The sequence below is a fragment of the Stegodyphus dumicola genome, chromosome 10 (assembly GCF_044657685.1).
Source record: "Stegodyphus dumicola isolate Sdum_Otavi_A_Nest chromosome 10, ASM4465768v1".
NCBI lineage: Eukaryota > Metazoa > Arthropoda > Arachnida > Araneae > Eresidae > Stegodyphus > Stegodyphus dumicola.
The window spans coordinates 5,042,651-5,114,739 of NC_140777.1; the positions used below are offsets into that span (position 1 = coordinate 5,042,651).

At 33.3% G+C, this 72,089-nt stretch overlaps 1 protein-coding gene across 1 annotated transcript; it reads left to right on the forward strand.

The window, feature by feature from the left end:
* The first annotated feature begins 15,698 nt into the window (after nucleotides 1-15,698).
* Nucleotides 15,699-41,267, forward strand: LOC146994859 (uncharacterized). Its single transcript, XM_085826083.1, has 15 exons — nucleotides 15,699-15,731; nucleotides 17,466-17,520; nucleotides 20,828-20,859; nucleotides 24,050-24,128; nucleotides 24,524-24,570; nucleotides 27,220-27,267; nucleotides 29,517-29,579; nucleotides 30,472-30,522; nucleotides 31,584-31,814; nucleotides 36,625-36,678; nucleotides 36,828-36,878; nucleotides 37,949-37,999; nucleotides 38,930-38,986; nucleotides 39,970-40,053; nucleotides 41,178-41,267. The coding sequence occupies exons 1-15, from the start codon at nucleotides 15,699-15,701 to the stop codon at nucleotides 41,265-41,267; spliced, it is 1,026 nt and encodes a 341-aa protein (XP_085682209.1).
* Nucleotides 41,268-72,089: the final 30,822 nt, after the last annotated feature.

A 72,089-nucleotide genomic window follows, 5' to 3' on the forward strand; every position in this document is an offset into this window, starting at 1 on the left:
CCTATGTTGCCATCTTATGAAAATTAAAGTGTACAGACATTTAAGATAAGAAGAGGAAACATATAGGACACTACACATTCCTTTCCCAGTGAAAATGATTAGGAGACATAATTCTTTAAATGGGGGGAAAACCTGAACGTCCTTCCACTGCTTGTGGTATGGTTGTGATTGACACGGAGGTTTGCAATGTGTGAGCGGATCTGGATAATCCATCTGCCTGTGGGTTTCAAGAGGCTGCTCATCATTGTCTTTTATGGTAAAACATGGTTTTCAACATATCAACTGAAATTCTTTTAACGGTTCCATTAATTTCAATGCCAAAATACTTTGGTGCTCGGTGTCAGTGGCATAGCGAAGGGAGGCAAAGGGGTGTATGACACCCTGGGCGCTGCTCGCAGCGGGGCGCCAAATAGTCTCCAAACAAGATTTTCAGTTTTTATTTAGTTTTATTTCAGTTTTTATTTTACAGAAAATTTCAGTTTTTATTTCGATCGATTTCTGGAAAATATATTTAAAATTAATAATTATTGCAATATAATTAATTACTTATTTTCTTGATTTGTCTGATAAAATGTGTAATAAAATGTTTGCAGTGCTTCAACCAAATATTTCCACATACAAAAAATTCTTTCTGACCACTTTATTTCTCTCTAAGAGATATATTTTTCTTTTTTTTAAATGAAATGCACATATAACTCATGTTTTTTTATTTTAAAACAATAACACGACCTTGTCCCGAATTTCTCAAACATATCCCGTTTCCAAAAACCGATTCCATAATCTGGAAATGACATTTTGGGAAACTCGTAAAGCTTCCGCTACAGTGGATTGCATTTGACTATTCTGGAAACAGCTCATGGTCTTCCTGGTTACCGATTCAACTAAGTCATCTTGCTGAGAGATCGTATATTCACTGGGACAAAGCATTCAATACGTGCCGGTTGTTTTTAGTCTCCTACTAAAAAGGAATGCTACAGGTCGCTCCTTATCTAAAATGCATAGTTTCCGACGTTACAGACTAAATTTGCATATTCCCAACTTTGCAAACGTTATAATTTTCCTTTATAATATCTTCTATTTCCTTTTGTTAAAAAGGTTGTCGATTACATGGTTGTTTAATACCGAACTCGCAATGTTCCATAATTCTTTAGAACAGCGAATGTCTGCAAGATGTTATTCCGTAATAGAAAAGAAACTGAACCTAAAACTCCACTACAGATCTATGAAGAAAATGTTTTTCCAAACCAAAGTGTATCACTTCAAATACTCCTTACTATTTCATTCTGAAATGTTTTGTTATTATCTATGTTTTAACTGTATTTTTTGGGGGGTAGACAAAAAGGTATTTACCCCGGGTGCCAGTTATGCTCGCTACACCACTGCTCGGTGTTTGACAACATAAGGCCAAAGATAAACTGGATTTAGTGACCGCGTTATTGTAGACGAACATGTAGCAATTCAAAATGCATTTTGAAATGAATACACTTGAATATCCATGGGTAGTCTTTGGAGAAGATTTCATGTTACAGATTATACTTTGTACAGTTTCATGTTATGAATAATACTTTGCACTAACTCTGAGTGTGTGACATTAGGCATCATGGTGACGAATTCTCCAAGTAAACAGAGGGCACTTGAATAAAGAAGCTCTGCTGAAGAGTATCCTGTATCTTCTTTCAGTGCAGAGCATAATCCCAGAAGAACCAAGGGTAAAGTGTCTACTCAAGATTGTTCTTTGTTGTAAATGAGATTTTCAAGCCCAATTAGTCCATATGATCTTGAGTTGATCCATCTTGAGTTGTCACCCAATTAATCCATACAATTGTGGATGGTATGCAGCTGTTTTGGATTTTTGAAAACTGAAGTATTTGCTCAAAGATGAGAAGAGTTGACTTCCAAACTGACATCCTTGATGAGAAGTAATATGCTGTGGTATTCCAAAACAAGAAATCCAGGTTGAGATCATCCCCTTTGCAATTGTTTCCGCTAATTGATCTGCCATAGGAAGAGCTTCAACCCGTCTTGAAAAACTATCAATCATCGTTAGTAAATGTCTGAAACCTTGACATGAAGGTAAGGATCCAACAAAACCAATGTGAACGTGTTGAAAACATTCAGGTGGAATGTTGAAGTCCACAACAGCCAACTTTGTATGTCTTTGAACCTTAGATCATTGGCATTCCATGCATTCCTTACACTATAACTGACTGTTATTACTAAAACATAGTCTTATCATTAAATATCATTAAAATAAAAATACTTCCTTCACTCATCAAAGATACCGAGCAATCCAGAAAAACTAAAGACAAAACTTGCTCCCTTACCTGGGTAGTGTGATGTTGAATCTGAATAAAAACTCTAAGAAGTTGATTTATCTAATTATATTCTCTCTACACTACAAAATATATACATTTTTTAACAACTGTCGGGAAATTTTTCTCGCCCCGAAAGTTATTACGCATCTTAATCAGTTCACGTCACGAGGTCGAAAGGGAAAAACCCTTTTTTTCTTTCTACTTCAATGACAGCCAGTGCCATCTGTGTCTTGTACATCAAAATGAAGATATTTGTGTTTAATGTTTGAATGATGTATTTCACAACAACTGACAATCTTTATTGAAATTTGCCCACATGAATCTTTTCATGATTAATATTCTTGTGCTTCTAATCCCTGTATGAGATAGGGTAGGAATAGAGGAAAATATTTGTCTGCGAAAGTTTGAGGGGATGTATGGGTGGTTACTGTTTGCAGAGACATCGCAGAAAATCAATTTGTCAGTGCCTGAATGAGAATCTGAACCATTCTTAGCCTCCGGTTGTTTCTTAAAATTTTTAACTCTTCATCATCTTAAAATTCTGCACTAGTTGCATAATCAGTTGGAGACGGTATTAATTCTGGAAAGAGCATCTGCAACAACACTTCCTTCTGCATTGACAAAGCAAATATTTGTTGAAAATTGAGCAATATAACTCGATTGTCTTGCTTGTCTGGGAGAGGCTTTGTCTAAATGCTGTTGAAAAGCGAAGGTGATAGGTTTGTGGGTTATAGAAATGTTGAAATTGGCAAAGTATAAAGTTGGTCATGGGCACGAGTGCTTTTGCCCTTGGGCTTGTAGCAAGTAATGCCAACCCATTTCTTGCCTGAACCCTTTCTAGAAGAAAGATCTTCATTGAACTCCTTACATTTTACATAATATACAGCATACAACATAATCATAATACAAACAACTGCATGTAAATATAGCTAAGATAATCAGAAGCAAAAGTTTTTTTAAAAAAGATTGTTATTAGATTTATGCTTTTATTATTTTTTGTGCTGCTGTTATTTTTAATTTTATAAACATGTTTCAAGAAGCACAGATTCTTACCGCACATAAAGTTCGATATCACTTAAAATGTGATGGCTGTGGTCTAATCAGCTGATGCAATTTTTAAAAATATTTAATCTAAAATTCTTCATTCTTTCAAATTTCATTCTAAAGTATTCAGCTTGTTTCTTGTTTACTAATGTAAATTATTAGCTTGACTTAAGTCTTCCATTGTATATTGCAATTATTGTATAAAGATTTATATATTTAAAAATAATATAATTGGTTTGTAAAATATATTAAATAATTTTCGTATATTTTTCCTCTTATTTTATGATTTCTTTCTTACTACACGATATAGCTTTATATCAAGAAAGAATTATGAATTTTATCAATAATTTTTCGTAATTAATAGGATCTTAATGATGCTGGTGTGTGGCCAATGCATATTTGCCTATCTGCTTCCTTTCACCTTAACTTTCCTTTCATGGACTAGCTTTAAAATTTTATTGAGCCTTGGCTTTTAGTTTGAAAATCGTGGAAAATTATGCTGGGCTAATTTTTCTATTAGATTTTTGTAGTCTGAGAAATATTTTGAGGAAATAAAACATTATTACTAGTGTACACAGTTAAAAAAAATTGCTTTTATATCAAGAAATTTGTAATTACAGCACGGGAGGAACACATGCAGGAAGAAGACGCACAGGAGGAAGACATGTGGGAAGAGGACACATCTGAAGAAGAGGTGTTGGAGGAAGAATGCGTGTCTTCCGTAGAAGACATGCAACTAGCAGGTTAGCATATTTCTGTTTTGAGAATCTGATAAAAGAGTACTCAGTCTTGTTTGGTGTGGAACACTCATGCTATGCACTGTCATCATGAAAGTTTGAGTTATCTGAAACTATTAATTATCTTTAAACATCAAGTGGATTTTATATTTTGTAAATAGTATTCATAACTATTATTGATCCTGCAGCTACAGCTGCATTTTAAATGTATGTGAAAATATGTATCTAAAAATTTATTTTCATAAAAATACTTGCTAAACTCTCATTTTATTGCAGGTGCATATGATCGTACTTGTCCGTGGTTTTTTCAATAGCATTAGCCAAATGATTACATTAAATTGTTAAAAAATTAACTTAGTAATTTTTTATCTTTTTTAAAGGTTTTTATTTCATTAGGAATATCAAAATTCTGCAAATTTTTTTTTCCACTGGGGTGACTGTATCTCCTTCGATGTTGATGAATCAGCATTCAAATAAAAAACAGCATAACTAAATTAAGAGTCCACACGTAGACGGACGCTAGAATATATTTAAAACAACATTAAAAATTACAATTCAAATTTTATCTCTCAAGAATACATCGTTAGCATGTCATGGGATACGTCATTCTCACCACTCGTTTGAAGTGCATTTTAGTTAGAGAAGAGTTGAGTTGCAGTGTGCTTCTCACAAATGATAACTATGAACAACATTTTAAAGGCCCTGCTTTTAACACTCCACCTTTTGAGTTTTGGGAACATTGATCTGGGACTTAACACCTTTTTGTCCATAACGTGAGGGAAGTTGAACAACACGTCTAGTTCTTGTTGCAAGCAAGACCACACGGGGCTTGCATCGTATATGATTATATTCAACAGGAAACAATTTTGCGCATGGAGTGGCCAGCTCGATCCCTGGACTTGAATCATATTGAGCACGTTTAGGATGCTTTAGGGAGACGTCTAGCTGCTCTCAATCTGCCCCCTCAGACCCTTGTTGCGCTTGCAACTGCTTTGCAAGAGCAGTGGCTCTCGCTTCCTATGGAACTGATAGACTGCGTAATTGAAAGCATCACACATCGCTGTATTGCATCTAGAGGCGATCATATTCCATATTGAAGGTATAGCAAACTGATATCTTCGATTTGTTCATTTTATATATCCCCGGGCTTGAATCATATTGAGCACGTTTGGATTGCTTTAGGGAGACATGTAGCTGCTCTCAATCCGCCCCCTTAGACCCTTGCCGCACTTGCAACTGCTTTGCAAGAGCAATGGCTCTCGCTTCCTATGGAACTGATAGACCGCATAATTGAAAGCATCACACATCGCTGAATGTGCTGTATTGCTTCTAGAGGCAACAATATTCCTTATTGAAGGTACTATTACTATAGCAAACTGACATCTTCGATTTGTTCATTTTATACATGTGCTAATTTCTATACTACCATAATTGTCTGGTAATTTCTTTTTATGTTATTTGATACCTTACTATGTGTTGCATATTGTGGGTAAGTTTCATAAAATTCTACATTTAACTTTTTCAGTAATCGTGATTTTTTCGATTTTTCCTTAATTTATGATAACCAGTGTAGTTAATTAAAAATGTCGTTTTTAAAATTTTTTCATTTCTTCTGAATGTTCATATTACTAAAGTAATAAAATTAGCTGCTTTTTCTAAAGGTTCTAAATGCACGTTTTTAAAATTTGTTTTTGGAATAGCAGAAATTTTTAATTAAATCCAAAAATTCTAAAATGAAAATGAAACCTGTTGAAGAAAAAAACTAAATACATGAAGAAAATTTTTCTTCAAAGATATGTACAGTTATTATGTAAATTACCCAGTTGTTCATGATTTCAGCCTTCACTAGAAATTCCTGTTTTTATTTCCTCATATGATAGAGTTACTGAGCCAGCTTAAATTAAAATTAAATTGTATAATCTTTGACCACTAAAAGTTTAAATTTGACTGTTCTTGTTTAATAACGTCACTGTGAGCTGTAATTGATTTTGTTAGCATCAGAACATGTCTTTATGTTCTAATTTCTTTTTAAATAAGAGGCTTATTTAAACCTTTGTCTGATATTATCATTACTTTCAGACATAGTAATAATTTGCTTCATGTCTGTCGGGGGGTTTGGAACTTTTTAACTTTTAGCAGATCAAGTAAACCCTCATAAGTATATTATGGGGAGGTTGACAAGTTAGCAGATAAAGCATGCAGAAACTAGTCAGAGCATTGGTTTGCGTATTCAGACAAATTTTTGATTGTTAGAAAAGATGCTTAAGGAGGAGGAAATCGATAAAAATTTGAAAAAATGTCTGGGAAGGCTTCAAATCAAAATGACGCATAAATATTTTGTTGAGTTTTGTTGTTATAAGACATAAATGTTTTGTAACAACAACACTTTCAAAACTCGCTAACTGTGCCTACAACAGGCCTTTCAGGTTTGTTCTAATCAGCAGGTCTCTCTCTAGACAAGCAACAGCGGTGACAACATTCAGTCTTTTGTTATGAATCATGCTGATTATAATCTTACTTCTCATTTGAACCTATGATGCTTTACATAAAACCTACCTGCTATTTACTAAACCTCTAGATTGAACAAGTATGTGACAAAATGAGACATAAAAATATCTGTTAGTAAAATATAAATGTCACTTATCTTCTTTCAAAATGTCAAACTATTATAAGTGTAACTTGCTACTTGTAAATGCTACTTGTAAATTGCATAAAGTTTATTTTATTCTCAAACTTTAATTAATTTCAAACTTTCCATGGTTATTAATTCATGTTTAATAATAATGTGTCATACTTAGGGATCTATTTTATTTGTAGAATGGTATTACAAAAGTGAAATTCAGGCATAGATAATATTTCTAATTGAATTTATTCAGTTCTCATTTGCTCATAGGTCCTTAATTTTTTCATTAATGGTCCTTAAAAGTCCTTAATTTCCATATGTAGAAATGTGTACGAACCCTGATACGAATACGCGAGGTCGTCAGCATATCATGGAATACATCATTTTCACCGCTTGTTTGAAGTGCGTTTGAATTAGTTTAGTTGTTTAGATGAGTTGCAGTGTGCATTTCACAAACTATGCACGGCATTTTAAAGACCCTGTTTTGAACAAAATGATGAAAAAATGTATTTCAAAGTAGCAGTGGAATTTAATTTAATATCAAACTATCAAGAAACATTTAAATAAGTAATTTCGTAACTTTGCCCCTCTCAAGGATTGCATGTCCTGGGCAGTACAACCCTTTGTCAGAAGCCAAATTCGATACAAACAAGACATAATGAAACAAACAAATAGCATAACTAAAGGAACAATTATTTACTCTATGTACAAGTTACATACACAAATTACACAAATTAAACACATAACAATTTTAAATTATACAAATTAAAGTTCGGGATGAATTTCAATCTGTATTTTCATTAAGTTATACCTGGGTCAAATACGTTTTCACTGCAGTTCTCAGATGTATTCCTGTTTTGTATATCACAGTATGAACATTCAGTCCTTTCAGACTTTTTATCCACGGGAAGATCTGAAACGGTTTGTTCATCACTCTGTACTTTATCGTCATCATGTGTACAGTTTATCAGGTTCAATGTTCCTTCTAACCTTCTTCGGGAACATACAAGGACCTGACTAGGAACAGAGAGCTTACAAAAGCTATGTTCACTAATTGTAGTAAGTAGACAGGATACAGACGAAGGGTATACAAAACCCTTTATTTTTCTCTATATACAATAACTTCCGTACTTCGGAATACAATGACCCTCCACTCGGGGTCTAACGTAAAAGATATCAAAATAAAACTAAACTCTAATTTAACTTTAGAATAATACACGTGGAAGATTGGCCTTATAATAACAGGAAGCGTATGTAGCACAGAGACTGTGAACACTACAATACGTTTAATTTATCAAGAGGATTAAAACCTCTGGCCTGGAAGGCAAATAGCAACTGCGTAACTTCTAAGGTAAGCGGCCTGCTTCAACTCACTGCTTCCTCTCTCTCGCTTGGCAAAAAACCACAACTTAAATACTTGGCGTTCGCCAGACAAACTTTGCATAAAAACCTTAACGCTTATAATTCTGGCCGGAAGTAGAAAATAAGAAGTGATAGTAAAGATTTAAAATAAAATAAACGTTATTAAAACTTAAGATCCTTACATACTTCCCGCCAGAGTTAATTAGTTTGAAACTGAGGTCTAAAACGACCTTGTTGAAAACTTTTAGCTCTAGAATCTAACGCGAGGCCAACCTTTTACAACCATAACTTCTCTAGAAACTAGAAAATTTAAAAGAAAGAAATTTGTTACAATAGCAGCTCCCAGGATATACAACAATTTTTTTTTTCATCTGTACTGCATCTAACCAGGAGCTTTTATTCAATTCTGGTTCCTTCCAGAGATCTGGAAGGAAAACTAGTTTAATGAAATGTTACACAATGACATTGCAAATAACATATAGAATATACTGCTCTTAACATTCTTATTTCATTCATGACTATTTTAATTATCTCTCCCCGTGCTCTCTGACATGTGTTGTAAAAGAACACCAAACACGAATGTGTTTTCTGTCTACGTGTGCCACACTTCCTCCTACAATCAAAACACTAACGTGTTAAAATTCAACATAACGAGACCTCTTAACACACCCTAATTTCAACTCTAAACCCTGAAGGGTACTATTCTAAAAGTGGCTAACTCTAAAGTGTAGCGTCAGAGAGCCTAACTACATCATTCAACCTTTACCACATATTCGCCATGATTTAATCTTTACAGTCACACGAATAACAAAGTTTTAACATTACTTTCACTTTTACCATATCACGGTATTTCTTAACATTTAAAATAACAGTTCACATGTATATAAGGACATATCAACATGCCGTTAATTTTACACATTTGAAAACATACATTAGTAGTACATTGTTAACTTCTATTCTTTTCAAAGCAAGTGCCAATTCTTTCTACATTGAAATAATACTACATTTCAAAAAGTCTTTCAGACTAAAACTTCTTTCTTGCTAGAATGTTTTAAATAAAATTTATACAATAACTTTTTACAATATTTAAGTCTTTACACAACGCTATTCTACATCAACTTTAGTTTTACGCACGAGTAATTTAAAAACATAATAAGAAAATCGGTCACAACTCATTTCTCGCCCTTTTGGCGATAAAGGTAGACCTCGCATGATGTAAAACTTCTTGAAATCTGCCACTTGCAGTAAGAATGAAAGATTAACTTAAGTTTGCAAAGTAACATAAAATTTTACTTATCTTTGTAATATTCGGACATCCTTTTCTGGGCCCAGTCTTTAAAGGTGCTGCAGACAGTAGCCTGGTTTATCCTCCTTCTTGTACGGGCTCGCCCTTCAGTGCTTTCCTCTGGAAGCTTCCGTTTTTCACCAGTACGGCCACCCTTGAACACCTTCCTTTTCTCCTCTGCTTGTGGTCTTGGCCGTTTGAAGGCAGCTGGTCTTGGCGGAACCGGGAAACTTCTGTCGTGATCCTGCTTGGACCTCGTTGTTGGCCGTTCAAATTTTTCTTGTACTTTTTCCTCCGCCACTGATGGCCCTTCCGCAGTTCGGTGACTTTTGCTGCGGAGAGTTCTGTCGGATGAGTCGATCTTCCGTTTTAAAGCCGGGTTATAGTTGCCGTCATTTCTCCTGGTCCTCTTCACATACGTCGTCCTTCTCCCTTCTTCATTCTGGGGGTGTTCGTGAACTCTGTTTTCTGGACGGTGGAACGGCTTCTTTTTCTTTTTACCTTCAATTTTTCCGCGGGGCAATTTTCTTTTCACTTGCTTCTGTCTCTCATTGGCTTGCCCTTGTACTTGTCGTTTTCCCACCTCTGGAACTTGTACCTGCGGTGTCTGCCGTGCCGGATCCTGCAAAAGATCTGAAAAGATTTGCATTTTATTACGATCGAAGTAGGGCTTGATTTGATCAATATTTACGGAACAGGTTTCACCATTTCTGGCCTTTAACACTACAACAGCGTGAGTTATTTTTTCTATAACATATGGTCCTTCAAATCGTGGAAAATATTTGGCAGTTTTATCTTCTGGTGCTGAAGAAAGTGAATGCTTAATTTTTAACACTTCATCCCCTACTTTATAAGTTACTCCCCGTCGTTTCAAGTCGTAATACAGCTTTTGTTTTCTCTGTGCTACTTCCGTATTCTTTTTTGCTTCTTTAATTAGTTTTTCTATATCACCCATTTTAATTTCTGTGGCTCTTTGTTGCACATAAAATAATTTATCTAACGGCGTTATAATCTTTCTACCTAAAAATAACTCAGCAGGAGTTTTGCCCGTTGTATCATGTTTTGCGGTCCTAAGGGCGAAAGCAAATTCATTGACATAGTTATCCCAGCTTTTATGAAAATTTTTAACATAACTACGGATAATTTTCACTATATTTCTGTTGACCCGTTCCGCTATATTTGATTGCGGCCGATACGGGACCATTTTTAAATGACGTATGCCCAGTTTTTGGCACACGTCTTCAAATATATTACTTACAAATTGAGGACCATTATCCAATATAACTTTTAGGGGCGCCCCGTATTTTAAAATATATTTATTTAAAATAGAATCGGTAGCCAATTTCGCGGAGGCTCGTTTTAAGGGAACAATTTCGGTCCATTTACTAAAATGATCAACCATAACAAGGAGATAGCAACTTTTATTTAACTGACTTTTTGGGAAAGGGCCCAATAAATCGATACCAATTATTTCATTTGGAAATTCGGATTTAATACTATTTAGAAACCCGGCCGGGCGGAAATTAATATAATTAACGGCTTGACATGTTGGGCAGGACTGGACATACGCCCTTGTTAACTTTTGCAGTTCAGGAAAGTAGACTGCCTCGCGTACGCGTTGGATAGTTTTTCGAATACCAGCATGAGAAACTAAAGGGCTGTCATGGAGCTCATGCAGGATATTTAATCTAAGACTAGCTGGGATAACAGGTCGAAATTCGTAGTTTTTGTATAAAATAATAGACCATCTATTAGTTCGTAATGGGCCGCCCTATTTCTTATCTCCATAATATCTTGGTGGCTAAAATTTTCAGGATCCTTCAAATACTCATAAATACTTCCAAACTCAGGATCCTTACCCAGTTCGGTTATTACAGTTTCTCGGGAATTTATTGTACACGCTGTAAGCATTGCAACTTTTACTGTATTACCCTGTTCGTCTAATTTAATTCGTGATAGGGCATCTGCTACGATATTTTCCGTTCCGGGGGTATGCTTGATTACCAGATTATATTCTTGCAGCTTGAGTGCCCATCTTATTAACCTTGGGGATAACTTTTTCCCTGAGTACAATCTAGTTACCGCCGCATGATCAGAATATACTGTTATCGGCGCCTTTCCAAAATAGACTCGGAACTTTTGCACTGCTAACAGAACTGCAAGTGCCTCTCTCTCAGTCGCGGAATAGTTTCTTTGTGTTTGATTTAAAGTTCGGCTAAAAAATGCCACGGGCTGCTGATTTTGCGAAAGTACCGCTCCTACCGCATAATCCGAAGCATCCGCTGAAATTTCTAAATTTTCATCCTTTTCAGGAAATTTCAACACAGGGGCTTGCGTTAATGATTGTTTTAATTTTTCGAAAGCACTATTGGCTTCGGCCGTCCACGAGAATCTTGCCTTTTTCCTTTTTAATTTTAACAATGGCTCAGCGATAGCCGCAAAATCTTTTATAAAGGACCTATAATATGAACAAAGTCCTAGAAAAGAAGAGAGCTTCATTGCCCTGTTTGGAGTCGGATACTTTTGTACAGCGATTATTTTTGATTCATCTGTCTCGATCCCTTTTTGCGATATTTTGTAACCTAAATATTTTAATTCAGGGGCTGCAAATTTGCACTTTTCGACATTAACTTTTAGACCGGCCTCATTTAATAAAGAAAACACCTGTCTTAAATCCTGTACATGTTGGTCGAGATTATCACTAGTAATAATGATATCGTCTAAATAGATAAATGTGGACTTTCCAAGAACAGGTCTTAACACAATGTCCATGCATCGCTGAAATGTTGCTGGGGCGCCTGAAAGGCCAAACGGCATACGCAAAAATGCATAAGTGCCAGACTTGGTTATAAAAGCAGTCTTAGGCACGTCCTCAGGCCTCACCCCTATTTGAAAATAACCAGTCGTTAAGTCTAAAGTCGTCATAAATTTGGTTGATTTTATGTTCCTTAAAATTTCTTCTATGATCGGTAATGGATATACCGGATATTTCGTTATGGAATTTAATTTACGGTAATCAATAGCGAATCTCCACCTTTTTGGATGCTCCAAAGGATAATCATTATTTTTCTTACATAAAACCACCGGGCTAGCATAACTACTTGAGATGGGCGTTATGATCTTTTTACGTAGCATATCGGTAATATGCCATTCTATAATTTTTTCCTTATTCTTATCATACCGGTATGGTTTTTGACGAACTGGCAATGCATCTCCGGTGTCAATACTATGGTTAGTAACCTGAGTAAATCCTGGAATATCACTAAATAACGAAGCAAATTCACTTACCACTTGTCGGATTCTATCTTGCTCGTCATTAGGCAGGTGGTCAAGATTTAACCTTGGCGGTTCAACCTTTTCTACACGCACTGGTTTCATTGTCAGCTTAAGGGACGCTTCATTAAAATCCAGTGTAGCTTGTGCGTCTGAAAGAAAATCTATTCCTAAAATCAAATGTGCTTGCAGATTCTTTACTATAAAAAACATCACCTTTACTTCTTCGTCCTTGATACGGATATATAAAGGTACTTTACCTACGCACTTACATTCTTTTCCTTGCGCGGCTAATACTGTCGTATTATCCGCATTATATATGCGGTATTTGCGAAAATACTTTCTAAAAAAGACTTCTGCCACACAGGAACACTGCGCGCCGGTATCCAGGAGTGCGGTGGCCGGGATATTATTCACCAAGACTTCAATCTTCGGAAGAGTCAAATTTTTCACCATTACTGTATTTAACTTGTAGGAAGAGGGGTTTTCGTGGCCTTCGGATTTCCGCACCCTCTCGTCAGCAGAAATCCGTTTTAGTTTAAATTATTTTTCCTTTCCGTGCTTTCCTTCTTTTTCCCCTGGCCTTGAGACTTTTTTCCTGGGTTGCTATTGAACTGTCGACGTTCGCCGGCTGTTTTTGAATGCTCGGGTTTCCTTGCCCACTGATTCGCTTTTTCTCCGTAGCCATGTGCTTGAGTTTGCTGTAGTCTTGGTGTACCAAATTGGTTTCGCTGTTGATATTGGCGTCTTCTTTCGACGTCCGCCGTTCTTCTACTTTCAAACTGGATTGCTAGCTCAAATAATTTTTCCAGTGTAGTCGGATTTCTCAATTCAATAAAGTCTTGCACTTGGGGTAGTAACCTCGGCAAAATCACTTGAATTATTTCAGGATCCGGACGGTTTCCATACAAGAGCTTTGAAAACGTGAATTTTTCTTAAAATAAAGCTCGAGAGGTTTTCGATTCTTTGTTGATATATGCTAAAAAGTTCCGTTTCTAATTTTGCACGATCCCATACAACAGGGAAGGCTTTTAGTAGGGCAGTCTTGAAATTTTCATAAGTATAGGTGGGACTTCCTGCTTGACCCAAGAGACTTCTGCCGATACATTTGAACCAGTTAAGCGCTTGGCCCCTCAAAGCGCTGGTAGCTAAGGTAACTTTTTGAAACTCGTGCACGGGGTAGAGCATGAAGTGGTCATCCAATTTTTCCAAAAAACTGGTTACCGGTGAGTTTCCATTAAACGTTGCTTCTGGTTTCATCGAAGCGCGCATGGTCTGGACGATGTACCCAAATCCTTCCAGGGCGGCAGCTGGCATTTCTGGATTCTGAGCCGTTTCTGCAGGCAGCACAGGTTCTTCTTGAAACTCGGCCATGGTTATTCTTCTACGTTGGGCGCCACTATCAGGTTCAATGTTCCTTCTAACCTTCTTCGGGAACATACAAGGACCTGACTAGGAACAGAGAGCTTACTAAAGCTATGTTCACTAATTGTAGTAAGTGACAGGATACAGACGAAGGGTATACAAAACCCTTTATTTTTCTCTATATACAATAACTTCCGCACTTTGGAATACAATGACCCTCCACTCGGGGTCTAACGTAAAAGATATCAAAATAAAACTAAACTCTAATTTAGCTTTAGAATAATACACGTGGAAGATTGGCCTTATAATAACAGGAAGCGTATGTAGCACAGAGACTGTGAACACTACAATACGTTTAATTTATCAAGAGGATTAAAACCTCTGGCCTGGAAGGCAAATAGCAACTGCGTAACTTCTAAGGTAAGCGGCCTGCTTCAACTCACTGCTTCCTCTCTCTCTTGCTTGGCAAAAAGGCCACACTTAAATACTTGGCGTTCGCCAGACAAACTTTGCATAAAAACCTTCACGCTTATAATTCTGGCTGGAAGTAGAAAATAAGAAGTGATAGTAAAGATTTAAAATAAAATAAACGTTAGTAAAACTTAAGATCCTTACAAGTTCACCTCAATACTTTTAGCAGATGCTACATGCTACCTCTATTTCCTGAATGCCAGTTGCGATGTTTGCTCCAGGGTCATGAATAGAATTCGATCCTTTACAAGCAAGAGTATCCTGGTTTGGAATCAAGTCCTTGTCTGCACAACCTGCATTATGAGGCACACACATAGATTGCGAAGTGGGTGAATTTTCTTGCAATACTAGAGCCCTCTGCATAAGTTGTACATCAGCTTCTTCCATATCAGCATCGCATGAACTTTCAGATGGTTCAATACTTGCTAACTGCGACTTTGTAACTTCACTATCAGTTTCTACAATCTTGACAGTCATATTTTCATTTTCTTCTATCACTACTTCAGGCACTTTGGAATCCAAACTTTATTTTTATGAATTATTTTTTCACCTCTTTCAGAAGCTTTACAAGCTACTTCTTTTATTTCATCATCTTTACAAACAGTATTATCACTTTCTTCCAGTTCAACTTCAGACTCTTGAGGTTGAGAATCGTCTTTCCTTTTCTTCATCTTTTAGTTCTGTTTCTTCAGTCTTGTAAGATGTTTCATCCCTTATTTCTTTTAACATTCTTGGACTTTCTCGGACACTTCACCAGCTGCTTCCTTCATTTCTTCATCCTTTGATTTTTTGGATGCCACTTCTGTCATTTCAAAATCTTGTGACTACAATTTTCTTTCTAAACTCCATGATGTCGCTTCTAATCTCCTTTTGCTTCACTACTATCCATTGCAGTTGCTCTTGCAGATTGTCTTGTCTGGCTTTGATCTTGGCTTTCAGCTCTTATCTCGGCTAAGAAGTCCATCAAAGTCTTCATTTCCTCCGCCATGGCTTTCCTCTGCAGGCGGGTCACTAGCATTCACTTGCAAATCACACTTCTGACATGTTTTTCTCTTCACATATGGGTTTGAAGATTTGGAGTGAATAACGATGACACTTAATGAAGTATCTAAACACAATTTATTAGCCAGTATTATTATTCAAGACAGCTCCAATAGCACATTTACAGTCGAAGAATACAATAAACACTCTGGCACAATCAGTGACACAGCCTTCAGGCTATAATGGTGGAGACAGCTTCAGGGCAAAGCTCCAGAGTAAAGCTCTTTACTTGGTTCAGTCGTTCTTGGAACTTCACATGCTCTTGAGACTTTCAATGCAACAACTTGCAGTGCACTCGATGATACACTAGAGTACAGCTTCCGACTCAGTCCAGTTGTTCCCGGAGCTTAACATATTCTAAGATGAAACTTGACAATGCACTAGACTCTCATGAAGCTATCGATGACCAGCTCGGCACTAGACTTTAAGACATTCGCGAGCTCACTGACTGTCAGTTTGCCAGATGAGACGCAAACTCTGCATGGAAGAACTGAGTCTCCGTGTACCAGCAGGGCTGATACAGCTTTTGGCTTGTGTTGGAGAACATTCTGGGCTAAACCAGTAAGAATTCATTCCAGAAGGTTCTCCATCCGTCTGTGGCATATCACCAATTTGTTTGACAAATGTGGCAACCCTAAACCTGCCTTGTGGGGAAGCTATCTAACCATGCCTGGACATTTCATAACAATACATTATCTTTTACTAAACTTTAAGTAAAGTATGAGATAAACTGTTGTCTGCAATCAGGACAATTTTTGCATCATCAGTAAACCAAGTGAATTCAAATATTGCCGAGCATTGGGTGTGAAATGATTTTCAAACCAGGCATTTATTACTGCTTCTGTTATCCATGCTCTTTTATTTGCACAATATATAGTGGGGAAAATCTTTATTCATCTAAATTCTCGATGCCGTAAATTTTTACCCAATTACGAAAAGCTTACACTTGTGCGTTCCTGCAGCATTCGTGCATGCTAGAATTGTTAGTCTTGAAGAGTCACTTGGAAGTAAATGTGTAAGTAAAGAATTAATAATATTTACTTCAGTTAGTCTCCAAGAATATAACTGTCATTTTCTCATTTATCTGCCCACTGTGAAATTAACAAATCATATTGATAACTAATCTTTAAAGCAGCAGTTGTCATTCCTTTAAACAAAAACCCTTAGCATAATCAAAGTGTTTACTGATATATAAACTTTGAATTTTGTATGTCATGAATTGCTCTTTCCATTGATATTTAAAACTATGGCCTTCAAGCCTTGGAAAACCTTTCTTTCTGTTAATATACTTTGTTTTAAAAGAGATTATCAAAATGAGACGTTTTATTGTGTTTAAGATTCAACACTTACTGTCCCACTAAAAATTCAGGACAGGCCACATTATTTATTCTATTGTTATGATTTAATGACTAAAGTATAAAGCAGTTGATGCAATTATTAAGAATATTGTTTCTTTAATTTTTTAATGTAAATGATTTAAATAAAAATATATTTAATTAATGAATTTTCATTTAAATGAATTGGATTAAAATGTTAAATACTTAATTAAAATGTTAAATAAATTCTATAATAGAATTATATAACTTTTTTTTTTTTTTTTTTTTGCATCATGTGATACTGTGCAGAAGCCCTGGTGTAAGCAAAACTCTCTCTCTCTCTCTTTTTTTTTAATATATATATATATATATATATATATATATATATATTTCTTCTAGTAAGCAAACACAAATACAAGTGAAGTTTTTGTACAAGCAAACTGGTGTCAACTATTTGAAAGCAAAGAATATGTGTATAAGAGATTATATGAAGTGCAATGTATTGCACATATATAGTATAATAATATATATGAAATATATGTGATGCTTTCAAAGTTACTGAAGTTTTTATTTAAATCTTAAAAAAAAAAAAAAAAATATACAGCACTTCAATTCTAATTTTCTCTTTTTCAGATCCTCAAACTCTGCAAGACATGCCAGTTACTTCTCGAAAGAGTAGTAAATGGAGGTAATTAAGAGATTTTTTTTTTTTTTGGCTTATGCTGGAACTGAATCTTTTATATATATTTATTGTCATTTTATTCTTTTTTAACTCGATGGTTAGTATATTATTTCCCAATTGGGTTTTGTTAATCGTGTAATGGTAAATCGTGTCATGGGACTTCGGCTATTCCAGATTAGGGGTTTTTCCGAATTCTACACTGGTGTGCAAAAATTAAGGACAAAGTCGAAAAATTAGCATATCAGCTGAACGAAGAGGCAGAGCGGACAGAAAGACCAATCAGGAGATTAAGTAAGGTGATGTACGGTAGCACATGCACAGATATGTAGGTAGACGTAATGGGGGAGTGTCTGAGTAGTATAAAGCATGTTGTCGGTGTAAGATCAGTATTTCTGGCAAAGAGATTGCATGCCCTATAGCAGTTAAAATCACACCGAGTTGCTGCCTCAGCGAGAAATGCCGAATAATCAATCTGTTAGACGACATCTGGATGCTTTTACCCGACGTCGAATCATTGAGAAGTTGAAGGAAGGCCGCAGTGTGACAAGTGTGGCTGCAGATTCAGAATTGCTCACAGCATCGTTTAACGACTTTGGAGACAATTTCAAACTACAGGAACAGCTATCCGGGGGTTTAGTAGTGGTCGTCCACGAGGAACCACACCCGCAGATGACCAGTATATTGTCTTACAGGCCAGAAGAAACAGGCGGGAGAAATCGCTAGACACACGACACAGGCAACTGGACGACCGATATCGCGTTTTACCGTGGCCAGAAGACTGCACGGTGGTGATCTGTTTGCACGACGCCCTGTACGGTGTGTACCTCTAACACCTGCCCATCGGAGAAGGCGTTCTCTGTGGTGCTGGGAACACCGTAATTGGAGAGACAATGAATGGGGACGAGTACTCTTTACAGATGAGAGCAGATTCAGTCTGAGTAGCGATTCTCATCGGATACTCATCTGGAGAGAGCGGGGAAGCGGCAATCATCCCTCGAACATCATTGAAAGGGACAGGTATGGAGGTGGCGGTGTTCTCGTTTGGGGAGGCATCATGCTTGGTAGTCATACAGACCTTCACATCTTCAACGCAGGTTCAGTCAACGGGACCCGTTATTGTAATGAGATTCTTCTTCCATATGTGCATCTTTTTAGAGGAGCTATGGGTCCGCAGTTCCTTTTCATGGACGACAATGCACCATGTCATCGCACAGTAGCTGCCGAACAGCACTTAGAGAGTGAGGATATTGAAAGTATGGATTGGCCGGTACGATCTCCGGATCTCAATCCCATCGAGCATGTATGGGATTTTCTAGGCAGACGCTTGGCAGCTCGTACCTTACCACCAGTAATGATTCCAGAGCTTCGATTGGCGCCTGCAAGACAAATGGGCAGCAATGTCTCAACAACTCATTGACACCCTCATTCTCAGCATGGGCAGACTCTGTGAAACCTGCCTAGCAGTCAGGGGAGATCATATCCCCTATTAAAGACCGGATGTTTCTTGCTGGACACCCATCACAGGGATGTTTTGGCCTTCAGTTGCATTGCGCTCCATGCTACGTTTTCAATAAAGCTTCTTTTTATCCCTCTGATTTCTCTTTTAGTAAGTGTTGCTTACATTACTCATGTCCTTACGTATTGGGGATCTTACGGTATTAAATGTGTTGATTTCGAAAGCTTTTGTACAAAATTATATTGAAAAAAACCATCTCGTCCTTAATTTTTGCACACCAGTGTAGGTCATCAGTTTAAATCTATGATCTATTATCAGTTTAAATCTAAATCTATTATCTTAAGGTGGCATGCAGAAATTATAAAATTAAAAATATGAAACCGTAATTTATGAAATAAAGAGCAATTATGATCTAAAGGGTATCAAAATTTGCAAAAAAAAGCTTATTATTTATTTATTTACTTTATCAAGCATTTCTTTCAACGCGCGCATGCGTAAAGCATACATTACGCATAGTCGAAATCAGAAAATTGCAACCAGGAAACTGTTTGATGTGTATTCGTGATATTTATAATGACAAGGAATTTGATTTAAATCATATGAAAGGCAGAATACATCGAGATGAAATATTACATTTAGTAAGGAATTATAACCCGAATAAAATAAAAGCATCTGCCCTGAAGATAAGAAAAGTGCTGACAGATAAATTTCCAGTTCATTGCCCCCCCCACAGAGCAGTGTGAAATTGATAAACAGATTTCGGAATGGTTATAGAAACAAAGGATATGCCTTTATCCATTTTTTGCAGCAATTCCACTTTTTGTTTGATGGACATCGAAACGTGCTTTCGCTTTGTAGATCCTTTTATGGCTCCAGAATCGGAAACTCTTTTTGACATAATCAAAAGTTCAATCTTACTTTTTATAAAATTGCTCTAACAGTCTGCAAAAAATAATGCGCCGGATCCAATTAGAAGATTAAGGAACAACGCTATCTGCAACATTAACTGAAATAGATAATTAGATAATTTTAGCTTAGCTTATACCGTCCATTATACATTAAACGCGCATGCGTAAATGTATTATGTGCAAGCGTAAAGGCATTATGCGCATGCTTTAACGCATTATGCAGATACGCATGCACAGAAACTTTATAGCTTTGAGGTCCGAATTATAGATCATTCCGGATTAAGGGCATCCGGATTAAAGACTTTTGACTGTACTTCCTTTTCAAAGATAATCAAAATGAGATGACTTATTGCATTTAAGATTCAACATTTTGACTGCTATTATTTGGCTGCAAAAAATAATAAGCCGGATCCAATTAGAAGATTAAGGAACAACAGAATCTGCAACATTAACTGAAATAGATAATTAGATAATTTTAGCATAGCTTATACCGTCCGTTATGCATTAAACTTGCACACATAAGCGTATCATGTGCATGCGTAAAGGTATTACGCATGCGCAGAAAGTTTGTAGCTTTGAGGTCCGGATTATAGATCATTCTGGATTATTGACGTTCGGATTACTGTATAAATTTCATTTATATAAATCATATTGATAACTAATTCTCTAAAGCAGCAGATGTCATTCCTTTAAACAAAAACCCTTAGCATTTTAAAACAGTGTTTAACTTGTGTGTAAACAAGTAACTTGTAACTTTTTTAAGAATTGTTTCTGCAATTTCGAATTTTATATGTAACCAATTATGTCACTTTTGCCATTGATATTTAAAACCATGGCCACTATATTTGTATACAGATATTTTTCAGTAAGAAAACAAGCCTATTTTTTACTTGAAATCAGTACATGTCTGTCTTTAACTTTCAGATAATAGCTTAATTTTTTTTTTCAGAGCTTCAGGCAGAAATGGAGTACCTGATGAAGGTGTGTATAATTATGATAAACTTTTCTATGATATTATCCATTTTATTTTCTGTGAGCATTATCATCTGAGAGGAGTTGTCTCAAATATAAGTTGAATGTGGGCCTGATGCATAAAACCGGCTTATTCAAAATAATTCTTGTTATAAAATTAACAAACAGAGTAATGGCTAATTTTTGGACTTTATTAACAAAAAAGGTAAAGAGAACTTACGTACGTCGTATTGTTTACATGACAGCTTTTAGAATGAAGAAAATAATAGTGATGCCAGATGCATAAAACATAATAATACAACAAAACAATGATGCCACTTAAACTGCACATAATACCAATTAAATGCTTGATTTTCAACAATTCTAATGATGTTGAATTAATGGTTAACTTACTTATGGTAAAAATAAACAGCTTAGAAAATATTTCCAAGTGGCCAAAACTTGAGTAGAAATAATGACAACTTATTCCTCTTTCTTTTATTTATTAAGCTTTGCTTCAGCCTATACTGAAAAACATATATCTATACATCAATAAGTGAATTTCTTTATTTTTGGCTACTGATTTGAGCTGCAACACCTGATATATGACCATCAGTCAGTCTCATTCTTTTCTTATTAAATTTCAACAGCTCAGAAAAAATGTTCACACGTAAATGTACGCTCAAATAAAATTATTATTCTTATTTTCAATAATTCACAACTGAGGGTATTTTATATTTTTGATAAGAATGAATAAAATTTAGTCAGATCTGTAGCTTGAAATCTTTGAAAAAGTCTACTTCCATTTATGAGTATTTTTGAGTGATTCCCATATTTGTTTTGAAGGGTAAGCAAAATAATGTAAAAGTGGACTATGAATCATTGAAATCTTGAACTTCATCTTTAAAGTCTTGTCATAATAATGTTTATTACGTTGCTGAGAATATATTCCCAAGCCATGTGAAACTGCTAGCCAGCAGGCCACCAGTTTGAGACAGCTGCCTTGGAAAACTTTTCTTTTTGTTAATATGCTTTGTTTTAAAAGATTATCAAAATGAGACATTGTATTGTATTTAAGATTCAACACTTGACTGCCACTCTAAAAGCTCAGGACAGGCCACATTATTATATTGTTATGAATTAATGAACTAAACTATAAAGCAGCTGATGCGATTATTAAGAATATTGTTTCTTTAATTTTTGATGTAAATGATTTAAATAAAAATACATTTAAATAATGAATTTTCATATAAATGAATCGGATTAAAATGTTAAATATTTTTATAGAATTATATAACTTATTTTTTTTTCCACTTTTGAAAACTGCATAAAATTTCTCATGTTAGTCTAAATGAATATTCATCTAATTTCCCATGAAATGTTTTGTTATTTCACCTGGGCACTGTCTGGTGAAAATCTCAACTGATAAACTGTAATAAATTTAAAATGATCCCTTTTGAGCAGTTGTTAAAATCTGAACCTTTTCAATTCTTATCTTTCTTGTTCAATGTTTCTTTATTTAATAAAACTGGCGTCAATATAAAGAAAACACTTTGTAAATTGAGTATGTACTCTGCTCAGTTGATAAGGGGATAGGTAATTTAAATAAACAGACAGCTGCTGATAAATATGTGGTACACTATTAAATATATTTATGAATGTGGGAACTTAATAAAAATGTGAGAAAGTATAAATTTACAGGAAACCCAACTATTATAAAAAATTCATTATTATACGTGTCTTTCAGAGAAAAAAGAGATACACACTAAGGAATTTTGTCAGAATTTTAATAAAGATTGTAGATATCTTGAGTCTGTGGGAAACTAAATTTGTTACATGATAGATGAGGTTATGGGAGATTTTCCCCAGGTTTCCCTACTGAGTGTACAATAGATAAAGTTAAAAGTCTATCAACAGTGAATTCAGTTCTGAGCACCATTCCATAAGCTCTGCTGTTATTTCCTCATGCGTTCAAGTTAATGAACTTAGCCATTTTGATGTATAAAAAAGATGGAATCGCCAGTGGCAGCAGTACAAGGCATTACCAAGATTTTAAGAATTTCTTCTCTGTGCATTTGAGCCATCAGGAGACAGATTCTGAATGATGTAGAAGTCAGTACATCCATATATGCTGAAACAAACCTGTTATTTTCAGCTAAACGAGCTGTACTAAATTGTATTGAGTGTCGCATTTTGTCCAGATCAGAAGTCATGATTTAGCTGTCTCTGACCAAATCTGGATTACTTGGAGTAAAAAGCTTGGTTGGGCATTTCATCCAGTTCCAGAGTTTAGTTTTTTCGTATATATATGTGCTATATGAATTTCAAAATTTTGAAATGTTAGAAATTTCACCTCTCAGTTTGTGCTCCAGCTCTACCCAGAGCACTCAGCTCAATTCATCGCTCATAGTACCACCTTATGTGATTAAGTTCAGTTTCTTCAAACTTTACTTCAAGGCACCTGAAAATACATTTGTAAATTATTTGTGTAAGCTTCTTTTAACAGCCACTTTAATAGCAAGCTTTTTTTGCAGTTGCGTGACATTTTGTCACCTCTTCAGTGGGACCATTATTAGCAAATAAGGTCATTCTTTGAAGTAGTAACTTGTGAAAAACATTGACCAAAATCTCTTGGTACCAAATTAGGTGGCTGTTTCTTAGCTCACTGGAATGTTGGATGCTAATATCTGTTGATGTCTGGCTTTCCATCTTGCTGTGGCTCATCATAGGATGTTTTAATGTGAAATCCTTTTGACTGGGGACTGTGATATGAATTGGATGGAAAAATCTGCTGTCTATACAATAAATGGTACATGTATATAGGTTTAAAAGAAACATTCCTTTTAAGAGACTTTCATATCACATTAAAAAAGTGTCTTAATTGTAAACATTGTGTTTGCATTTTAAACAGCTTTCAGTGCCTGCTTTTTCATTATCCAGAGTAATGAATTTCATTTCAAAGCAGTTCAGTAAACAACACTTTACTGAATTGGTTTGAAATAAAATATATTTTGAAACCTTTTTTTCTGTTGGCCAGCATATGTACTGTATGAGTTTCCAATTTTTCTTACCTATAAGCTCTATTTGCATTGAGTAATGCTGTGCATCTGTGTTAGAGATTATATGAAGTGCAATAAAATGCTTTCAAAGTTACTGAAGTTTTTAGTTGAATGTAAGAGTAATTTATACAGCATTCTAATTGGAATTTTATCCTTTTCAGGTGTTGAAAAAGGTGCTTGGATTTAAAAAAGATTTCGATGATTTCCTGATGAGGGAAGCAGATGCCCTGCTGGATGCAGGTAATTAATAGTAATTTTTTTTGGCATATGTGGTAATTTAATGTTTAATATAGTGTCATTTTCTTCTTTTTTAACTCAATATTTAGTGTATTGTTTTCTATCTGGCATCTTGAATGCATTTTAATATGCGTTTTTGTTGATCATATTTTGTTAATCATACAGAAAAGCTGATGATACAGATAAAGTATTGACAATTTAAAATAAATTTCTGTTTTGAATTGTTTATAATTTTGGTTTTAATTAATTAATTAATTTTTTAAATGAAGTGCCTTTCCCAAGAATCTATTTCTTTGTTAGATTCCATGTTAATGTTAATTTTTTGTTGAATATGCATTTTTGTTAAACACGCGTCATACATACAGGAAAGATTGATTTTTTTTTTTTTTTATTTAAAGGAAAGGGACCTTATCATCAGGAAAGAGAACCAGAAGAGGAGGATGAGGTAATTTTTCAATTAATATTTTTCTAAAGCATATATATCTAAAAAATTCATGAGTTTTGACTTATTTTAAACATTCAAAGTATATTTTAATTGCTGCAGCTGTATTTTTAGCAAGGAAAAACTTGGTACTTTTTACAAGTATTGTATTTAGGAAATCCTTAGTAGATTTATTATTCATTTTACTATGAAGACTTAAACTAAAAAAAATTTCTATTTTTATAAAACAGGAATATTAGTAGTTCTTAAATACCATAATCTTACCTAAGCAGTTTCTCTTTTCAAATTTTAAAGAAAATTTAGCTTACATTTCTCATGATTTTAAGGCTTTAGCAGCATATACGAGGGCTATCCAGAAAGTAGATTACGTTTTGGAATAAAAAAATAAACAAAGTATAGGAAACAAATTTTATTATATACAGATGAAAGCCACACTCAAATACTACTTTTCTACATAGTCACCATACAAATTAAGGCATTTATCGTAGCGATGTACGAGCTTGGAAATTCCTTCGTCGAAAAATTCGGCCGCCTGCGCCTTCAACCACTTCGTTACCTCTTCTTGCCTTCCATCTTGCACAAAACTTGTGGTAACCAAGCTTTTCGCTGATGATTTCGTGCAACAAACTTCGCGAAATTTGTGGAAAACTCAAAGAAAGTTCCGTTATTGTGAAATTTCGATTTTCACGGACTTTAGCATCGACTTTTTCGAGAAGTTCGGCGGTCACTATGCTGGGTCTCCCACTTCGATCTTCGTCGTGAACATTGGTTCGGCCATTTTGAAATCTTATGACCCACTGACGCACTCCACCTTCAGTGATAATGTTGTCCCCATACACTTCACGAAGCTGCCGATAGATTTCTATCGGTTTACAGTTTTTTGCAGTCAGAAACCTTATTACTGAGCGCACCTCGCAGCTCGCGTTGATTTTCAATTAACGCAGACATTTCAAACCATCACAGTATCTGAACGGAGCACAGCACGAACCTCTCACTAGCACGGCTAGATGCAGACTGAGCTGCTCAACGCTCTGACCCCAAGATGGCCGCGCTAGCCCCGCCCCTAGCGGACACAGACGGAAACGTAATCTACTTCCTGGATGGCCCTCGTATTTTGCTTTAATGTCAATTCTCATGCACTTGTGGTCAGATGCTGGTTGTACGCACAGTTGTATATGCTGGTTGTATGCACAGTTGAAATTTTTAGTACTGGCAAGTACATTAATCTTCAACACTATTTCATTTTTGTAAAAATCTCTCTCTCGGTGAACAGAAAACTAGTGTCGTCACTGTAAATGTTGTTTAGAAACCTGAAGCATCCTTAATGGGGATTTCTACCTAGCTGCAGGTAGTTTGAGGCTAAAATACTACATGGTACCTTTGTTTTATAGACTCCATAGAACGTCTTGTTTTATCGAAAATAGTGCTTTTCAGTGGTATGGTAATAATGCTGTACAATATACAGTACACTCCCGATTATCCGCGGAATTGGGTGGCGCGGCCGCCACGGATAATCCGAAAAAAGCTGAAAACGGGAATAGCAAAAGAGAAAACAGTCATTCCAACTTTGAAAAATCGTTTTATGTGCAGTAAAATGTAAAATAAACAGCAGTAAATGTTTAACTAACGCTTAATATTTTAGTATATCACTCAAAACTAACCTAAAATGCATTTTGTTAATGAAAACAGAAAAGTGCTTTGTATACTTACGAGAGGCGTCAAGGATACACAGAAAAATTAATACATATGTACTGTTCTAATACTGTAATGTATTATGTATTTACATAAGCATAACTGTAAAACTACATCTTTTTGAAGAAATCAGTTATTTGTGTATCTGAACTTTTAGGGAATATATTTCAGAATCAAATGTATCATTGTCAGTTCCATTTAATTAAAATTCTGAGGTCTTTCGTGTGGATAAGTTCTTCATAATGTAGCATAGTATAACACAATGCAGTGGTTTATGTAGTCTAAGAACTTAGCCCTAAAGATGTGTAAATAAGTCAATCCTAATGAAGTCTATGCCACACCTGAATACTTTAATTATTAATTTGTAATGACTGACACAATGAGTCGTATGTGGAACTGCCTTTCTCAAAAGACTTCATGAAAGATATGAAGGGTATTTTTTTTATTATTTAGTGTTAATAAAAAGATGTTTGTAGGTATTCTGTTGTAATATCTTATTTGACATTTGTTATTGCTGCACTGATCTCATAGATACATATCTGATGCCTTTTAATTTGATTCTGCACAATGTTTTTCGATTTTAAGCACGCAGAATTCCAAATGTGTAATGCTGTTTGAATGCTTAATGAAGCTATTGTGAGGTCAGGAAATATAGAACAAAAAAACTGTATCAAAAGTACATCCCATTCATCAGACTCCTGTTTTCATTCTCCTTTCAAAGTCCGATGGACATAGCTCAGGACAAATGCACACAAAGCTGTTTAAAAAAACTCAAAAATTCACATCCAGCAATGCAGAACTTTTCATAATTTATATTAGTTTTTACTTAATGTCAGTATCTCATAAAAATTGGCATACTGCTTTCTCAAGATTTTTGACATCCAATTGTAAATGTAAAAAACATTTTTAATATGTGCAATAACTGTTGAAAATTTCTAAATATATTTGTTACTTTTGCAGGTTATAGCATGGCCTCTGAATCTTCTACCTCCTGCTCTATGGTCCGAAGTAAGTTTTCTGCATCGTCAGATATATATATTATAAGAAGAACAATTAAATATTCATAAATTCAGAATCTGATTGATGTTTTTAATTCATAATTTAACTAATGTTTTCCTCAAGATTTGACTTAGCTTTTTTATCAGTAGTCAGCTTAGTGTAAGAGCTTTTAGTAGACATCAGTGCTTAGTCATAATTTCCAAGCTGAAGATAAGTCTCGTTTATTGGAAGCATTATATTGTTATGTTAATGTTTAAATAATGTAACGTTCTTTATGGTTATTGCAAGGAATCATTTCTTTTTAATAGAAGGTAATTTTGAGGTGTGTTCTTTATAGTGTTGCATGAGTTCTTTATAGTGTTGCATAGTTTAGCAAAATGTAGCAGTAAAAAATATAAAATAATAGCCTAGAAATTTCCTCTTATTTCTTTTTTATAAGGAATGCATAATTTTCCTAAATAGAAATATGTGAAAAAAAATTTACATTTTTAAATATATAGTCTTTTACATTTAAAAATGACAAAAGAGGAATATTTGGGTTATTTACAACATTTTTTTAAGTGGAAGTATCTATATCTGTGATAAACAGACAAGCAGTTGTGCAAGCAAAGACCAGGGAAGAAGTTTTGCTAGATTTTTTGATAGAAATTTTACAACAGAATCTTATGTGCAGGTTGGCTTATATTTGGAAATTTTGGTACTCTGTTAAATGATTGCTGCTGTTCCTCTAAGTATTGTTTTCTTGCACTTTTTCCAGTGTTGCAATAATAACAATTCTATTTTGTGTTGTCATGTATTTTCATCTAGTAAATATTTCATACATCGAATACTCTATATTTCATAATTTCATTTCTTGTGTTATTGTGGACTTTAATATTTTACCGATATTTATTAAAAATTATGAGTTTAAATAAATATAGGTAAAATATTGAATTTTACTCTTGTTTTATTTTCTTTTGTCATTTAGAAACATTTTTTCCATGCCATTCTTTTAGAAAAAGTAGCTCAGTTTTGGGAAATGACAATACAGATGTGTGGTTTTATGATCGATGGCTAGTTATCCTTATGACATGAAAATGCTTTTTTAAAATTTTTGAAAAAATAATAAAAATTTTGAAATAAATTTTGTTTACTTTTGAATAGAAGCACAATATAACAATATGCACATAAATGACACATAGGGTACCATTTTTGTTTGGAATCTGAAATCTTAGGGAATAAACTTAGGGAAGTCTACTGTGAGAGGATGATAGAGGAAAACATTTGCTTGGGTATCATTGTATCATACACCAAGAACAGCTATGTGCGAAAGAACTAGGATTTGACCGCCTAATGAAAGTAGTGAGCGATGTAATCAATTTTATTCCCTCATATGCTTTTTAAACCACAGTCAATTTAAGGAAATCCTAGAACACACAGATGCATCACATAGTGATCTCATTTATTACTCTGAAGTACGATGGTTGAGCCGTAGAGAAGCTTTGAAAATGCTTGCTGATTTGATTGATGAAATAATACAGTCAAAAGTTGTTAATCCGGACTCGTCGGGACTTCGGCCATTCCGGATTATAAATCATCAGTTTAAATCTGGTAAGATGGCATGCAGATATTATAAAATTAAAAATATGAAACTGTAATTTATGAAATAAAGAACAATTATGATCTAAAGGGTATCTTTCTCAAAAGACAGAAAGGAAGTCTTCACGAAAGACATGAAGGGTATCTTTCCAGATTACTTAGTGTTAATAAAAAGATCTTTGTAGGTCTTTTATTGTAATACCTTATTGACACTTATTATTGCTGCACTGATCTCATAGATGCATGTCTGATAGCTCTTAATTTGATTCCGCATGTTATTTAGCACGTTTTTCGAATGCAGAATGCATGCAGAATTCCAGATGTGTAATGCTATTTGAATGCTTAAACACAGAACAACAAAATAGTATCAAAAGCAATGTGTCATTCATCAGACTTCATTTCTCATTCTCCTTTCAAAATCCAATAGACATTGCTCAGGACAAATGCACACAAAGCTGTTTAAAAAACTCAAAAATTCACATCCAGCAACATAGAATGTTTTTGTAATTTATATTCGTTTTTACTTGTATTTGTATACTTTTACTTTGTATGTGAATATCGCATAAAAATTGGCGTACTGATTTCTCAATATTTTTGCCATCTGAGTGTAATTGTATGAAATGTTTGTAATATGTGCACTAACTATTGAAAGTTTCTCAATATGTTTGTTACTTTTACAGCGAGGGGCATCCGTTTTCCAACCACCTTGTCCACCTCCACGTACACCACCTTATCCACCTAAGGTAAGTTTTGTTCATCTTCATATATATTATAGGAAGTACGATTAAGTATCTGTCAATTAAGGTTTTGAATGTTTTTAATTGATAATATAACTAAAGTTCTTAAGATTTGATATAACTTATCAGTAGAGATTTTTTATTAGTAGTCAGCTTAGCGTACGAGCTTTTAGTAGACATCTGTGCTTAGTTTTAATTTCCCATCTGAAATTAAGTCTTGTTTATTGGAAGTATTATTTTGTTAGGTTAATGTTTAAATATTGTAAAGTACAGTAACTCTTTTTATGGTTTTGCAAGGAATCATTCCTTTTATGGACATAATGAGTCATCCGTGGAACTGACTTTCTCATCCTCTACAGCTTTAATAACTGAAGACGAGAAAGATTAAGCACAAAATTGAATTAAAAAAGTATCAAAATACTTTGTTTAGAATTTGAGAGAAAATATATTTGCTAAAAATTTTGAAATTAATTTAATTTACTTTTGAATAGAATCCCAATATAACAACATTGATGTAAATGACACATAGAGTATCATTTTTGTGTGGAATCTGAAATTTTAGCAGATAAATTTCAAAAGTAATAAATCTTTAGTCAATTCTATTTAATTCATTATTTTGGGGTCTTAAGTTCTACATAATATAGTATAGTATAACAAAATTTGACATGCATGGCTCAACGTAAATGCACACAAAACTTTTGAACTCGAAAAATTCACTTCCAGCAACTACTAATTTTTTCATACTTTATGTTAGTTTTACGTCAGGTCAATATACTCATAAAACTTGCATGCAGCAATCTCTAGATTTTGATATGTGATTGTAAATGTAATAAAAGTTTTTAATATGTGCACTATTTATTCTGTTAGTTGTTTCTAAGTATATTTGTTACTTTTATAGGGCAATAGGAAGAAGCGGAAGAGGGCAGAGTCTCCTGTCCCAATGCCTCAAGTAAGTTATTTTTTGAAGCAGAATTGGAAGTAAATGATGGTTCTAATCTGGTAGCATTTTAGACACCTTGTATTTAATGAGAACGATATTTTTTTACATATTTCATAACGCACTCTTAATGCCAAAAATTGTTTGATAAAATATATTAAACACACCAATGTGAATTTGAATTTTTGACACTAAAACTGCATTAATCTTCAATACTATTCCATTTTTTATATAAATATCTCTCTGGGTGACCACAAAAGTAGAGTTTAACTGTAAATGTTGTTTATAAACCTGAAGCATCATTAATAGGGATTTCTACAAATCTGTGCATTTGAGTCTAAACTGCTAGATGCTAAATTTTTTTCTTTAGAATCCATACAGCATCTCATTTTATCCAAAATAAGTGTATTTCTACAGTATGTTAATATGTAGTAAGGCAGATCCTTAAGAAGTAATTATTTTTCCACAATATTTATTCTGCTTATATTTTTTACATTGTAAATGTTTCTATATATTGGACACAGCATATTTTGAAAAATATTGTTGACTATACAAAACTAAATCTTAAGAATTTCCATCATACCTTGAACATGCTTATCTCGAAGTTTATGCAATCATGTTTTTAACTGCAATTAAAAACTGCAGAATTCTATGTGGTGGGAGATTTCAAAATGTTGCTTTTATAGATTGTAATAGTTTACCGATATTTATTTAAAATTTTGAATTCATTTCTGTTATTTAGTTTTGTGATCCAGACATGTGTTTTGCATACCATTCTTTTAGTAAAAGAAACTCAGTTTTTGAAATGGCCATACAAATGTGTGATTTTATGATTTATGGGCAGTTACCATTATGACATCAAAATGCTTTTCTAAACTTTGAGAGAAATTAAATTTAATAAATTTTTTAAATTTCATTTACTTTCAAATAGAATCTCAACATAGCAGCATAAATATAAATGACATGCTGTAATCTCAAGGTTTTGATATGTGATTGTAAATGTGAGAAATATTTGTAATATGTGCACTAGCTATTCTAATAGTTGTTTCTAAATACATTTGTTACTTTTATAGGGCAACAAAAAGAAAAGCAGGATTTTCTCCACACCATCCACCTCCTCATATCCGGGTCCATCATTCGGTGGAGAAGCAAGCAAAATGCCTTTTTGGCATCCCCCCGAACAAAGTGATGTTATGAGGTTTTTGTTTGGGGATCATTTGGCATCCCTGTGTGAGGAGCGCCCGAGGCAGCATACACCCCCTTGCTCCCCGCTCGCTACACCACTGCCATCATTCCCGTCCCAAGTAAGTTTTGTACATCTTCATATATATTGTTTACAACAGAACTAGAATTAAATAATTGTTTTAGTCATGATAGTTCCATTCCAGATAACTTATATAAAAGATTTTATTTCTTATTTAAAAGCTTTGTTACAGCGAGTCATCAGGGCAGTGATGAGGTCCCAGTGACCAGGCCACAAAGTTAGGTCCCTGGGACGAGGGCATCATTAATTTTAAGACAAATTTAATTAAATTTAATTTTATGTAATTTAATTTGCTTCATATTTTTCAATTTTTAATGGAAATATTTCGAGTTTTTATGTACTTTTGCGTTGCCGCGAAGTGAGAATTGAATTGAATGAGAAATATATCTCAAATTGAAGGAATTCAGTTTAAATGATATGTAGCAAAAAATGTGTATACTGTAATATGCTATATGAGAAAGTCATTTGGTGTCCACATCAGAATTTCTTATGAGGATTTTCCTTAAATAGAAAAGGCAGAAAAATGTATAGAATGTTATATTTTGTAAGTTATAATGTTTTATATTTAAAAAGGCCAAAACATGAATATTTGGGTCAAAATATTTTTGTAACTGGAAGTATGTATATCTGTGGTAAACGTTGTGCAGGTAAAGGCCAGGGAAGGAATTTTGCTGTTTTTGTCATGTAACTTGATTTATGATGCAATTTGCACATATGTGTCTTCAGTTTTGATTGTGTTTTTACAAAAAATCTTGGCCTATCTACAGGTTGGCTTATACACTGGTTATCATAAATTAAGGAAAAATCACAAAAATAGCGATAACTCCCTCAAAAATAAGCCAAACCGTGTAAAATTTGCAAAAATAAGCCAAACCATGTAAAATTTGAATGTGTTGCCGACTAAAACTGCGATATGCAAATTAGTGGTGCTGCTTTCGGAATACCTCATCTGTGAGGAGCATAAAAGTCCATGTTTGAGAGCAAGCCCACATATTTCACTGTGACAGTGACATCAGAAATCTGAGATAGCCAATTCGTAACAATGACCTCCAGGCATCGTCTGCTTGCAGAACTGCGATGGAGAGCCATTGGGAGACTAGAGGCAGGACAAAGTCAAACAAAAGTGGCCAGATGGTTAAATGTGAGTCCTTCTGTGGTTCATAGACTTTGGAGGCAATTTCAAACCACAGATTCGGCATCTAGGAGGTTAAGCCAAGGACGGCCAACTGCTACGACGAGCGTCGATGACCGATATTCGACATTATGTGCAAGCAGGAATAGAACCGCTACTCCGACTCTTCTTAGATCCTCCCTTGCTGCAGACACCGGAAGGTTGGCGTCAACGTCAACTGTGCATAGAAGGCTTCACGAAGGTGGTCTGTATGCGAGGCGAACAACTATTTGCGTGCCGCTCACGTCTTGCCATAGGAGGAACCGTTTTCAGTGGTCACTACAACATGTCCACTGGAAGCTTGATCAATGGAGGGCGGTTTTCTTTACGGATGAGTCCAGGTTTAGTCTAGAAAGGGATAGTAGGCGTTATTTGATATGGAGAGAACCTAGAACCCATTATCTGTCAAACGTCAGTGAAAGAGATGCATACGGAAGGGGCAGTGTCTATGTTTGGGATGGCATCTTTTTGGGTGGACACACAGACTTCCATGTCTTTACAAGGGGAACCGTGAATGCTCAGATTTATAGAGATGAAACCTTGATGATTATGTGCGCCCATATTCTGAGGCAATAGGTGATGCTTTCCTGTTGCAGGACGACAACGCAAGACCACACAGGGCTCACATCATAGATGATTATCTTCAACAGGAAACAATTATGTGCATGGATTGGCCAGCTCAATCCCTGGGCTTGAATCCTATCGAGCACATATGTGATGCTTTAGGGAGACATCTAGCTGCTCTCAATCTGCCCCCTCAGACTCTTGTCGCGCTTGCAACTGCTTTGTAAGAGCAATGGCTCTCGCTTCCTATGGAAATGATAGACCGCGTAATTGAAAGCATCACACATCGCTGTATTGCTTCTAGAGGCGATCATATTCCATACTGAAGGCATAGCAAACTGACATCTTCGATTTGTTCATTTTATACGTGTACTAATTTCTATACTACCATATTTGTCTGATAATTTCTTTTTATGTTATTTGATACCTTACTATGTGTTGTATATTGTGAGTAAGTTTCATTAAATTCTACATGTAACATTTTCAGTAATCATGATTTTTTTAATTTTTCCTTATTTATGATAAACCAGTGTATTTGGAAATGTTTGGTAGTCTGTTAAATGGTTGCTGCTGTTGCTTTATGTATTGTTTTCTTGCTCTCATTTCACTGTTGCAATAGCAATTCTACTTTCTGTTGTCATTTATTTTTGCCTAGTAACTATTTCATATATCATATAATCTGTATTTCGTACAATATTTCATAATTTCATTTCTTCTAGTATTGTCATGGAATTGCTGAATTGTGTCTGGTTGTAAGGAGTTTTCCATTAAAAAAACGTTCTTAATAAAGTTAGGAGGGAAATATATTATTTTGCATATGTGCACATGAATGTTTCTCCAGGGTTTGTACGGTCCTTAAGAGTCCTTAAAAGTTCTTAATTTCAACCAAATTTGGCAAGAGGTCTTTAATTTTAATCATCTGAAATTTGTTGGTTTTCAGGACTGCCATTTTGAATGTGAAATAGTACTTTGAATAAATATTTTGGCCTTTCACTGAGATATATAGTTATCTTTTGAATGGGTGAATAGGTTCATGGATTATAATTTGTTCCTATTTCTAATATAAACGGTGGGATACTCAAGTTTCTAAGCAAGAAGTGAAACGCATGCTTTTTGAAATTATTTCATTTTTTCTAATGAAGAGCTCTAAACAACTTTTTATGTTTGGGAATGTGAATTCTTAATTGAACGGTTCCAAGTTTGGCGACTTATGAACATTTTGTCGATTTTAAGATTATTTTCTGTAGAAAACTTTTAATTCGGAAATTTGGTAATTTTTCGACGATATTTTTTTAAAATATATCATTGATGAATTTCATTGAAATAATGCTAATATATTGAAATTGTATTTAAAAAATAACATTAAAATGAAACATTTGTATTTTTTGCTATCATATAAAGTGACAATACTTTTGATTATAGCAACTTATTATGCAATATTTTGAATCTGAAAAATTAACAAGACAATAAATGCTTTCCGCTTTAGAACCCATGTAGTCCAGTTTTCTCTATAAAATTGATTTTATACTTTTTCCCTCTGATTTTTTTTTTCAAAATATTTCTGCCTTTTTAATGTTACAGAATTGGCGAGGGTAATATTTCTTTAGGATTTTAGACATTGCAACTTGAAAAGTTTAGAAGGATTTGGATATATGCACATAGAAAAAGAGATCGGTCACATTTCGCTTTGTGCTGGTATCTGTGCAATTCCTATTTCATTAAAATTAAGAACACTTTCATGTAGAATTTTATTGAAAACTAAAACATTTTTATTGTGATCGCAAAGAGGTGGCACATGTTAAATGATTCGCAGGCACCCAGTTGCCCGTGGCTGTCATACAGTTATCTCAAGGTTTTTACTTCCCTGTACGAAGTAAAAAGGAAGTAATCACGAAAATTTTCAGGCAACATATTTCAACGAAAATATCCCATTTTGACCTCTTTCAAATGCAATTTAACAATGTATTTCCGTGATATCTGTATGTAAGGACAGAATAAAACACTCTTTTCCTTCAAAAAAATTATAAAACTGCTTTAAAATGAATTCTGAAGAGAATTTTTCGTTGCTTCTGTACGTACATATGTATCTCGCATAACTCAAAAACGAGTAGCCTCAGAACGTTGAAATTTTGTATATAGGACTGCTATAACATGTAGATGTGCATCTCGTATTTTGGTTGCAATCGGCCGCAACAAATGTATATAAATATATTTATATATATATCCACTCTGTTACCCGGCTCAGTGATCTCAGTTTCTTTACTCTTATATGTTTGTAAATTATACATTATTTGCTTTAAAAATGATTGAATTATGTTGTTCTTATCTTCCGGTTAAAGTTTTTATGCCTTGAGTAAATCTGCATGCAATATTTTTAGAATTATCAACAATTTTAAAATTGTTTAAGTGCCATTGCTTGTTTACATTTGAAACAGCAGGTTAGTGGATTTGTTGCCAATCTAGAGAAACTTAGCTTCGCAACAACAAAGATAACGCCTTCATTTATTATTGCGAATTAAATCATGCTTAATCCTTTCTATAATTTTTTCGAGGAAATAAGTTTTTAAGATTTACTTCGTAATTTTTAATATAGATATTTTGAGTTTTTATGTATTTTTGCCTTCTCGTGAAGTGAGAACTGAATTAATTGAATGAGAAATACTCAATCGTCTGTGAAAAACTGTTTCTTTTTTGTTTTGTTTGCTTAATTTATTTTATACGTCATTCTAGCTTTACTATAGTATTTGAATAGAACATGTGGCAACGATTAGATAATTCTTTAAATGATATAAATTTTGTGCATTCTGAGTTATACTATGAACGAAATATAATACTGTTAAGTAAATCTAGCGCCAGAGTGTTGCTATGGTAAACAAAGTGAATTTTAAAGAATGCATTTATTCTATTGTGGTTCATGCGCTGTCGGCGAAGTAAGTTTAATTCAATCTAGTAAGTTTAAATGAAATGTAAGAAAAAATGCGTATAATTTAAGATTCCGTACAAGGAAGTCATGTGGTGTACACATCAGATTTTTTATAGTTTGTAAATGTGAGAAATAGTTGTAATATGTGCACTAACTATTGAAAGTTTCTAAATATATTTGTTACTTTTACAGTGTGTGGCATCCCCAACTTCTGCATCCCCTCCTTCACCTCCTTGCCTGCCTGAAGTAAGTTTTGTGTATCTTTATATATATTTAAAAAAGAATGATTAAATATCTCCAGGTTTTGATATGTGATTGCAAATGTTAGAAATGTTTGTAATATGTGCAGTAACTATTCTGTTAGTTGTTTCTAAATATATTTCCTACTTTTATAGGGCAATAGGAAGAAGCGGAAGAGGACAGAGTCTCCTGTCCCAATGCCTCAAGTAAGTTATTTTTTGCAGCAGAATTGGAAGTAAATGGTGGTTCTAATCTGGCAGCATTTTAGACACCTTTTATTTAATGAGAACGATATTTTTTTTTTTACATATTTCACAACACACTCTTAATGCCCAAAATTGTTTGACAAAATATATTAAACACACCAATGTGAATTTGAATTTTTGACGCTAAAACTGCATTAATCTTCAATACTATTCCATTTTTTGTATAAATATCTCTCTGTGTGACCACAAAAGTAGAGTTTAACTGTACATGTTGTTTAGAAACCTGAAGCATCATTAATGGGGATTTCTACAAATTTGTGTGTCTAAACTGCTAGATGCTAAATTTTTTTCTTTAGAATCCATACAGCATCTCATTTTATCCAAAATAAGTGTATTTCTACAGTATGTTAATATGTAGTAAGGTTCTGCAAATGTATGCAGATCCTTAAGAAGTAATTATTTTTCCACAATATTTATTCTGTTTATATTTCCATTGTAAAAGTTTACATATATTGTATTTCACAACATATTTTGAAAAATAATGTTGGCTATACGAAACTAAATCTTAACAATTTCCATCATACCTTGAACATACTTATCTCGAAGATTATGGAATCATGTTTTTAACTGTAATTAAAAACTGCATAATTCTATGTGGTGGGAGTTTTCAAAATGTTGCTTTTATAGATTCTAATAGTTTAACATTATTTATTTAAAATTATGAATTCATTTGTTTTATTTAGTTTTGTGATTCAGGTATGTATTTTGCATGCCATTCTCTTAGTAAAAGAAACTCAGTTTTGAAATGGCAGTACAAATGTGTGATTTTATGATTTGTAGGCAGTTACCATTATGACATCAAAATGCTTTTCGAAAATTGAGAAAGTAAATTTAATAAAATTTTGAAATTTCATTTACTTTCAAATAGAATCTTAATATAGCAGCATAAACATAAATGACATGCTGTAATCTCAAGGTTTTCATATGTAATTATAAATGTAAGAAATATTTGTAATATGTGCGTTAAGTATTCTTATAGTTGTGTCTAAATATATTTGTTACTTTTATAGGGCAACAGGAAGAAGAGGAAGAGGGTGGAGTCTTTGAGCCCAGTGCCTCAAGTAAGTTTTTTCAACAGAATTGAACGTAAATGATGGTTCTAATCCGGTAGCATTTTATGCTCCTTGTATTTAATGATAACGATATTTTTTTACGTATTTCACAACACAGTATACTAAAGCAAGTCTCTTTCATTCAAATGCGAAAAATTGTACGACAAAATATGATTAAATATGCCAATGCAAACTGATGGCACAGATGATATTTGCAATGGCGGGAAACTTTTCTTAAAAACCTGATATTTATAATTCTATATGTATGCTATAACTGTCATAAAATAGTTACGTTTTCTATTGTTGTCGTGTTGGTGTGAAGTTGGCATGTAGATTATATTTTCTAAGAATTATGTACTTCTCATAAAAAACACATTATACTAATACATAAAGAGAACACTTTATGAGATTAATCACAACAAGCCTTACACTGTTTATCAAAATCATAACAATCTCTCTAGATGCCAGACACATTTGTTAACTCAATCTTTTACAATCTAAGAAAAAATATCATTGTTGCCAAAACATTAAAACTTAAAATTATCCTTTATAAGCAAATACTGTGACATTGGAGGGTTATGAAATCTGTGGCTTTGATCAAGTTTCCCCCCCCCTTTATGTTTTTATGCTTCTTTCCCACAAACAAAAGCTTACTTAGTTAAGATATAATAATCTGCTTGCTAATAATAGAAAAAAGTTAATAAAATATTAGTAAATAGTGAAAACTTTTGCCAGCTTGTGAATGAATTGCCGTCTAATTTTAATTCTCAATGCCTCAATTTTAATTCTCAAAGGGTTGGTTACCTGGGTAACCAAAGAGCTGACAAACTATGTCCAGTTTTATTTATTGTATGCTGCCAAATTTTTTATTGTTTATGAATGAAACTTTTTGCTTGAATTTCCAAAGATTATATTTCTAATTAAAAATTTTTGTTTCAGCACTGCCCAGTCACGAGGTCGATGACGAGAGCTTGTGGGACAGGGATGCCATTTCGGGTAAGACAAATGAAATTTATGTTTTTTCATATTTTTCAATTTTTAATGAAGGAATTTTGAGTTTTTACATATTTTTCTCTTGTCACGGAGTGAGAACTGAATTAAATGAATGAAAATATATCTCAAATTTGAGGAATTAAGTATAAATTGAAATGCATTAAAAGTGTGTATAAATACTCCATACAAGAGAGTCGTGTTCACATCATATTATTTTTAATAAGGAATGCATCTGAAAGATTTAAAATTTGCACATATGTGTCTTCAATTTTGACTGAATTTTTGCAAAGTCTGGATTGTATGCAGGTCGGCTTATATTTGGAAATGTCTGGTACTATGTTAAATGATTGCTGCTGTTCTTTTAAGTATTGTTTTCTTGCTCTTATTTCAGTGTTGCAATAGCAATTATATTTTCTCAGTTATATAGTAAATGTTTCAAATGTCATATAATATATGTTTCGTACAGTATTTCAGAATTTCATTTCTTATGGTATTGTCATGGAATTATATTGTTGAAATGTGCCTGATCTTAAAGAAAGTTTTCCATCAAAAAAACGTTCTTAATTGCATTAAAAAAACATGACAGCGGTGTCTTTAGTGCAGATAGTAACCACCACCTAAATCCATTATTTTATGCCAATGTTTTGGTAGTTTTTCAAAACCTTTGGCCCAGAAACTTGATGACTGCGAGTCCAAAAACATATCAACTTTATTTTGACCTCCTGTGTGGAATGGAAAACAGCACCAGCAAGATGTAGCTGCAGTTGTAAAAAAAAAAAGGTCTGTGAAAGCTTGAAAATTCACATCCGGCAAAACGGAACTGTTTGATAATTTATATTAGTTTTTACTTGATTTCAGTATTTCATAAAAACTCTCATATTGCTTTTTCAAGATGTTTGACATCCGATTGTAAATTTTAAGGAATACTTGGAATATGTGTTACTAAGTATTGACAGTTTCTAAGTATGTTTGTTTTGCTTTTACAGAATGTGGCATCAACTGTCCCACCTCCACCTCCTCCTCCACCTCCTCCTCCATCTCCTCCACCTGCACCACCTTGCGCACTTAACGTAAGTTTTGTGAATTTTCATATATATTATAAAGAGAATGATTAAGTATCTGTCATTCAAATTCATAATTCAATTGAAGTTTTTCTTAAAATTTTATTTAACTTGGTTATTAGCTTTTTTTTATCAGTAGTCAGCTTAGTGTAGGAACTTTTATTAGACATCTGTTTTTAGTTTTAATTTACCAGTTGAAGTTAATGCCTTTTCGGGGAGCATTATATGTGTAAATGTTTAAATAATGTAAAAATTAAGTAACACCTTTTATGGTTATTGCAATGAATCATTTCTTTTTATAGAAGATAATTTTGAGACATTTATGGGTAAGTTCTTCATACTATAGCAAAATGTAGCAGTAAAGAAACATAAAATAATAGCCTCATAATTTCTTCTAAAGATGCATAAAAATGTCAGTCCATAGGACTTACATCAAGTCAAGAAAATATCTCAGGTCAAGAAAATATCTTACACTGTTGTGAAGCTAGCTGTCAGCAGCTTGGAAAATGATTTAACTTTGTTCCATGTTCTAACAGAGTTTATGCCCCATATCAGACTTTAAGTGATGACTGACATAATGAGTTGTTCGCGGAACTGCCTTTCTCATCCTCTACAGTGTAATATTTAAAGAGTAGAAAAATTAAACATGAAAGACACGAAGGATATTTTTCTTGATTATTTACTGCTTATAAAAAAATCTATAGGTCTTTTTTCTGCACTGATCTCATGGATATATATCTGGTACCTCTTTAACACAATATATTTCAATTTAAAGCATGCAGAATTCCAGGTGTGTTTCCTATTTGAATGCTTCATGCTTAATTTGAGTGGTGTAGTAATACAGAATGAGTATCGAAAACAGTATCAAAGTAATGTCCCATTCATCAGACTCCAGTTTTCATTCCCCTTTCAAAATCCAACATACACAGATTTGTTTGAAGAAGCTTAGAAATTCACATGCAACAACTCATAGTTTTTTATAATTTAGATTAATTCTATTTAATGTCCGTACCTCCTAAAAACTGGTGTACAGTTATCTCAAGATTTTCCCTACCTGATTCGAATGTAAGAAATATTTAGAATATGTGCACTAAACTATTAAAAGCTTCTAAATATGTTTGTTTCTTTTGCAGGAGTCTGTGAGTTCCAGTCGGCGTCGGTGCCTTCCGCCTCGGCGCAAACCGCCTGTAAGTTTTATTGATTTATCATACGTAGTTATTTAGTTTCAGTGGTTTTAGTAGACATCAGTACCTGTAATTTCCAAAAGTTAGTTAAGTGTCGTTTGTTTGAAGTGTGGAGATACTGAAGGAACTTGTTTTTGTTACTCGCCAACTGCATGCCCAAATTTCTAGCTTTAACGGATATTTTCAAGATGCGTGAGAAACACTTAATGCTCCATCGCTGCTGCGCTTGGTCTGATTTATTCTCCGACTCATATATCTTCGGTGTTGATTTAAGGAGTAGTTATGATGAGTAATTGTTGTGATTGAAAGTTTATTATTTAAAATCGATCATCTGTTTGTGTTTATTCAGTGGTTCTCAAGCTTTTCACTAACGTGTACCATCTAAACAAAAACTGAAAAACTTATGTACCTATTGGCCCTATTGGCTGTATGTATTTCATATGCACACATAAGAAATATTAGATTAAAAATTGGTTATGATTTTAATTATCAAAATTTCCTCTAATAGCTTTAATTTTAAAATTTAGTCTGAAATTTGGCTGTGCTTAAAATATTTGAATCTCTTTATGCCTGGTCTTATTTTACTTAGTTTTTAACCATAAATTAGGATCCACTTATGATTTTATTCTGTATCTATTTTTCAAATTTAACATGGAAGAAAATCTTTGTTCCCACAAATAGGTTGTGCATAATAAATAGGCGGTATAAATTTAATAGCTTTATTTGAAAATGCCTTTAAATTCTTTTTTTCAGTTCAGCCAAAAGTTAACAAATGTGCTATTTTTGAAATCTTCAGTTAGAGTTTGACCACAGAAAATTTCTCTCAATTGTTCTTTTTCCAAACGAGATAAAATTTCAGGTACATTTGAGCAAAATTTTCTTTTTCATAATCCTTGGGAAAATACATGTTGAGATTATTTATCAATGAAAAACAATTACTTTTAATGTCAGACATTAATTCTTTTATTTCAAATTATTTTCGATTAGAAAATTTTCTAAAATATGGTAAAATGTTTAAAATATTATTATATATTTCTTAAATTATTAGCTCGAGTTTTTTATCAGTGCATTTATTGGTAAATAAATTAACACATTGTCCTTGCTATCCTAAATTTTATTCATGTAACTTTCCCAAAATATCGGCTAAATATGCTAAACATGCCAACCATAATTCAGCAAATGGGCGAAACTGACCTGATGAAGTGTTGTGATGTTTTCAGCGATATCTTAACAGATGAAATTACTGGGTTGAATGTTGATGCTCATGATATATGTGCTGAATTGGGCAACTTACCAGGTTTAGTGCAACAAAGTACTGGTGCTTTTAAAAGTCTGCAGTTCATATACGAGAACATTTTGCTAGATTCTTTCCCAAACGTCTCTGTTGCATTGCTTGTCACTTTGACATTTCCAGTAACTGTCACGTCTGCTGAATGCAGCTTTTCAAAGCTCAAGCTGACTATGAAGTGACCAGCAAACAAGCATGACGCAAGAGCGTTAATATCAATCGAGCACAAAGTCATCGACAATCTTGATTATACAGACTTAATAAAAGATTTTGCAAGAATAAAATTACACAGTGTGTTTTCCCATTAAGGTTTGAATTGCATATCGGGCTCCAATGCTTACATACATGTACGTAATAAATTAGGTGATACTCAGTTTCCTGAGTCCTGTAACATGATGTAGGTATACAAATAAAATAATTATTATACATTTACATGCACATATACAAGGCAGCACTTAAATTGTGCCAGAGCCTGCCTCCTGTACTTCTTAGTTTTGGGGATAAATCATAATTCTAGACGGAGTGCACTGGAACCCTAAATAATAAGGGTCCGGCACTTCTTGTATGCAGATAAAGAACAATTTCAGTAGAAATCTGATCTCGAAAATTTTATTTGTAGCAAAAGAATATTAAAAATCGCTTATTAATTTTAATTTAGCTCTGTACATTTTATTTAATTCTAATCATTTAATTACTTTACTCTTTTATTATTTTAATGAATTATAATAATTAATCATTAATTAATTGAACAATAATTATTAATTAAATAACAATAGGAATAATTATTGTTAATATTAATTTAAAATTATTAATACTTATTTAATAATTTATTAATCTGGTAATAATTAACTTTTTAATTATTAATTTATTTTTTAATTATTAATGATTTTTAAGGGCCTTTATATTTATTTATTTACTTTTGTTCCTCTTTCCTGATGGCCTTGCATAGGGCTTCGGCACATCTAATTTTAGAAATTAAGCCCTGATACAAAGTGTTTTTACATTAAGGTTTGAATTAATTGCATACTAGCCTATAATGCTATATTAGGTAATACTAAGTTACTTGCATCATCAGTACACAATAGAGTAGATTCTTCTGGCATATTCATATAATATTATGTATGACATATATAGTGATAAAATCCCCATTTATGTCTTCCCGCGGCGTCCACGAAAGGTCAGGAAATGTCCAGACTAGTGGCATTTTCCGACGAACTGCATACATTACGCATGCCAATGAATTTTTCTCTTCTGGAAAGCATGCCTTTCAGTCAATTTTCACAGTCTCAGGGAGGGGGGCTTTTCTATGTTTTGCCTAGGGCCCCATAACACCCGAGAAGAGCCCTGGCAACTCTTATAATAAAACATATGTAAGTCCCATTGCATAATTCTCCAAATAATCACTGCTGCGATAGTATTTGACCTACTTTGTAAAAAGGCTTTCATCGATTTCTACTATTTTGTTGGGCCTTCTGATTTTACTGAAAGCTTTGTTTAGTATTCCTGCAAGCAACTGTCCCAATCTATTAACATTTTGTCAACCGTCTGTTTAAGAAATAGAATGCAGTCACTAATGGATTTCTAGAGCTAATTTTGTAAAACAAAAGGGGGCTCATCAGAAATTATGCTTACATCAAATGAAAGCACAGATATTATAACGTCATCCTTATCTGTACTTGGTGTTAAATTATGCTGCTTGGCAACAGTGTTATGTTTGAAAGGATAATATGTGATTACGTTAGGCTGAGCTGTTACATTATAAGGCAATAATAATTTGCATGTTAAAATAAAGTGCCATTAAATAGTGGGAAAAATTACAGCTTGTCAATGAATTGCCATCTAATTTTAATTTTCCATGCCATGGAAAGGATTGGCACTCTGGATAATTGGAGAGCTGTCCTGCATTTAAAAAAACCTTCCCGAGTCTTATTTATTGCATATTGCCAAATTTTTCTGGCATTAAATCAATTAATACATTGTTCTTTATGCTTATATATATGTTTTTAGTGTTCTAGTGTTAAATTTTTTAATGTTCCTGAATGCAACTTTTTGCTTGAACTTCATGTTAAAAGATTTTATTTCTAATTTAAAAGTTTTATTACAGCGCCGACCCTGGACGAGGTCGATGTCCAAGTCCCAGGGTCCGGTGACAAGGTCCCAAGCGAAACGTCAGGGCCCTGGGACTAGGTTTTAAAAGAACCTCATTCTCATGTAAGCTTCATTTAATTTATGCATTTTATTTTATGTGTTGGTTGTGCATTAGTACTGAAGGCGTAATGAGTACGTTTCCTCAAGCACAGAATTAAAGAATCATAAGTCAAAAGATTAACTACGAAATATTTATTTTAATAAAATAGGATAATTCTGCTTAACTTAAGCATAACAAAAAGTAATAATCTTCACAGACATTAAAACACTGAAGTATTGAAAAGAATAACTTACAGAGAATCATCATCAGTACTAAATATCATCAGGCTTACCTATATTATGCAATAAGAAAAATAAACAGGAATATACTTTGCCATCGTACCTGAAAGAGAAGAAAGTACTACTGGATTAGACCTTTGGCCAGGTACAAGTAGCTAGGGTGAAAATCAAATATACTGCATTGCACACGAGCTTTACTTTCTCTCGCCAATATATACCTTGGCGCACGTTCGTTTCATATGCCTTTCGAGTTTTATTATGCAAAATACCTAAATTTATGCTAACATTGCCCCTGTTTTGCTAATGAAACTCATACCAATTGTAATTCATTCCTGCAAAACTGAAATTTAGCTTTAGGAATTGGTTTAGTCATAATATCAGCAACCATTTCCTCTGCTGAAAGATAAGCAAGTTTTACTATTCCTTTGTTATTCAAGTCGCGTATATGACGAACTTTTGTATCAATATGTTTTGTGCGTGAACTGAATTTTTCAGATTCTACAAGTCTTATAGTAGACTGATTATCTTCAAATACCTTTATCGGTAGAGTTTGGGGTAGATTGAAATCTTCTGTTAATTTTAATAGCCATAATAGTTCTTGCGTAGCTTGCGATAGTGCAACATATTCAGCTTCTGTTGAGGATAAAGAAACACAAGTTTGTTTTCTTGAAAACCATGAAATACAGTTCCTTCCTAATAAAATAACACTTCCTGATGTAGATTTTCTATCTTCAATATCTTGTCCCCAATCAGCATCTGAATAAACTGTAATATTAGGTTCTTCACTCGACGAAATTTGAAAGGATAGGTTCTTTGTCATGTTTAAGTATCTAATGATTCTTTTAACAGCATTCCAGTCCTTTTGACGTGGATTATTACACCTTCTGCTGAGTATGTGAGTCGAAGCTGTGATATCTGGTCTTGTGATAGACGATATATACAAAAGACTTCCAATAGCTTGGCGAAATTTATCATTTGAAGTTAGGAGATTTTCTTCCTTGTTTAGGTTATAATAGTTCGTTTCCATTGGTGTGCTAGCGTGTTTCGCTTCTTCAAGTTGAAATTGCTTGACAAGTTGATTTATTTTATTTTTCTGTGATAAGAGATAACTTCCATCTTCCTTGCGATTTATTTCCATGCCTAAGAAATATTTAGCTTCACCAAGAATGCGTTATTTGGTAACATTTCTTTAAATCATTAATTGTTTTAAGAATTAGTCCTTCTTCTGTAGAACTTATTAGGATGTCATCAACATACACTATTAAATTAATTCTTTTATCACGAACCACTTTTGTGAAAAGACACGGATCTGCTTTGCTTTGACTGAACCCCAGATTCTTCAGTGTATTTTCAATTTCTGCATTCCAGCACCTAGCTGCTTGTTTGAGACCATAAATCGACTTCTGTAATTTACAAACTTTATGTCTTTCTTCCGGAACCACGAATCCTTCTGGTTGTTCCATATATATTTCTTCATTTAAGTTGCCGTACAAAAAAGCTGTTTTAACATCTAGTTGATGTACCTTGGCATTATTATACGCTGCCCATGCTAAGAAAGCTCTTATCGTAGTGTGTTTCACTACTGGTGAAAAAGTTTCATCATAATCACTGCCGTATTTTTGAGTAAATCCTTTAAGCGTGCTTTGTATTTTATATTTTTACCAGTTTCATCATATTTTGTCTTAAACACCCATTTGCTGCCTACTGCATGTTTTCCTGGTGGTAATTCTGTAAGTTTATAGGTTTCATTTTCTTTAAGAGAATGTATTTCTTCTTGCATAGCCTTGATCCAAACTTCTTGTTCACGTTTTGGTAAGTTTAGAATTTCTTCAAAGCTTTCTGGATTTTTAATTTTAAGTAAGATTGATTCTTCGTCTTCTGCTTTATAAGAGAATCTTTCCGGTGGGACCCCTTTGGTCTGCTAGAAACCCTTCTTTCTACATTTTTTTCACATTTAATTAACTCTTTGGAACTTTTTGAATCTTCTGTAAAATCATCGCCAAGAGATGTTTCTTCATTATTTTCTTCATCATCTTGCGAGTTATTGAACTGAATTAATTCTAAATCTTCAGCATTATTTTCTGCAAGTTTGTCAGGTAAAGACGCGTTTTCTGAAAATTTAACAGTTCTACTTACTATTATTTTTCTTCCACCTACATAAATCCTGTATCCCTTACTTCGTAAATCGTATCCTACGAATATTCCTTCTTCAGCTCTGTTGTCGAATTTACGCCGTTTTTGTTTGTTCACATAGTAAAATGCTGTACAGCCAAATACTCGTAAGTGACTTAAGTTTGGTTTTCTACCATTCCACAATTCATATGGTGTTCTATCTGTGGCTTTAGTTGGTAACCTATTTTGAAGATATGCAGCAGTAGCTGCTGCTTCAGCCCAGAATCCTTTCAGTAATTTAGAGTTTATTAGCATAGCTTTAGTCATTTCTATTAAAGAGCGATTTTTCCTTTCTGCGACGCCGTTCTGTGCCGGACAATAAGGAACCGAAGTTTGGTGAAAAATGCCGAGTTTCTTTAAATAATTTTCAGTACTTTCGTTACAGTATTCTGTTCCGTTGTCGGATCTGAGAACCTTTATTTTCTTTCTAAATTTATTTGTTGTTGATGCAACATACTGTTTAAGTTTCTCGAATACTTCATCTTTTGAAGTAATAAAATAAATTTGAGTATAACGCGAATAGTCATCAATGAAAGTTACAAAATATCTTTTCCCTCCTAAGCTGTTGACTTCAATTGGCCCACACACATCTGTGTGCACTAAATCCAGTGGATTTTTAGATCTAAAACTAGTTTTGGGATAAGGTGTTTCAGTTAGCTTCGCTTTTACACAAGTAGAACATTCCACACTATGAGTGCATTTGCCAAGTTTAATGCCGTCTGCCAAATCATTTTTCTCAAGTGTTTTTATGGCATCTATATTTCTGTGGCCTAATCTTTGATGCCATTTTAGTATACAGTTCGTATTTGAACATGAAACATTATTAGCTAAGTATGCTTTCTCATCAATAGGGTTTACGGTCAATTTATATAAACCTTGCTGAGCGTTGCCGTCGGCTACGAGTATATTGTTACGCTTTATGTAACACTTATTACTATCAAATGTAACAATGCAACCTTTATTGGTAACAGATTGAACAGAAAGTAAATTACTATCTAAACCTGGTACATACAATACATTTTCCAATTTTAGAGTCATTTAACTGAGAGAAAAATTTTTTATCACTTGTCATATGAGTTGAGGCTCCTGAGTCGATAACCCATTCTTGCGTTTGCGTGTTTTCATGTTTATTTTCCACTTTTAGAACTTGATTAAACTGAATCTGTGTATTTTCAGTTTCTATACTTTTAAGATACTTATTTTCTTTAAGTTTTGTTATGTTTTCTACACTTTGCGTATTTGCTATTTGGCATGCATTACTTTTATAATTTTGAGAATAATTTCTTATTTTACTATTATTTACATCTGTTTTCGGGGAAGTTCTAGCGTTGCGTTTTAAATGAAAACAGTCACTTATCGTATGATTATTTCTCTTACAATAAGTACAAAATTGTGTAACATACTTTGGTTTATTTTCGCTTTTACTTTTTAAAGCAACTGAATCGTACTTTTGAACTTTCTTAGTTTCCACACGTCTACAATACTCATCTATTAGTTTGTTTTTAACATATTCTAGCGACAATTCAGCTTCCGATTTACTTTCTATTGCAGTTATTAAGGAGTTGTATGAATTTGGTAAAGAACATAGTAGTATTGCTGTTAAGTTATTTTCTTTAATTTCTTCACCTATACTACGCAGCTTTTCAGCCAATTCTAGTACTCCTTTGATATGTTCCTGCATTTTAGAACTTTCATTATATCTAATGGAATATAGTTTTCTAAGAAGAAATAACTTATTTGTTAAATTTACACGTTCATGGACACATTTTAACTTCTGCCAAACTTCTTTTGCAGATTTACTATGTAAAACATGGATAATTTGCGAATCCGAAATGTTTAGACACATTAAAGCTTTAGCTTTACGATCATTCTTTAACCAAATATCAGTATCAGTTTCCGGTTTTTCTTCGAATACAACATCATCTAAACCTTCTTTTATTAGAAGTTGTTTTATTTTAAATTTCCATACTGAATAATTTTCATCTGTTAATTTTTCTATCCAAATTGATTCTTTTAGAATAGACATTATTACTTGTTACAATTATTCTTATAAACTTTGTAACTAGTATTTTCAACAAAGAGTTTTAACACTTTATGCCCCTGGAATCTTACAACATTACAAAATTTCAATTTCTCAGTCTCATAATCACTTGTTGGTTGTGCATTAGCACTGAAGGCGTAATGAGTACGTTTCCTCAAGCACAGAATTAAAGAATCATAAGTCAAAAGATTAACTACGAAATATTTATTTTAATAAAATAGGATAATTCTGCTTAACTTAAGCATAACAAAAAGTAATAATCTTCACAGACATTAAAACACTGAAGTATTGAAAAGAATAACTTACAGAGAATCATCATCAGTACTAAATATCATCAGGCTTACCTATATTATGCAATAAGAAAAATAAACAGGAATATACTTTGCCATCGTACCTGAAAGAGAAGAAAGTACTACTGGATTAGACCTTTGGCCAGGTACAAGTAGCTAGGGTGAAAATCAAATATACTGCATTGCACACGAGCTTTACTTTCTCTCGCCAATATATACCTTGGCGCACGTTCGTTTCGTATGCCTTTCGAGTTTCATTATGCAAAATACCTAAATTTATGCTAACATTATGCAATTTTTTCATTATTGCTAAATGGTAATAAACAGTGAATAATTAGGTATATTTGTGACTATTTATTTCTATTTTTTATATCATGTTATGTAGGTAAAATTAACTATAAAGAATGTAAAGAAGTAAAACTAATCGTAATGAAGGATGTCACTTCTGACCTTTATTTAAGTTTTGAAATGGTAATCTATATGGAGCTGTCATAAGGCAATAACTGCCATTTTTCTAATAGTTCAATTTTTAAGCTTCTTGAGCATAGTTAGAGGAACCTGTTAGTAAAAACAGTGCATCTAACACATTCTAAAGATTTTTAACATGGATTCAAGTTAGGTGAATTGGATGACCACTTCCTGTGAGCAGTGTTTTTATGTTTGAGGTACTCATTCAGAAATTTTGGTTTATGCGGACATTCATAATTATCCATAAGAATAAATACTGGACAAACTGCTGTAGCATGCAGTCTTGCAGTGGGTTCAATAAAATCTCAGTGCAATGGAACTGATATACTGCACTTCTTGTGCAGATCACACTGCAAGATGTTAAAAGAAAATACGTCCTTCATTATTTACGTTGCTATTACAGGCACAGTGTCGAGTTCCATTCTTCTGAGCACTGTGACACTCACAGGGACAAAATCTCATGATACTGAGGAATACAGTTGTTTGGTTGGATGTTCGATATTACTCTTAATGTTACTAACTCTTAGAAAATAACAGGTAGAAAGACTTACCTTTTAATCGATCTTCTTTCTTCTCCAAAGGCATATCCGGGAGTATTTTTCTTAAGTACATCTGTACACTACTCACAGAATCTGTACACTACTCACAGAGAGGCTTCTAAGATAATAAGATATTTAATTTACAATTACAGAATAAAATATATATATAACACAAAGATAAGGATTACATGTTTCAGTCTGTTCGCTTCTTATTATCATCGCACACTAAAACAAGATCTCCTATTTTCAGAGGTTGTGAAGCTTTTGTATGTTCATAATTTTTAACTGTTCGAGATATTCGATTCGAAATCTTTTACGTAGATCTTGTAAAAGTTTTTGTCGATAAATAAGCCTTTTGTTTAAAGATTTCGCATCTATATTATCCAGATCAGGAACTCCAATTTGTCGAATCTCATGGAGAAACATGGAAGGTGGGATCGGAGATAAATCTTAAACATCTTCCAAGACATACGTCAATGGACGATTATTCATTATTGCTTCACAGTCACACAAAATTGTTATCATTTCTTCATAATTCAGAGATGATCATCCTAAAACTTTGTGAAGTATTCTTTTCAGGACTCCTATTAATCGCTCCCACCATCCTCCCCACCAGGGAGCTGATGGCGGAAGAAATTTCCATGTGATCCTGTGGATACTAGCTTGTTCTAAGATTTTTCCCAATTTAAGCTTTTGAATAATCTATCACTTCCTTTTAAATTTGTTCCGTTGTCGGAATAGACGGTGTGGGGTCTTCCATGTCTAGCAATGAAACGTCTCAGCGCTTGCAGAAAACTTTCAGTTGATAGCGAGAAAATCGATTCCAAATGTACTGCGTGAAAAACAGCACAGGTAAAAATCACTATCCATGATTTTTGATTTCCCTTCAATATCAAAGGTCCAGTCAAGTCAACACCTACAATCTCAAAGACTGCTGCTTCTCTTACTTGATCTTCAGGGAGAGGAGCACTGGGTGTTTTCGAAGAACTAGTATCGAACCTCTGACATACAACACAGCTTCTTATGACTTTCTTGACAGTCTTTCGTGCTTTCAAAATCCAATATTGTTCTCGTAAAGTGGATATTAAAAATTGTACTCCTGCAAGATTGTTCATTTCATGTTTAGCTCTAATTAATTTTACTACAATAGGATGATCTGAAGGAAGAATAATAGGAAATCGAAAATTTTCTGTATTATCTCTTCTCAGAATTCTGGTTTTAACCCTAAGGATTGCGTTAGAATCAATCATTGGTTGAAGCACACGTAATCTTTTGTCATCTGATCCAGAAAATGATTCACTCTGCACTGATCTCAAAAGAGTTAATTCAGCTCCTTTAATTTCTTCCGCTGTAATTGTTCCAAAAGTTCTTTCATTAGGACTTAGTCTGACATTTTTAAAAAAATGGAAGTTCCAAGATATTATCTTTAGAATGGTATTGTATGAAGAAATCTTATCAAAATTAACTTCAGTCATAGCATTCGAATTAATTGCCGAAATTATTGTCTTCTTTCTTTCAGCATTTATATAATGTCAAAATTCAGTACAATTTCAGAGGTAGGCCATTTTTCAGGATCATTTCTCAACCAATCGGGACCCTCCCACCATTTCGATTTGACTAAGGTTTCCGGACTGCATCCTCGGGAAGGGAGGTCCGCTGGATTTAGCATTCCAGGAATATAATTCCAGTCGTTTGGATTAGTTAGAGTATGGATTTCTTTCACTCTGTTGTGAACGAAAACGGCCCAGTTTTCATTCTTTTTTATCCAAAATAATGCATCCATAGAATCACTCCAATAATAAATAGGCAAGCTTTCTAGTCTCAAATCTTCCTTAACATGAAGTGCCAGTCTAGCACCAATCGTACAAGCTAAGAGCTCTAGTCGAGGTATGGAAATCAGCTTGATAGGTGCCACTCTGGATCGAGCTGAGATGAGCTGACGTGTGACGGAATTTTCATTACAGCTTCGCATAAATATGCATGTGGCATAAGCAGATTTACTCGCGTCACAAAACACGTGTAAAGATAAACCAGAAATTCTTTCGAAGGCAGCAAAAATTCTTCTGGGTACAGCTATTTTTTCCAAATTGTGCAATTTATTTTTCCAACTTTCGAATTTGTCAGAAATGCTTTTAGGTAAATTGTTACCCCATGAAATCTTCTGTTTCCAGCATTCTTGAAGCATTAGCTTAGGAAACAGAGTAACAGGAGCTGTAAACCCAATCGGGTCAAAAATCCTGTGTACTATTGACAATATATTCCTTTTGCTGACAGGCTGTTTCGCAGAACTATCTTTAAAGTCACAGGACAAAGTGTCATTTGATAAATTCCATTTCAACCCCAGAACTGATACGGTTTTATCGGAGTCTTCATTGCAAGAATTTCCTTTTAAAGTTTCACCGCTAGGTTCATTGTAACACCATCCCCTTAAATCAAATTTAGCAGTCGACATAATTTCCTTCGACACATTAATGAAAGTGTTTAGTTCTTCAATAGTATCAACGCTGGCCACACAATTGTCGACGTACATTGATTCACTTAATTTCTTAGCTACCTCTTGTTGATGTTCAGGAACATTCTCGAGATGATAATTCAGTGTGGCGGCGAGAAAAAAAAAGGACTGGTATTAACACCAAACACAACGCGCTTATGTCGATATATTTTCAATTTTTCAGAATCTCCTTCTTCCCACCAGAGAAATCTAAGAAAGTCTCTATCTCGAGGACAGACACCTATTTGCAAAAAGGCCTTACGTATATCTGAGATAACCCTGTATTTACCTAGGCGAAATCTGTTTAAAATACTTGGTATTAATTCCAAATAATTTGGGCCCTTTTCTAAACAATCATTTAAGGACATACCATTCCTTTCCTTTGCTGAGGCATCGAACACAGGTCTAATCTTTGTGGTTAAACTTTCCTTAATTACAGCCCTATGTGGTAGGTAATGACAATTTTCGGTTTTCTTATCTTCAACAGATTCTATAATACCTTCTTCAGCCCATTCGTAAAAAATATTTTCATACTCTTTCAGACAGTTTTTTGACTGAAGAGTTTTGGCGCAGGATTTTAACCTTTTCTCTGCTAATAATCTGTTGTCAGGTAAAACCTCATGCCCTTCTATCCAAGGAAGAGAGACCTGATATCTACCGTCACTATCTCTCTTTAATGACTGACGAAAATATGTTTTAGCGATTTCATTAATTTCCTTTCTTGTATGGGTTGTAGCAGGATCCGTTATTCCTAATGAGTCAAGTCACCATAAATCCGAAATTTTAGCATCATTAACATGAAGTGGCAATACAGTTTTCATTCTGTCAGAGAACTCACGCTTTTCAGTTTTCCCCATCATTGTCCATCCTAATCTAGTGTGTACACATGATAACCCACATTTTAGTTGTCTAACCTTCCCTGTTAGAAGCTTTCTCTCCTGTTAGAAGCCGTTAGAAGCTTTCTCTCCTGTTAGAAGCCGTTAGAAGCTTTCTTCTGTTAGAAGCTTTTCTGCAGATGTGGCAGCCCTGTTAGAAGCTGCCACATCTGCACCTAAAAGAACATGAATTTCTAAAGGTGATTTTTCATACATCAAATCCACAGATTTATTCTGCATGTCAGTTAAATAAATTCCATGTTTTCGCAGTTCAGTAAGATATGTATCTCTACGAATTTGAGGAATGTCAGTACATATTTTATCCTGATCCCAAACCTGAAAATTACAGTGATAATCACGTTTAAGACTACTCAATCTAATTAAATATTTACTATGAGTTTCTTTCTTTTCAATAACTCCGAACAAACCATGGATTAATTGTTCTTTACCACTGGTTTTATAATTCATTATACTAACTGCATACTGCGAAATGTAGGATTGCCTGGAACCACTATCTATTAAAATTCTCACATATTTTTCGATTCCATCCCAAGTTTTACTACTAAATTTACTAACTGCATGCAAGATTTATTTGTCAGAACACAGTCTTTTTTTATTATTTTCATCCCTGATAATGTCTGTAGAATTATTTATGTGAGAGTTACACATTATTGACAAATGAGCTTTACCGCATATGGAACATTTAACTTTGGTCTTCCGGAAGCGACCAAATCTGCAGGCAGTGTTTTAAGCAAAATAGGTGTTAATAAAGCTCCACATGTTTCTGAGGTCATATTTAATGATTTAAGACATCAAATATGTTTTTGTATGTAATTGAATAACTTACAGAAATTTTAAATGTCATTAGAATCCTTTAGAGGTCTTATTTTCAGTAATTTATCTATATGGGAGTTTATCAGTACATCTTTATTTCCAAATCTTTCTGTGAGGAGTTTAACTGAAGTTTCGTAATTTTCTTCAGTTAAATCGAAACCGTCAATGGTGTTATAAGCAGTACCTCCCAAAAAGGATTTCAAATAATTAAATTTGCTTATAGCGTCAAGTGTTTTATTTGGTGTATGGCTGATGAAAAAGTGTTCCAAAATGTCAGCCATTCGCAGCTCTCGTCATAAAACTTTGGAATCGTAAGTTTAGGAAGCTTCACATTATGATTTTCGATTTTAACGTTTTCTATACTTTCACTTAACTGTTCAGTGCTTCTTAACACACTAAATTTTTGTTGTTCTATATTAATTTCTTTCAATTTTTTGTTAGCTTTTTATTTAAATGTAGTTATTCTTTCACGATATTCGTCAACACCATTTAATTCCTGGTCTAGATCCTTTATGTCTATTAATTTTTCTATAGCGGCATCTATTTGTTTTAACTCATTCAATTTTTCATTTAAGAGTTCTAAGGAAATTTCTAGTTCCTCTGCATTCACTTCTGTTTTTGATAATTCAGTTTCGATTCGGCCAATTAATTTTGTAACAGCAGCTCTTATGTGGCCGCGTTTCCTTTTCAGTGTATCGATGAATTTCGTCATTGTTTAATATATATTCAATAATTCAACAAGTATAAACAATTCACTTTCATCCTGGCAGGGATGCCAAAAAATGTATAATTCTTAGAAAATAAAAGGTAAAAGACTTACCTTTTAATCGATCTTCTTTCTTCTCCAAAGGCATATCCGGGAGTGTTTTTCGTAAGTACATCTGTACACTACTCACAGAAAGAGAGGCTTCTAAGATAATAAGATATTTAATTTACAATAACAGAATAAAATATATATATAACACAAAGATAAGGATTACGTGTTTCACTCAAACATCCATCACGAGTTCTCAAAGTTCAACTAAAAAGTTCTGATTTAGTTTTTGCTGCTCGCATGCGCAAATCACTTGGTTGTCGGTGAGAGTTTCAACACTAACAGAGGCTGTTTGAAGTCTTTAACGTGAATTTGCAATATTTTTTACAATAATTCCAAATTCGTCATAGTTTAAAGTGTTGGCTTTATTTTCTGTTTAACACAATAAGTGAAGTAGATGAAAATAATTCATTCATGTCATGTTCATTTTTGCTGCTGGCTTATTTTTAATGATCAGCAAACTAATGCTTTTAGATAAATGTGAAAACAATTGCATTGAGAAAATTATTTCTGTACACTGATAAATGTACAGAAGTACAGCAAAGTTTATAAATTAGTGGATGAGTGTTGATCAGTATTTAATATCTGATAACTGAAACACGGTCAGAAAATTGCACGACGCAAAATGGCTAAAATTTTGAATTTTTATTTTAGATGCCAAGAAAAGAACAAAGTATATTTGATGTGTTGTAACACATAAGATTGCAAACTGTGTGAATGTGAACACATAAGATTGCAAACTAAATGAGGTACTATACGAAGTCAAGAAATAATGGTGGGGGCCTTGTGATGATCATTTGATTTCATTGCAAAAATGTTTATTGATCATAGATTGTTTCAGTTTTACCGAGGGCCTCAATAATTTTGTTAGCATGACTGCTGCTACAGTAATATAATACATCTTAAGTACGAAGTTGATGGCTTAAAATTAGTTCATGTTGATTGGTCATTGATTGTTTCAGTTTTATCAAGGGCCTCAATAATTTTGTTAGCGTGACTGCTGGTACAGTAATATAGTACATCTTAACTACCAAGTTTCTAGTTTAAAATTAGTTCATTTCTAGGACATAAGTAAATATAATGTGATGTAAAAACTAGCATCTGAATTAAAGATATCAATTTTTTATATAGGCACTTGACAAAATCAGGTGTGGAAGTCTCATTCCAAACAAGGAGGATAGAACATTGACCATCACTGACACCGGTATTAGTATGACCAAAGGCAACTGTAAACAACTTAGGGAGGACTGTCAAATTTGGTACCAAAGCATTTATGGAAGCACTGCAGGCTGGTGCTGATATCTCTATGATTGGACAGTTTGGCATAGGTTTCTACTCTGCTCAGTTGCAGACATCAGTGTCTGTAACATCAGAGTATAACGAGGATGATAACTTGGGAATCATCAGCTGGTGGATCTCTCATTTTTCGACCTGACCATGGTAAGTTATTTAGTGGCAAATTGCAGTATTAATTATAATATGTTAAGTTTATAGTTTAAAATTAATTCATTGGAAGATATAAATAAATATAATGTGATGTAAAAACTAGCATCTGAATTAAAGATATCAATTTTTTTATATAGGCACTTCGCAAAATCAGGTATGAAAGTGTGACAGATCTTAGCAAATTGGACGGCTGTAAAAATCTGTACATTAAAATCATCCTGAACAAAGAGGATAGAACCTTGACCATCATTGACACTGGTATTGGTATGACCAATGTAGATCTGGTAAACTTGGTGATTTGGTAAACAACAGATCTCCCAGTTTTTAATTTTTTAGTAAGGAAAATATTTTCCTATTATAAAATTGCAAGAAATTGTACCCTGAAAAGAGCACTAAACTCTATTTAATTATTCCTTTCCACACACCAAATGATGCACAATTTTTTATGAACAAAAGTGCTAATTGTGCAAATTGACAACCATAGTGATAACTCAATGATACATTTCAAAATGTAGAATTTATTCATCATTGGTTTTTATTCACATTGAACATTTGTACATATAGTTAGCTACTTATCCATTTTTAATCCTTTTAGGTGCATTCTTATCAAAAATTATAAATACCTGCGTAAATTGGTTCATGAAATGTATGAACAAAATAAATAATAATGCTTAATTAAGCATGAACAAAAGTAAGAAATTATCACATGATGGCAGTAAATTGGTGAAGCTCAGCTCAGTTTTACTGTTGTTACAGTAAGCACCACAGATGTTAACAAGTATTTTACATGGAAGTTGGGAATCCTTTGGATCCAAAGGGGCCCACAGAAGACATTTCTCCACTATCCAGCAGGAATGGATTAGATTCTGCAATCATTAGTATTATTATTGAGGAAAATTTTGGAAGTTCCTATGAAATCCAGACTGAGAAGGAAATTAATACAGGCAATAATTCTGCTCTCTAAAAATTAAGCTTTTGCTATTTTTACCCAATAAAAGATGTTAGTATTGAGGATTCCCTCCCAATTCTATTCCAAATGCTTGTAACAGTCATTAGTTTATCCTGAATTTTAGAGATCTGTCTGTTTGTCCTGTGTATGATTATGTGATGTGCTCAGTTAAAAAAAAAAAAAAAAAAAAAAAAAATAGAATCTCTTTAAATAACTAGAACAGATAATTCTCATTCACATGCAGGGAGGTAAAAAAACACAAAACATGAACTTTATGGTATGTATTAATAAGAATAAAATGCCTTATAAGAATATTGCATTTCATTAGTCCTGAAACTACAGCCACAATGAATTCATGCAGTGGCTTACACTTGTTTTAAATATTTATATTTACTTTCCTAAACAGGCCTACAAAATGTTAAAGAAATAAATGATTCATTTTCAACACATATAATATTGCTTATTTCTGTCGCACACTGCTTATTGTTATAAATAATAAAAGATTTTTTTAAATTGTATAATTTATTAAAGATATAATTTAAATGTCTGGGCATTGGTGGATGCATTTTACGTTTAAGAAAAATGTATAAATAAAAGACTAATTAGTTGCATATATTTTAGCTAAAATTGCACTTTTAAGTATGCTCTGGCATGAGGTTCATTTTTTCTATCCATTGAAAATTATTTTTCAAGAATTGTATTCTTTCTTCATTCTGTTTCGCAACTCATTTTACATGTTGCGTAAGTGTTTACATGTTGGGCAACTTGTTTAAGTGCACAGAATATGGAGGAATTTTGCTAACATGTGTGTAATTCTATATATGCAGTTCTATAAATGAGCACATAGAACTTTTATTTGGATATTTAACCTGGAAGAATTTTTGAGTTGTGCAGTTATTTTTAGGTCTTCATTAGGAAAATTTTCTATTTTCATATTGTTATTCATATTTGTATGTTCATATTGTTGCGTGGGTATGGGTTCGTTAGGAATTGAATACACAAGTCCGATGAAAATTGAATAAGATTTATTATTATCACAAAAAAATGCTTAATTTTCCTCAGATATTCATTCAGTATAACAATATCTCACAGTAGTTATCTTTTTAACTACTCAAATGTTTTAGAGAACATAATTCAAAACAACTAAAGAAAGCTAATCCACGAATTTGCTACAGTCAACAAGAGCAGTTTACTAAACAAACTCTTAAAGCAACAACAAACAAACTAAAATCACCATGAAATGAGAGGTTTTCCTCCTTTTTATAAGATTTTCAATCACACGCGAGAACTTTCTGGAACTTTCAAAATCAAAAAGAGCTATTTATTTATTAAATGTTAAATGCACATGCTCTTGTATTTTTAATTTTCTGGCTTAGCTTTCCTTTAATACTCATCACGTGCTACACTGCACGAGGAATAAAACAATTTAATTTATAATTCAACTAACATTAGCTATTTAAATACCAAATCCATAACACTATATATTGTATTATTCATTTAAGAAACTTTTGCATTTTGTATATCCATAGTGTTTGTTAGGAAAATTTAAGTTTTTTAATTTGGAGGCAGTAAAAGATACCCAAACAATTATGCCTCCACCATTCGGCAACAAAAGTATCTTTGTTGAATCTAAATGTATTAAATATTGAGGAATTTGTAGATATTGCATAATGCATACCATTTTGAATTTATTTTGCTGCAGCATCATACAGGTTATGGTACATTACAAAGTGCAAGACCTGGATTTGTCATAACTTCGAGCATTCTAGACTTGAGATTTTTCTCAATATTACATCATCAGTTTAAATCTGATAAGATGATGTGTATGAATTATAAAACTGAAAATATGAAATAGTGATTTATGAAATAATCTAAAAATTTGTGACCTAAAGATGATTAATTAATTCATTAATATGACCTTAAGAGCACAAAAAGACGCTTTATTAAATTAATTTTTTTTTGCATGTTTTGCATAAAAATACAAGTGATATAAAAACATAATGAAAGGAAATATAAAAAAAATCTGAAAGCTTACAGATTTTACATTATAGCCCAAAAGGCATTTTTTTAATGTTTTGTGTGTTGCCTTTACACACATTTATTAAATATCATGTTCTCCACACTTGAATCAGAAATGTTAGTTCGGCAGCAAATATCACAAAATAATTTTAAAATGATCATATCTTCAGAATTTCGGACATACAGTCTCGCACACTGGAGATAGATTTTTTTTTTTTTTTTTCTGTACAATGTTGCTATTGCTCGTTTTGAAATCTTTGACTTTGTTAATCAAAAATTCATTAAAGTTTTGCAAAGTATATAATAAAATAGAATAATAAAACAAATTCCAAATTTGGGCTCTCAGTTTTTAATTTTATTATTGGGTTTTGTTATTTTCATGTTGGGGTGGAAACATATGTTATTCAAAATTTGATGGCTCTAGGTACTGTTGTTTTATCACAATGTGAGAAACATACATACATGTCATTTTCTTTATTATTGTTAGTGATATTTTTTGGATTTAGTGCCATACTATCAATTGGGTTATGCATTAGTTAATTTATGATTGGGATATTGTCATCATAATGGAAAACTTTTATTATATTATCTTCATTTATTACTTCTTCCCAAATTCCATTAATTTGTTTTTTTGGCGGTATCTGAAAGCCTTCAAATTTTCAACTGTCATTATAAGGCTTAAGTAGCTTATGCTATTGGCAGTATATCATGAATGTGGCTACTAAAGACATGTTCTGCTAAAGACATGTTCTGCTAAAGACTTCTATCCTGTGTTGTCGAAGCCTGAATTATACTAGTTCAGTATTCATCAATTGGGACGTTCTTATCACAGTCAAAAACTTCTGTGATGTCATCTTTACTTATTTTTCTTTGCAATATTTAAAACTGTCAAATTCGTGATACTTATCATGAAGTTTAGTTATCATATATACTATTAGCATTGTATCATGGGAATGGTGATTAAAGAGATGCTGTTCTGCTAAATTTTGTCTTGCTTCTATCACATGCTGACAAAGAGTCCAGTTACTTGTTTACTTACGTCTATTTCCCACACATGATTTATCTTAGCTCCGATCAAATAAATTCTCACATGTACTTTTCTAAGGTTTATCTAGGGTAGGCACTAGCTATTTTGGTACTTACGTATTAATTTAACCACCCACCTTGGTCAGTCTGGTGATAGTTTATAGATGAAATGGTAGAAGTTATTGATCAAGTCTAGATAATGGTTTTCAAGCCATTTTTGGAAATATTCCCAAACTATCAATATTTATATTAAGTTGGTAAACATTAAGTAACATCGGTTCAACTGATAGATAATGTCATTATCAACATATGAAGACATACTTTAGCAATTTAAAATACAAATTTTAATTATTAAATAAGGATTACATGGTACATTAAAAAAGTAAAACACCAAAACACCTGCATTCTTATTCAAAAGGCATTTAAAAGGGAGGGGGATTTTTTCCTCTCTTCTTTAACGTTATGAAGAGGTACTTAAGGCAGGTTCCTGTAATTGTCTGACATTGCTGGAAGGCATGTAATTGACTTTGTCAGTCAGATCGTGCATGGAACTCACCTCGTGTGATTTTATTTGTTTTGAGGCAAAAGCATCACAAAATATATCACACAATGGAGAAGTTTTAGCAGAGAAGTATGAGTCATACTGTGTGTAAATCAAAGTATGATTTTAGGTGCAAGTGTGATTGTTGAAATTCATGAAAGGAAGTTTGAAAAGTGGAAATTTCATTGTGATAAAAGAGCGAATGGACCCTGGATATTTGTTGGCACTAAAAGAGATTTGATTTTCCCCCCTGCCTTCTTTGAATTTATGAACAGAAACATAAAGCAGGTCTGATATTGCTGGAAAGCATGTAATTGTCTTTCAGTCAGTGATAGTGTGGCATTTAAAGACCCTATTTCTGGGGCTCACATAAAGTTGGTTGAGAATTTATGGAGTTCCATTGAAAGAGCTCAGCACAGATCTGGACATTTGTGATTTAATTTCTTTTGAGATGTCTCGGAGATGTGTGTCATGGATTGGAAGAGTTTTTGTGGAAAAGTATGTGTATGAGAATATGATTGGAGCTTCTGGTGTGATTGCTGAAACTGATAAAAGCAAAATTGGAATGTGGGAATTTGATCATGATAAAAGAATGAATAAAATCTGCACGTTTGGAAGCATTGTGAGAAATTCTGGCAATGTTTTTCTCTTTTGAGTTTTCTTAAATGCAAATGGCATCTTTTAGTGTCCAAAAACTTACGTTGCTTCGTTTCTGTTATATTTTGAATAAATTGCTCAATTTCAAAATATTTTTCTTATTAATAACAATATGCAGAATGTGAAAGAAATAAGGTACATTATGCAGTAGACTCCAGAGTATAAGCGCTTCCCACACAAGGTATTTTTTTAACAAGCGTAAAGAAAAAAAAAAAAAAAAAAAAACTGTTCACAAAACTGAACGAAATGTTAAATTTGCTAACATCGTGCTTATTTATGGCAAAAATATCCCAGGTCTTCTCAGAACCTTAACCTCGGCCTTCTCGGAACCTTCCCCCTCTGATGAATCAATGATTTCTTACTCACCCTTGCAGTGTCCGCTCCACCGCCCTCTCTCGTTCTTAATCTTACTGACACGTCCACTTCCACCCACTCACCATTGTTAGTTTAAGCTTGATAGTGTTTGAGAACTGGTTGGAGTTAATTTCTTATCTTTTATTGTGTTCAGTGCCTGTGTTTTTTGGTTTTGCTTTTTTCGTTACCGATTTAAAATGTCAGGAAAACGAAAGAAGGTGTTGTTGACGATTGCGCAAAAACTAGAATTAATTACCAAAGTAGCAAACGGCGCTACAATGCAGCAGATGGAATTGGATTACGGAATCATGGAAATAACAGTGCGTGACATTCGAAAGAAAAAGAAAAACTGGTGAACTTTACATCAATGTCGGACGGTGCTTCTGCAAGGAAAAGGCGAAAAACTATGAAGGGTTCTTTCTACTTTTGATGAGCTAGACACGGCGTTGACAAGAGTGATTACCTCATGTTCGAAAAGAGGGTACTCCTGTAAATGGTCCTATCATTGCGGCAAAGGCAAAAACCTTTTTTGAGTTTTTAGGTGTGAAAGGGAATTTTGATGCATCTTCTGGCTGGTTGACTCGTTTTAAGCAGCGACATGGAATTCGAGGGGAGAAACTTAGTGGGTGACCAACAAGCAAACGACCATTTCCACTATGAATTTGAAGAATTTGTTTTAAAAGAAGAGCTATCTTTTGAACAAATTTACAATGCCGACGAATCGGGACTTTTGTGAAAATGTCTTCCCGCTCGCACTTTAGCTTTTGAAAGTGAAATTAAAGCGGCGTGTCATAAAAGCAGCAAGGAAAGGATCACTATCATGTTTTGCAGTAACGTTACCAGTGGACATAAACTTAAACTCTGTTGTCACTGGAAAGTAAAAAAAAAACCGAGATCTTTCAAAGGATAGAAAATTTGCCCGTTGATTACTTTAACCAAAAAAAATAAGGATGGATGAACTGAAACATTTTTCAAGAATGGTTCGATAAAAACTTTGTTCTTCTAGTGTGTAAACATCTTAAATCGAAAAACCTGCCTGAAAAAGCTGTGCTATTGATTGAAAACACCTTCTCACCCAACAACATGCGGGCTAAAGTCTTCTGATGGACAAATTTTTGCAAAGTTTCTTCCCCCAAACTTTACTGCGCTAATCCAACTCTTGGACCAAGGAGTCATTGCAACAATGAAGAGAACATACCGAACCATGCTGGCTAATAACCAAAATTAAAGAAGGTTATGATCTGAAAGTTTCGGAAACACTACACAATCTTGGACAGCATCTACACTATTGCATCTGCATGGGACTCAGAAACTGTTAACCCTCATAAAATTCATGGAGAAAACTCATGCCTAATATTGAAGCCAACAACAACCTAACTCTTTTGAGTTGTGAAGAAGAGAATGAAGATGTAGGCACGCCAACGGCAACTCTTGCCAATATGGTGAAGACAGTTCCGTGTGGTAAGAACGTCGATGCTGAAAACATTAATGAGTGGTTGGAGTGTGATGTCAACGAACCTGGCTTCGAACGCTTGACAAATGACAAAATTGTGAAGAAAGCAAGAGAGACCGAGAATAAAGGACAGCGAAGTGAAGGCGAAGAAGAGCCCACTGTGCAGTTGCGGAAGACTCCCGAAGCAGCTTTGCAAGAAGTCGACGGACACTTGAGCTATTTGGAAGAACAAGACGACGTGAAGTTGGCTGAGAAACTTATGCTATGAAAAATGCAATCTTGGATCAAGAGAAAAGGCTTCCAAAGCAAGAAGCAAAAACAAATGACTGATTTCTTCAAAAAGGTGTAGTTTTACAGTTATGTTTTTGTAATTACATAATACATTACAGTATTAAAACAGTACATAAGTATTAATTTTTCTGTGTATCCTTGACGCCTCTCGTAAGTATACAAAGCACTTTTCTATTTTTATTAACAAAATGCATTTTAGGTTAGTTTTAAGGGATATACTAAAATATTAAGCGTTAGTTAAACATTTCCTGCTGTTTATTTTACATTTTATTGTACATAAAACAATTTTACAACTTTGGAATGACCGTTTTCTCTTTTGCTATACCTGTTTTTATCTTTTTTTGGATTATCCACGAATTTTGTTATCCGCAGCAGCACGCCACTCAATTTCGCGGATAATCGGGATTGTACTGTATGTGTAAAAAATGAATCATTTGTTTCTTTAAAATTTTGCAGGGGTTTTTAGCCAAAAAAAAAGTAAATACAGTCAAAAGTCGTTAATCCGGACTTGTCGGGACTTCAGCGATTCCGGATTATAGATCATCAGTTTAAATCTCGTAAGATGGCATGCAGAAATTCTAAAATTAAAAATATGAAACCGTAATTTATGAAATAAAGAACAATTATGATCTAAAGGGTATCAAAATTTACAAAAAAAAAAAGCTTAATATTTATTTGTTTACTTTATTAAACACTTCTTTCAATGTAAGTTGTTTTAAGTTGCTTCGTTTTATGTGATAATACTTTCTCTTTAATTCTATAAACAAACACAATTTCTTGTTCAGTTGCAAAGTTCGGCTGTTCAAGTCTCGTAATTGTTGTGCCGAGAATACCGACTAACTTGTCAATCGAAATTTTTTCGTTTTCACTAACCTCTCTGTCACCTTCTTCATCTTTTTATCATTTTTTGCAGCAATTCCACTTTTTGTTTGATGAACAGCGAAACATACTTTCGTTTTATAGATCCTTTGGGAGCTCCAGCATCAGAAATTCTATCTGGCATAATCGAAAGTTCAAGTTTACTTTTATAAAATTGCTCTTACAGTCTGCAAAAAATAATAAGCTGGATCCAATTCAAAGATTAAAGAACAACGCAGTCATCAACATTAACTGAATTAGATAATTAGATAATTTTAGCTTATACCGTCCGTTATACATAAAACGCGCACGTGAAAACGTATTCTGCGCTTGCGCACATGCATATGTGCAGTCGTAAAGGTCTCACACGAGAACGCCTATGCGCATGTGTCAATGCGGCGCATGCGCAGAAAGTTTTTAGCTTTGAGGTCTGGATTATAGATCATTCCGGATTATGGGTGTCCGAATTAACGACTTTTGACTGTATAAATATGCAACTGCATGAATTCACTGTGATTGCAGTTTCATGACTCAAATACAATATTCTTATTAGAAGGTATTTTATTATAATAAATACATGCTATAAAGTTCATGAATTGTGTTTTTTCCCTTCTTCCCTGCATGTGAATGAGAATTATCTGCTCTAGTTATTTAAAGAAATCTTTGAAACTGAGTGCATAATCATACACAGGACAAACAGGCTGATCTCTAAAATTCAGGATAAATCAATGAATGTATAACCAGCATTTGGAGTAGAATTAAGGGGAGAAAATCCTCAGTACTACATCCTTTATTGGGTAAAATTGGCAGAGCTAAATTTTTAGAGGGCGGAATTATTGTCTGTATTAATTTTCTCCTCAGTCTGGATTTCACATTAACTTCCAAAATTTTTCTCAAAACTAATGACGCAGCTCCTAGTCCATTCCTGTTGAATAGTGGAGAAACTAACTTCTTCTGTGGGCTCCTTTTCATCCAAGGATTCTCAATTTTCATGTAAACCACCTGTTAGCATCTGTGGTGTTTACTGTAACAACAGTAAAATTGAGCTGCTCTTCACCAATATACTGGCATCGGTGATAATTTCTTACTTTTGTTCATGCTTAATTAAGCTTTATTATTTTATTTTATGAACCAGTTTACTCAGGTATTTATAATCTTTGATTTTTGATAAGAATGCACCTAAAAGGATTAATACAAGATTAAAAATGGATAAGTAGTGAAATATATGTACAAGTATTCAAAGTTAATAAAAATACGAATTATGATTAAATTCTATATTTTAAAAAACATTGTTGAGTTATCACGAAGGATACAATTTCTTGCACTTTTATACAGAGGATATTGTAAGTAAGGTAGGAAAGCATTAATTTATGAAGGAGTTAGAAAATGAGGCATACAAAATGAATAATGAATGTACACAGCGCTGATGTGGGTAAACTTCTTTGAAGTAAATTATATCGGAGCAAAACAAATTAAAGTGCGAATATTAACACATTAAACAGTGCCTGAATCTTCATATAAAAGTCTATAAATAGGCTACTGTAGAATGAGACTATTCAGATCAAATTAAATTTAAATACGAAAAATTTAATATATGTAATAAGAAAAAAAAAATCAGTTGAAATAAAAGGGGAAATCATTCTGAAATCCTCTAAAAATGGGGGAATGAAATTTGTAAAATTCAAATTGGAAAGTAATGAACAGAAAGTAATGCAAGTTAATGGAAAGTAATGCCAATGGAAAGCAATTTCCATTAACATCAGCAGTACAACTGAAACTTGGAACTAGTTCTTATGCTGCCATGCATCTGTTATAAAATACCTCTTACAAGCTCTTTAGAGAGTCGCCAAAGGCCATGACAAAAGTGATAGTTCGCTAACAGAATTTCCCAGGAAAGATCACAGAAATAAGGTAGGAAGCGAGGACACTTTATCCATCAACGTCCACAACACAGAAACCATCCACTACATAGAAAACAATGGTGAGAACTGGAAGCAGGTGGCACATGTGGCTGCATCTGCTGATCGGAAAGGAGAAGATAATCATGGGGCAGAAGGGGCCAGAACAATGCTGATATGTTCAGCTGATGAATCAGAAGCATTATAGTGGCGAATCAGGAAAGTTGAAGTCACACGAATTTTGTCAGTAGGTCCATGCTATGAGAAAATTAATTTCTCACTGCAAGTTTGTCATTAAAAGTGGGAATTAATGCAAACATGTGGAAATATATTCGTAATTAATTTATCTAACTTAATGAGCTAAGGTCTTCAGGTGGAGAGGTAAAGTGTGATATTTTTTGGGGAGGAAATTCCATCAGTCATGAAGTCGTAATTTCTTGATCCAAAGTGTTGTTAGCTGGAAAAACGTTTGGCTTGGACTGATTTTCGAGAAAGTTGGCAAAAAGCTGTGCTTTTTCTTAATCAGTGCAAGCAGTATTATTGTTTCTGACTGGCTGCGAGTAATCAACTTAAATCGTCCTACATAGTTATAAAAGGAACTGTCATCTAAGTTAAGCTGATGGACTTCACATTGCCGCTGTTAGAATCTGTGCTCGCTGATAAGAGACTTAATTTTTTTATTTTTGACTTTCGCATAAGGATCCCAGGTGCGATTGAAGTTTTTACACAGGTGATTCTGTTGATCAAATTTTATGGTGGTGGTAGAGTTATCCACAAAAAGTATGAGGATTTTTAGTGAGACAATGAATTTAAAAAATTATGAGAATTTTTAGTAAGACAATGAATTTTGAAGTCGGTATCATACTTTGAACTGAGTTTAGTGATATTAGGAGGTGATGTGCAGGCAAGGAGACTTAGAAGTCCAGATCTTAGAACAGTATCTGGAAATCTATGTATGGAATGTACAAGGTCCGTTTTTCATAGAGTGACGAAAAAGAGGAGCATTTTAATGATCGCAGTAAAACTGTGCTTAGATGCACCAATATAGTGACATCAGTGATAATATATTTTCCTCATTTGTATTATTTTGCAAAAATGTCTGCTACCATTATGGGCTTTGTTTTTATATCTTATTTATTTATTTTATGCTTTCTGGGAAATTTTTGTGATATGAGACTTCTCAGATTTAATATTACAATAATTAGAACCTGATATGAGTAACTTTAATGTCCTTTAAATTATTTTCATCTAAGCTGGGATCTGGAAACATACACTAAAGTAAAAACGCTTATTCACTAAAGCAAGCATAAAAGAGTTCAGCACCACAGTTAATTTTATTTCTTTATTCGTAATGTGATATATAGAAGGTCATCTGTTGATTTAAAGAAGTGAAATATGAGTTTCTCTTAAAAGAAATTTCTCTGCTGAAAATGCAGCTATGAAATGAATTGTTTAATTTCTAACTTAATCTGGACCTCGCCATTGTTACTGAGATTTTCCAGGTACTTTTTTTTCTCAATTTTGTACTAAAATTGGATGAAATTATATATGTCTCAAATGAAGAATTTTAAAGTAAAGAAAAATTAAGTTAAAGAATGAGAGGGGCATTCTAAAATACAGTTTTGAAAAATAAAAATCATAATATAAAATTAAATTCAGTAGGTAGGCAAGCATATAATAAAAAGGACGTGTAAATTTTATTATTATCCTCAGTATTGTAACATGAATGCCATTTCACATGAAGAACAAAATATTTTAACACTAGTATATGTGTCTGTCACAACTCTATTATTATATGATATATATACAAACAGTTAAAACTGGATTAACCAATAAGCAAAATAAGCATGTTTTTAGGGCAACAAGGAAATGGTCATTAGGAACAAAAGGTCGTTAGAAACCCGAGGAATGGATGTGCCACAAAAACATTTTATGCCAGTTTTATTGTGGAATGATGTATCTAAACCAAGACCAAGAAAAGAGAAATGGGGGGGGGCAGAAGTAAATGTATATGAGGCTTAGTCTTAATCTGGCTCTACATATTTTATATATACAGCATGTATATATAAAATAATAATAATCTTCATAATATGCACATGAAAATGTAAATTTTAAAATTTAATTTAATTAAATATTTTTATTTTATAAGGCAAATGGATAAATTTAAGAAAAAAAAATTGAAAATTATTTTGAGTTTTCTTTCTCTGTGTAACAAGTGAAATATCTAAAAGAAGTTACTTCATCCCCATACCAAGCATTTTAGGGCACTTTCTGTGGCACATGTTTGCATGATTTCTGAATTTTTCAGAATTACGTAGTTGTTGTAAATAAAGAAAATAAACAAATCATTAAAAAAACAATGCAATGAATGCAGTAATGTATGAATGGCAACATGTCTTATGACCATGGCTGGCACTAGTATTAATTTATGCATTCAGTGCCTAAATATATTATGCAAATCAGATCATATTCCCACTATATACCTATGAGGGTAAAAAAGTTAATTCCCTTCCAGTCCTACTATTATTTTTTGTAATAAAATATTATGATTGTGTAACCAGTTTTTCATAAAAAATTATTTTATATCAGATTCACATGCTTCACTAAACCATCTAACAGAGACAAAATTATTGTCATTCAAAAAACAGACAAAATTATGTTTAAATGTTTTTTTTTGGCCCCCCTGATTCACCAGAACTAATAACAAGTTCTGGTTTCTTTGCAACAGAACGCTTTTAATTTTGTGTAGGAAATCTTTGCCTTCTCCAAACTCTTTCTTTTAAAACACTGACAAAATTTATAAGAAATACCTTTCTGTCAAATTTTTCAAGTCTGGTTTAAATAATTTATTATGCATGTAAAATTGCATTCTTATATATTTTTTTTAATATCATAAGAACTAATATAATAATAATATAGTAATAATATGCAAGACTGTCTGAGTTCTACTCTAATAAAGCATTCATCTGAGAATTTATTACAAATTTTATGAGAAATTACAAATTTTATGAAGGCTGATGATATATTTTTATTTCAAACTGTTTATTTCACTTTTTTAAACATGAAGTGGAACAAAAATTTCATATTATTCATGACATTATTAAACTACCTTCTCAGTCTTGCTGACCTCAGAGTATTGAGCTAATACTTTAATTTGAAAGCCTCTTATACTATTCAGTCACTTATAAATGTAATCCTTTTATCCTTAATTAATTTAAATTTTAAATGTTAGCATGTCTTTTGTGTAAAGCTTAAACTGTAATTATGTAATTTATACATTTTAGGCATTTTAAATTTGTGTGTGCATTAAAACAATTGTCAAAGCACAGTATTATAATTTTTGATACTATGTTTAAATACAATTCATCATAGAAAACTTTTTTAAAGAAAAGTTTATTGTATTAAGGCTATTGAAAATTTATACAATAATGTTTTAGTAAAAATCTTTTCCGTTATGCATATAATTTCTAAATGAATATTTTTGTTTTAAAAAATCTTCATGTTTGAAAAATTATTAAATAGATGCAGAGTGGTTCATGAAAAGTCAGTTATTAGGTTATTAGAGGAAGAAAAATTGCAGAATAAAGATTCTGTAGCACAATATATAAAATTGTGTAAATCTTTTCTGGGGAAATTTTAATCAATTTAATAATATCAATGTTTGTTGAAAAAAAAAATGTCATTTTATTATGAGGAGGGAAAATGATAAAATTGTATGCTTTAATTTGTGCATTTTCTTATTTTTGTGTGCAGCATGTACTAATTCTGTAAAATACAAAAACATGACTGCACTTAGTTGAAGCATGACTGTTTAAGGAAATCTGTTGTTTTATAAAAAATTTGTGAATATGACAGATTTTGTTGTTTAAAATAATTAGCGAAATTATTTTATTATGAAGATGCATAAATATAATTTTTGAATGAAATTTTAACAAGCATTTGTATTATATTTATATGAAAACAAATTTACTTTTTATTTGGATAATTATGTCCATCTTTATTTTTTGTGTGTCTCTTACAACCAAAAATATTTTATCAGAAATGCTAACTTTCCATAAAAGTTCTATTTTATTAGAACTGAGTATTTTTTTAAATTGTTTTTTTTCTTTATATATTGGTGAGCCAAACTGAAACAAAAATATTTTGTTTTATGTATTTTAATACATCTTCCTTATTTTATTTAACATTTGTAATTTAGAATAAATTATACACAGTTCTTGGCTATGTTGACCTGTTCTGGCATAAACTGTTATAACTTTCATCTATGTTAGGTTATATTTCTGAGTATTTGTTTGACACGTTAACTCTGTATATTCTGCTTAATTCTGTAGTTTTATCTTCTGTTATATTTTGAGGATAAAATCTAAGCATTTTGCTTTTAAATGATCCTCTATGCACTTGAACTGTTATTCATATTTTCACAATAGCGACCTATCACAATAATGAATAAACTTGCTGCCATTTGTGACTACAGTTTATGAAACAGTGCATGAAAACTTTTCTTCGCTACTGCTTCTCCAGTAGGTGGGGGGGGCACTGAATAGGGCACACTCACTGTTCATGCCCTCACATATATGCATTACACACTCATCAGCTGAGCTGTAGTACACAAGTTTGGACCGCAAGGAGAAAAAAAAAACTTTTAAGCTCAGCCAGAAATGAGAGATATTACTGGTGCATTAAAATTAAGTCACCAATTCTTGTCTCTCTTTGACTTTTTTTTTGATGTTAGAAATCATCAACCTCACAGGACTGCCAGCTCCAGCAGTTTACTAATTATGACTGAATTTGCTACTTCAACATCGTCTGGAAAACTGGATGAAAGTTATTGAGCGCCAACACTGTGTGATATGATTTAGGACCTCAAAAATGAACTTCTTAACCACAGTAAAATCCATTGCCTTCATTGTGCATTCTGTCTAGAATCTTCCTGAATGATTCCTGAATCTTCCCTAACGGTGAAAACTGACTGCATACATGAGACATGAAAGCATACATCTGACATGAGAGCTTTCAACATTTCTATGAACTCCTTTTATTGCCTAGAGGAGATGGATTGATTGGATACAGCATCCCACCTCCTGTGGAAAAGAAATGTTGTCTGCTTCCCGTAATGTGCCTGTGACCTCA

Bases quoted from the DNA above. Each gene is read 5' to 3' on its own strand.
- LOC146994859 (XM_085826083.1), top strand. From the start codon at position 15,699: ATGGTGGAGACAGCTTCAGGGCAAAGCTCCAGA. The intron at 27,268-29,516 runs GTAAGTTTTCTG...TTACTTTTACAG, and splicing joins CTCCTGCTCTATGGTCCGAA to CGAGGGGCATCCGTTTTCCA. The intron at 38,987-39,969 runs GTAAGACAAATG...TTGCTTTTACAG, and splicing joins GGACAGGGATGCCATTTCGG to AATGTGGCATCAACTGTCCC.